The sequence below is a fragment of the Gossypium arboreum genome, chromosome 7 (assembly GCF_025698485.1).
Source record: "Gossypium arboreum isolate Shixiya-1 chromosome 7, ASM2569848v2, whole genome shotgun sequence".
NCBI lineage: Eukaryota > Viridiplantae > Streptophyta > Magnoliopsida > Malvales > Malvaceae > Gossypium > Gossypium arboreum.
In genome coordinates, this window is record NC_069076.1 from 12,611,472 (window position 1) to 12,683,560 (window position 72,089).

Consider the following 72,089-nt stretch of genomic DNA (forward strand, 5'->3'; position numbering starts at 1 on the left):
ATGACACAAATTATGGCCACCTTAACAAAATTTGAGTTTCTAAGACTCGTGGCTATAGGTTCTAGCATCCCACTCGACGACCACATAGGCCATTTTCACATGGCTTAAAGTTTACAACCCACAATTCGACAAAATATAATAGCCTATACATGCCAAATGTTCTTCAACAACAAAAAAACAATACCACAAGATTTCAGCCGGTGTGATGACTTCAACGACGGTTCCGAGCACGCAACAATACGAGTCCAAGAGACCTAAAATGGGTGACAAGAAAACACCGAGTGAGTTTACAACTCAGTAAGTCATAAGCATTCGTCAATCCACTGATAAAGTTACTACTACATGTACAACAAATGAGGCTAGGTACTCGTCCATATCGAATCTATACCATAATACCTCGGACCTTTCGGTCCAATCTCGCACCAATTCATACATCCACATTTCATATTCTACACAACAAGATAATCAAGCATTTTTACACATTAACTCATTTTCCAGCACAACCATACAATTTCAATCATCACATAGATTTAAGGCTTACCAAATTCAACCCCGAGTATGAACATATTTTCTATTCGTCATGAGCTCGAGGTACTTACCCGATCCGCTGTCCGGATTAGCTCGATAAATGTCGCACACTCAGTGCCAATTGTAATGCAAGAGCATATAGTGAATCCGCACACTTAGTGCTATATGTATTCAACTCGCACACTTAGTGCTATATAATCAAACTCGCACACTTAGTGCTGTACAATTTTAAACCCGCACACTTAGTGCCAATCTTGTCACCGTGTCCATTTATACCCGCACACTTAGTGCCGAGACCAATACCTTATGTATTTTGCTGCCTTTATACATTCAACAATGGCATCATTCCATACACATACATTTCCATTTACACACCAACTCATTTAAACACATTTGCATATATATATTGATCATTTAAATCAACACCAAATATACGCTTAATGACTTACCTTGTGTTGGGTAAAACAGTCCAAGTCGGCTACTCGATGACCTTCGTCTTTCCCTTGCTTGATTCTCCTTCTTTAACTCCTTGAGCTTAATCAATAAATCAACTAGTTTAACCCTCTTGCTAAACATTCATAATTCAATTACACATGCATATGTATGTTTGTATATTCGCAACCATCCTCACTTATTACCCATTTGGTCAACAATCTAAGCCAAGATAAGGCTTCAATATGGTTGCCTCTAACCGAATACATGCACACCAATCTACTTCCTTTGGCCGAATATGCATGTCTATGTGGAGGCCAATTTTACACTTAATACTACACAAAAAAACAGCATACATTTTCCTAATTAACGCATTACATATTGTAGTTCTATACACATCTCTCATTTATTTCATAACCAAACAACATCACAAGCAAATAGACACCTTAAAATAGTATACATGTCATACCAATTCATCATGTGCAAACATATATTCATGTAGGTGCAATGGCGAATTCTCAAGTGGCTTATATCCAAATATACACACATATCCAAAGCTTAAATCTTACTTACCATGCAACATGCATGAATCATACTTATGGATATAACATGGCGAATACCACAACACCATACCGTTTCAATTTGGTCATGGTTAAACAAAGAGCTTAGTATCTCATTCAAAATGCTAAAAGAAAATCTAAGAATCCTCAATCCACCATCACATGAATCATTATCAAGCTTGATATTTAGCATGCAATGGCATTAACACCATATTCACTTTGGCGAATTTCATTCCCATGACATAACAAAGATTTGAACCATGGGCTAACAAGAACATCAAGCTAGCAACTAAAATATACATGAATCTCATGGCAAAACATCAAACTTACCTTAATCTAGGTACAAGTATGGCCAAACCTCCTCCTAAACCTCTTCCAAACCAACATGAAACAAGAATTCCTTCCTTCTTCCTTAGAATTTTCAGCCCAAAGGAAATGAAAATGATGAACAAAAATTCTTCTTTCTTTCTCCACACTCACGGCAATGGGCATGCATGAGACCATCTTTTTCTTTTTTTTTTTTTTGTTCCCTTCCATTATTAAATTCCCATGCTCACTATTTTATTTTTTTCTTACATACACCATTGTCCCAACATGTTTTATGACATGTTTTTACCCATAATCTCTTGTCATGGCCGGCCACTAACTATTAGGGGGAAATTTGACATGCAAGTCCTCCCCTTTGACTACATGCACTATTAGGTCCTTATAGATTAGCCTATCACTTTTCAAAAGTGTCACACAAGTCCTACTAACTGAATTCACATGCTATCGGCTAAATCAAGCTTGAAATTTTCACACATTCATAATTACATATTCTAGACAATAAATATTACGTTCAAACATTTCGGTGACTCGGTTTAGCGGTCCCGAAACCACTTCCCGACTAGGGTCAATTTTGGGCTGTCACAACTCTCCCCCACTTAAGAAATTTTTGTCCCCGAAAATCTTACCGGTAAATAGGTTTGGGTAACGCTCTTTCATAGAGTTCTCGGGTTCCCAAGTAGCTTCTTCCATCCCGTGTTTGAGCCATAACACTTTTACTAATGGAACTCTTTTGTTTCGCAACTCCTTCACTTCACGAGCTAGGATACGAATCGGTTCTTCTTCATAACTCATATCGGCTTGAATTTCAACCTCTGATGGACTAATTACGTGTGACGGGTCGATCTATAACGTCAAGCATCGAAACATGGAAGACGCTAGAATCCTTTCAAGTTCGGGGCAAAATCAAACGATACGCCGATCGGACCGACTCGTTCAGATATTTCATATGGCCCGATGAACCTCGGGCTCAATTTTCCTTACGGCCAAATCTAAGCACCTTCTTCCAAGGTGAAACTTTGAGAAAGACCTTGTCTCCAACCCGATATTCAATATCTTTTCTTTTCAAATCGCATACGACTTTTGGCGATCCGGCGACTTTCAAACTTTCACGAATTACTCGAACTCTTTGCTTGGCATCCTTAACCAAATCAACCTCAAGAATTTACCTTCACTAAGTTCACCAGAATAATGGGTACGGCATTTACGATCGTATAAAGCCTCGTAAGGCGCCATCTTAATACTTGATTGAAAGCTATTGTTGTGCGAATTCAATCAAAGGCGATACTGCTCCCATGAACCACTAAACTCAAGGATACAACATCTCAACATATCTTCGAGTATTTGAATTATCCGCTCGGATTGACCATCGGTTTGGGGTGAAAGGCGGTCTTGAAATGCAACTTGGTACCCAAAGCTTCTTGAAATTTCTTCCAAAATCGCGAGGTAAATCTCGGATCTCTATCCGACACAATAGAAATCGGTACCCGTGTAATCTCACAACTGAGAAACGTACAATTCGGCTAGTTTATCCAATGAAAAATCCGTGCACGCGACGGGATAAAGTCACCGACTTAGTCACCTATCAACAACAACCCAAATCGCATCCTTCTTACTAGTCGACAATGGCGGCCGGACACAAAGTCCATTGTGACTCGATCCCATTTCCACTCGGGTATCGTGATCGGTGAAGCAATCTCAAGGCACTTGATGTTCCGCTTTCACTTGTTGACATATTAAACATCTCAAACAAAGTCGGAGATGTCCTGCTTCATACCATGCCACCAAAACCGACGTTTCAAATCGTTGTACATCTTCGTACTCTCGGGTGGATTGCCATTCGGCTACAATGGGCTTCGTTCAAAATTATTGGAATAAGTTCAATTCTTTGGGACACACGACGACTTCAACCTCAAACAATCGTCATCATCGATTTGAAATTCCGAGTCCTTGTTCGAACACACTCATCCCGCTTTTGCAACCAACTCATCGTCGACTTTCTCGAGCTTCACGAATTTGACGTATCAATAATGGTTTGGCTTTCAATTCAGCTACTAACACATTGTCGGGTAGGATAGACAAGTGTACATTCATCACTCATAAGGCAAATAGTGATTTCGCTTAAGGCATCCGCAACCACATTAGCCCTTCCCGGTGATAATCAATGACGAGCTCATAATCTTTTAACAACTCGAGCCATCGCTTTGTCGCAGATTTAAGTCTCTTTGGGTCATCAAATATTTGAGACTTTTGTGATCCGAATACACATGGCACTTCTCACCAAATAAGTAATGTCGCCATATCTTTAAGGCGAATACGATGGCGACCAATTCGAGATCATGGGTTGGATAATTTTTCTCATGTGGCTTTAATTGCCTCGACGCATAGGCCACAACTCGCCTTCTTGCATCAATACGCAACCCAACCCAAGTAGGGATGCGTCACTATAAATGACAAACTCTTTGCCCGATTCGGGTTGCACTAGAATTGGGGCTTCACCAAATAAGCTTTCAGTTGATCGAAACTTTTCGACATTTCTCCGTCCATTCAACTTAACATCCTTTTGGAGTAAGCCGTCATTGGCGTGGCTATCGTCGAGAAACCTTTACAAATCGTCGGTAATAACCGCAAGCCCCAAAAGCTCCTAACTTCGGTAACATTCCTTGGTGGTTTCAATCGACTATGGCGAATTTTGTTCGGGTCCACCGACACCGACACGGACACCACGTGCCCCAAAAGCTAACCTCTTTCAACCAAAATTCACATTTATTGAACTTTGCGATAATCGCTTATCTCGTAAGATTTGCAACACTAGCCTCGGTGTTCAAGATGCTCGGTTTCATCTCTCGAATAGACCAAAATGTCATCGATAAATACAACTACGAACCGATCCAAGTATGGATGAAAATTCTATTCATTAAATCCATAAACACCACAGGGCATTAGTGAGCCCAAACGGCATCACCAAGAATTCAGTAGTGACCGTACCTCGCTCTAAAAGCGGTTTTGGGTATGTCCGATTCTCGGACCCTCAACCGATAGTACCCGACCTCAAATCTATCTTTGAAAACACCGAGGCTCCCTTTAATTGATCAAACAAATCGTCAATTCGTGGCAATGGATATTTATTCTTTATCGTCACTTTATTGAGTTGACGATAGTCGATGCACAACCTCATGGTTCCGTCCTTCTTCTTCACAAACAATACAAAGTCGCCCCATGGAGAAAAACTCGGTCGAGCGAAACCTCTATCCGTCAATTCTTGCAATTGAACCTTCAATTCCTTTAATTCCGTTAATGCCATACGACACGGGCTATTGAAATCGGCGTAGTTCCCTACAACTTCGATGCAATTCCACTTCTCGAACCGGTGGCAATCCGGTAACTCCTCGGGAAAACATCCAATACTCACAAACCACCGGTACCGATTCGAGTTTCCTTTCCGTCTCTTTACTTCCAAACACATACGCAAGGTATGTTTCACACCCTTTTTCACATACCTCCGAGCGGTCATAGAAGATATTATCGCCGGGCGCCTCTTTTAAATCAAGAGACTCGACTCGGACTACCTCATTATTTGCACTCCTCAAATCAATGGTTTTCCTTTTGCATCCACCATCGCATCATGTACGGTCACCAATCCATACCAAGAATAACATCGAATTCATTAAATGGTAGAAGCATCGATCGGTAGGAAAACAGATTCTCGAATTATTAGGGGCATCTCTTGCACACTTTATCAACGAAAGCACGTATTGACCCAAAGGGTTTGACACTCGAATTACGAACTCAAGAGACTCAATAGGTAGAGTCTTCTTCGGATGCTAAGGTTTCACATACATATGAGTGAGTAGAGCGGGGTCAATCAATGCAATCACAATAGTATCAAAGAGAGTAAAAGTACCAATGATAACGTCGGGAGGATGCCTCCTCTCGTCGCCGATGGCATATGCTCTAGCAGAGTACGGGTCTCGGATCGGACAGCCAGATTAGAGGCTCCTCTCGATTACCACCCCTACCTCCAGAGATTCTCGGGGCCTACCTCCACCGTCGTTCCACTAGGTCTTGCACCTTGCGTCTTATTCCTCTCATCTAGCTCCGTGCAATCTTTAATGAAGTGGTCCTTCGAACCGCATCCATAACAGCCCTATTAATGACTTACCCCAACATTCACCTAGGTGTCGTCTTCCACATTGGGGCATTCAGTCTCTCTTGACGATTATTGCCCACACTAGCTACTAAAGTAGCTCGAGTCCGCCAATGGTCGGCTCTAATGGAAATTCCCGCATCATCCTCGACTTCTTGGTGTCCTCCCCGAACCTCTTTACAGCCGAGAACGGAGCTTTACTCGTCGATCTTTACGGTAATCTCTTGCTTCAAATTCAGCCTTCTTCTTCTCCTTCCCAAGTTCTTCCGCTTTGCGGGCTCGTTCGACTAGTGTCACGAACTCCTTTATCTCCAAAATTCCCACTAGTAACTTTAACTCTTCATTCAATCCTTCTTCAAATCTTTTGCACATCGCAACCTCATCAGCCACACACTCCCGAGCATACCGACTAAGTCTTACGAACTCATGTTCAGATTCGATCTGATCATCCGCCTTGCTTGAGTTCCAAGAATTCCTTACGCTTCGATCGATGAACTGTTGACTAATGTATTTCTTTCAAATTGGATTGGAAGAAATCCCAAGTAACTCGCTCATTTGGGACTATGGAAATTAAAGTCCTCCACCAATAGTAAGTCGAGTCTCGCAACAAGGATATAGCACACTTAAGACATTCGTCGGTGTGCATGACAGTTCATCTAACACTCTAATGGTGTTATCGAGCGAACTCGGCCTTTTCGCATCATCAAGAACTATGGCCTTGAACTCCTCGGCCCCACGCTTCCTAATCAAGTCCACAGGTGGTTTACTCAGCCTCACAGATCAAGAATCGGAGGCATTGCGGGCTCTTGGGGTGGAGTATTTAAATTCGGAATGGTTGGACAGCCGGGTTGGTTCGGGCATATTATGCGACCCACTCATTCATCATGGTGAAGAAGGCTTGTTTCGCCCTTCATTTTGATTATTCGCGGATGATCGAGGCTCAACGGCGGTGTCCCTTGCGCAGAGCAGTCGCTACACTTTCAACGTCATCCGCCAAGGGTCTCTACCCCGGTTCCATTGCTAATCAAAACAAAAATTCCAACCGTCGAAGTCATCACATTATTAAGCGCTAACAATTTGGCATGTATAGCTAGATTCACACGCGCTATGGTAGTCCTAGAACCGACTAAACCATAGCTCTGATACCAATAAAATTGTAACACCCTAACTTGTGACCGACGCCGTGTCGGACACGAGGGGTTAACGAGACAAATCCTCTTAAAGTACCGACCAATTTGGCATTTCTGGACAGGCTGGAAAACTGCGTCACCGTCGCCTTAAAATCATATCTCGAGTTCCAAAACTCGGAAACTGGTTTCGTAAATTTTCCTGAATTTATACTCATATACCCATCCATGGATTTATTTTTAGAATTTTGGTTGGGCCAATTGGTACAGTTTATTAGTTAAAGTCACCCATGTTACAGGGATCGACTGCTCTGACCTCCGCGCGTTACAACTTGAATATCTTTCTGTACAGGGCTTTAATACTGGTGCTGTTTGTTTCTAATGAAACAAGACTCAAAATGGAATCTGTACATATAAGGCATGACTCCTAATTCTTTCTGGATAATTTATGGTAAATTTTCAAAGTCGCGACAGGGGACCCAGAAACCGTTCTGGCCCTGTCTCACGAGAACTTTAATATTTCCCAGTATACTGCTCATATAGTCGTTTCGTTTCATCCATATAAAAATAGATTTATCAAGGTTCAGTTCCATAATTTACTCACTATTTAATTCTACTTCTACTATTTTTAGTGATTTTTCAATCTTATCTCACTGCTGCTGTCCGCAACAGTTACTGCAGTAGACTATGCCAATTTCATGAATTTTTCCTTGGCCTTAATCATCCATCATACATGACACAAATTATGGCCACCTTAACAAAATTTGAGTTTCTAAGACTCGTGGCTATAGGTTCTAGCATCCCACTCGACGACCACATAGGCCATTTTCACATGGCTTAAAGTTTACAACCCACAATTCGACAAAATATAATAGCCTATACATGCCAAATGTTCTTCAACAACAAAAAACAATACCACAAGATTTCAGCCGGTGTGATGACTTCAACGACGGTTCCGAAACGCACGCAACAATACGAGTCCAAGAGACCTAAAATGGGTGACAAGAAAACACCGAGTGAGTTTACAACTCAGAAGTCATAAGCATTCGTCAATCCATCGATAAAGTTACTACTACATGTACAACAAATGAGGCTAGGTACTCGTCCATATCGAATCTATACCATAATACCTCGGACCTTTCGGTCCAATCTCGCACTAATTCATACATCCACATTTCATATTCTACACAACAAGATAATCGAAGCATTTTACACATTAACTCATTTTCCAGCACAACCATACAATTTCAATCATCACATAGATTTAAGGCTTACCAAATTCAACCCCGAGCGTGAACATATTTTCTATTCGTCATGAGCTCGAGGTACTTACCCGATCCGCTGTCCGGATTAGCTCGATAAATGTCGCACACTCAGTGCCAATTGTAATGCAAGAGCATATAGTGAATCCGCACACTTAGTGCTATATGTATTCAACTCGCACACTTAGTGCTATATAATCAAACTCGCACACTTAGTGCTGTACAATTTTAAACCCGCACACTTAGTGCCAATCTTGTCACCGTGTCCATTTATACCCGCACACTTAGTGCCGAGACCAATACCTTATGTATTTTGCTGCCTTTATACATTCAACAATGGCATCATTCCATACACATACATTTCCATTTACACACCAACTCATTTAAACACATTTGCATATATATATTGATCATTTAAATCAACACCAAATATACGCTTAATGACTTACCTTGTGTTGGGTAAAACAGTCCAAGTCGGCTACTCGATGACCTTCGTCTTTCCCTTGCTTGATTCTCCTTCTTTAACTCCTTGAGCTTAATCAATAAATCAACTAGTTTAACCCTCTTGCTAAACATTCATAATTCAATTACACATGCATATGTATGTTTGTATATTCGCAACCATCCTCACTTATTACCCATTTGGTCAATAATCTAAGCCAAGATAAGGCTTCAATATGGTTGCCTCTAACCGAATACATGCACACCAATCTACTTCCTTTGGCCGAATATGCATGTCTATGTGGAGGCCAATTTTACACTTAATACTACACAAAAAAACAGCATACATTTTCCTAATTAACGATTACATATTGTAGTTCTATACACATCTCTCATTTATTTCATAACCAAACAACATCACAAGCAAATAGACACCTTAAAATAGTATACATGTCATACCAATTCATCATGTGCAAACATATATTCATGTAGGTGCAATGGCGAATTCTCAAGTGGCTTATATCCAAATATACACACATATCCAAAGCTTAAATCTTACTTACCATGCAACATGCATGAATCATACTTATGGATATAACATGGCTGAATACCACAACACCATACCGCTTCAATTTGGTCATGGTTAAACAAAGAGCTTAGTATCTCATTCAAAATGCTAAAAGAAAATCTAAGAATCCTCAATCCACCATCACATGAATCATTATCAAGCTTGATATTTAGCATGCAATGGCATTAACACCATATTCACTTTGGCGAATTTCATTCCCATGACATAACAAAGATTTGAACCATGGGCTAACAAGAACATCAAGCTAGCAACTAAAATATACATGAATCTCATGGCAAAACATCAAACTTACCTTAATCTAGGTACAAGTATGGCCAAACCTCCTCCTAAACCTCTTCCAAACCAACATGAAACAAGAATTCCTTCCTTCTTCCTTAGAATTTTCAGCCCAAAGGAAATGAAAATGATGAACAAAAATTCTTCTTTCTTTCTCCACACTCACGGCAATGGGCATGCATGAGACCATTTTTTTTTTTTTTTTTTTTGTTCCTTCCATTATTAAATTCCCATGCTCACTATTTTATTTTTTCTTACATACACCATTGTCCCAACATGTTTTATGACATGTTTTTACCCATAATCTCTTGTCATGGCGGCCACTAACTATTAGGGGGAAATTTGACATGCAAGTCCTCCCTTTGACTACATGCACTATTAGGTCCTTATAGATTAGCCTATCACTTTTCAAAAGTGTCACACAAGTCCTACTAACTGAATTCACATGCTATCGGCTAAATCGAAGCTTGAAATTTTCACACATTCATAATTACATATTCTAGACAATAAATATTACGTTCAAACATTTCGGTGACTCGGTTTAGCGGTCTCGAAACCACTTCCCGACTAGGGTCAATTTTGGGCTGTCACAACTTTCCTAGATGAGGCTACTATATCTTTCAACGGGGAGTAGTTCTCAAAGAAAACTCGACAAACAATCCTATCAATCAACCAAGAGTGACTGTAAAACCAAGCCAAAAGTAACTGAGCACACCCTATAAACCTGCCTGCACCAGCCCTCCTACATGCCCCTAAGGACCTGAATGTCTCCGACAAAATCGTAGGGACGAAAGTGACCCTTTTGCTGAGTCGATGAAAAAGATCCGTGGTTGCCTCATCCACATATCCCAAAGCCCTAGGGAAAACCATTAGTCCATACAAACTTAAGGCAAAAATGTCTACCTTCTTCGTCTCATCGGGGTGTGTCAAAATCAAATCTTTCAAAGCGTCCCACGAAATGCACTTGCACTCACCCTTCTCTTTAATTCTAGCCGTGATCTACTGCTCGCTCATCCCCGTAATGGTCATTAATTTCTTCCAAAAGGTAGGGATTCAAGCAGCTCGAGAATAGATCCTATCACTCTGAAACCTGGGACAACGAAGTAAGGCAGTGTACTCCTCCACGGTAGGTACCAAGTCACTTCCCCAAAAGTGAAACAACTGTACGTCGGGTTCCAAAACTGAGCAAGGGCTCGGAACAAGTGCTCATCTACCTGAATATCAAGCAAGTAAGGTAAATCTTCGTAATTATCGTAGAATAACTGCTTGGTCTCATTGCCCCACTGATCCCAAATTTCTTTAAGCTCTTGGAGATTATTCTGTGTGACACTAATACGAGTATAATCCGACAGCTCCGACACATATCCCATAGTTATACTGTCTCCCTTTTCTAGCTGAGTTTGCTCTGACCATCTATGAACATCGGCGTTGCCCTCCACTCTATCAGGAAGTCTGTTCTCCATAATAAAACTTCCTAACTTAGAAACTACCTTTTAAATGCGAAATGACATGCAATGAAAAAAGGAAACATTCAGTATCACATAATATTAATAAATCTCAACGATAATTTATAAGGGTAATATCTAAAGTTTAACTCTAACTAAGTTGGGCTCTTACGGTTTTCTATATGTGGTTTGTTTCTAAAGTTTAAGGTACCCGAACCAGTAGATTCCTCGATCCTCACCCATTATAGGCTATTTTGAATTGAGTTCAGTTCAGGGGAATACATTTCCCTATGGCTACACAGAGATGAAAATCTCACGAAACCCTAGGTACGGATGTATCCCGAAAGTGATCCACTATCCTGTACGGAGGCGAAAACCTCACGAAGGCGTAGTTTCTCACTCCCACTTAAGGGTGTGACCACAACGGTCATGCAAATGCAATGCGTATCAGAATATATAACATATGCAATAATACAAACACATGTAATGCAAAGATGATTGAATTTTAAAATTTTTCAAATTTTCGACATTAAGACAAAAGGTAATCAATTATACGGCTTGACTCTCTTATCGGTCCCCAGCGGAGTCGCCAAGCTGTCGAAACCATTTTTAAATCGAGTTTTAGAAAATAGGAATCGACTTTAAGAAAAACGAAAACGGGAGTCGCCACCAATCTTTTTAGGTGTGATTGGATCACCCTATAAAATGTTTTGTTTTAAAACATTAATTTTGGTCTACGAAAGTCGAGAAAACGGATTCGGGAGTCGGTTACGTACGAGGAAGGGTTAGCACCCTCGTTACACCCAGAAATTGGTACCTAATTGATTATCAAGTGTCTTTAATGTCGGAAATTTAGAATTTTTAACATGCAATCCTCTTTAGAGTTCTTTAATTTCGAGAATTAGGGTTCTCTTGTATCAAATGAATCAAAATATTATATCCAATAAGCTAGGAAGTAACATTTTTAATGCATTTGAAACTAAGATAGCCCTTTTTTGAAAATCCCTATGTCGAAAAGGCAAAACACCATATCCAGTAAGTTAGGACACAACGCTTTAAGATAAATAATGAATGAAACAATATTATTAAAATAATTTAATGTAAAAAAGGATTTAAGATAAATATATATACAATATAGTAATATAATAAATAATACAAATTTAAAAACATATTACTTAATAATAATTTCAAAATAACATTTACTAAATTATATAATAATAATAAAACTAATGTATATATATATGGATTAATACATAATAAATAAAAGGTAAAAATAATTGTATAATTATATAATTAAATATATATAGGTTTAGAATAAGACAAATAATATAATATAAAATTAATAAAAAAACACATAGGATTAAATTTAAAATTTTATAAAATTACAGGGGCAAAGTTAGAAAAATAAAACTGAATCTAAGATTTAAATGAAACGTACGCCAAGGGTGAAGGACTCATCGGGAAAAATACCCTATTCCCAAGGAACGACGTCGTTCCATATTCACTCCCAAGTGGCCCCAAAGATTAAATTGGATTGAAAGACAAAGTTCTGGGCCAAATTAAAAATAAATTGGATCTAATTACAAAAGTTAAAAAAACAGAATGACCAATTGGGATATTTCCCCAAATATCAGAAACGCGCGGATCTTCCCTGGGTTCGGGTCAACACGCAGATCTTGAGGCCTAGAAACGACGTCGTTTTGTGTTTATTGAATTAAACCAAAACGGCACCGTTTCATCAGGTTTATATAAACCAAGTTCAAGGCTTTAAAATCATTTTTACATTCTATTTTTTTTTAAAAAAAGAAAAATCCTCTGAAAGGAGGATGTGGGCGGACCCTCGGAGTGCCATCGTGCCTCTGTCATCAGGTTCCCACGTGGCCACGCGCCACCTTTGAAGCCGTCGCGTACGGCGATTGCAATCCTTTTTCAATGAAACAAAAGGTATTCTTCTTTCTATTTGTCTTAACCTTCATATGCATATATTCATAAAATGAAATTAAAAAAATGAATCACCTTTGTTCTTTGATAATACTGTTGTCTTTATTATGTATATGTGCTCCCCAAAAAAAAAATCGTAACATTTACAGATTATAAAAGGGTTTTTATAGCCCTTTTGTAGATTATTGTGTTTTGGGGAAAGAAATCTTTGATTTCTTTCCCTGTTTGTTTCCCTTTTTGCTGTGGTTCCTTTCCTTTCTTTACAGGTGCTCGCGAGAAATCCGGCGATGACAAAGGCCTGACGATGGTCTAACGGTGGCGTTGATCACGGCGTGGCTCGAAGCCTGGAATCGTGGCCTTGATGGAGGGTACCTAGAACGACGGAAACCGAAGGGTCGTGACGCTTGGCTTGTCTTCTGGAACTTTCAGTTTACGGCGCCTAGGGTTCCCTCATCTGTTAACACATTGGGCCATTTGGGCCGTAACTAGTTGTGGATTGGGTGTAAACGGGTTAATGGGTAGTTTTAGTATTCTGGTTTAAACCCGTTGGGTGTAACCAGGTTTAGGGTCTTGGGTCAATAAAATGTATTTGGGCCTGTAAATGTACTGTATAAATGGAATTTTATTTATCAATTTATCATTTTTGGTTTTAAGGCCCGGACAAATTTTGGCTATTACAATATGTATCTAAAATGTTATATCTCTATTATATATGTTAGGAAGGGATCCACTTACATAGGTTTAAAACTATTTTTTCGTATATTTTTGTACATTTAATACTTTAATGATCTAATCATCATATTTCATATTTCATTCATATAGATCAGGCAGGTTAAAATTAATGTAATCTTTGTTTTATGTAAAAAAAAAATCAAAATATTTGAGTTGAAAGTTGGTACTCTATCACTTCTAGATACTCTATTCGCGCAGTTCTAAAACTCCATCAACATTAGTACAAATCATATTAACTGGGAAAAGAAAACATTTAATTCAACTCCATCATGACCTCTATGTATATATTCTGCGAGAAGTTGAAACGAGAAAAGAGAACATAAGGTGTTAGTGAACAGTACAAGAAAACAGACTTTTAGCGGCGCTTTTTTTAGCCTTTAGCGATGTTTTTAAGCGCCACTAAAACTATTTGCGGCGTTTTTACTAGCGCCACAAAAAACGCCGCTATAGGAAACGCCGCAAAAGTCATGGCTTTTAGCGGTGTTTGTGGGAAAAGCGCTGCTAAAAGTCATGGCTTTTAGCGGCATTTGTTGCCGCTAAAAGTCATAACATTTAGCAAAGACTTTTCCTACAAACGCCGCTATAAAATAGACCTTGAGCAAGCACTTTTCCCACAAACGCCGCTAAAGAATATAACCTTTAAAAATTTATTTTAATTAAATAATATTTATTTCTATGGTAAATATTATATTATGTTTAAATTTTAAAATTTGAACTTTAAACTATACACTTTTAAGGATAAAAAATATTAATTAAATTAAATTTCCTATTAAAATTTAAACTTCAAAACTAAATATAAAAATTAATAAATTTAAATTAACTAAACAATAACATTGATCAAGTTAAAAAAAAAAGACAATGAAGAAATTAAGGGTCAAACATATTAGCTCCAATAATTGTTCAAAATATAAGACAGCTACATTCAAATAGAAACTAAATAACAAGTAAAGCATCCAATGGAACATAATTTCACTCTTCATCACTAAATGTTTCCTCATAAACATGGCTTCATCCAAAACAAAACCTCATACCATTACAATTTGCCTTTTACGCAGAAACTGCTGCAACCTTCTTTCTTGGTGTTGCTTTAGTACCTATACATCACCCCCAATAAAAAATAAGAACATTTTGAAAGAAAAAAACCCAAAATTTCTTACAAGAACAAAAATACGCAATGGAACTAAAATCAGAAAGCAATGAGCCTAAGGATATTAGTATTTTCCTACCTTCTCTGAAACCTGTCTTGAACCTGCGAGGAACGTGGCAAAGATACCTCTATACACTGGTGATGGAGATGTTAGCCTCATCTAATTGAAACCAACAGCTAGAAACACAAATAATCACACAAGTTAAAAAAACCCAAAATAAGTACTTAAACACTTCAATTTGCAACATTTAAGCACTTCAATTTACAGCATTTAAACACTTCAATTTGCAGCATTCAAACACTTCAATTTGCAGCACTTTAACACTTCAATTTGTAGCATTTTAACATCTCAATTAACAACATTTATACACCTCAATTATAGCGATAAAACATCTCAATGTCCAGCAACTAAACACTTCAATTTGCAGTACTTAAAGACTTCAATTTGCAACATTTAAGTACTTCAATTTACAGCATTTAAACACTTCAATTTACAGCATTCAAACACTTCAATTTGCAGCACTTCAACACCTCAATTAACAACATTTATACACCTCAATTACAGCGATAAAACATCTCAATGTCCAGCAACTAAATACTTCAATTTGCAGTACTTAAACACTTTAATTTGCAACATTTAAGCACTTCAATTTACAGCATTTAAACACTTCAATTTACAGCATTCAAACACTTCAATTTGCAGCACTTTAACACCTCAATTAACAACATTTATACACCTCAATTACAGCGATAAAACATCTCAATGTCCAGCAACTAAACGCTTCAATTTGCAGTACTTAAACACTCCAATTTGCAACATTTAAGCACTTCAATTTACAGCATTTAAACACTTCAATTTACAGCATTCAAACACTTCAATTTGCAGCACTTTAACACCTCAATTTATAGCATTAAAACACTTCAATTTGCAGCACTTTAACATTTCAATTAACAACATTTATACACCTCAATTACAGCGATAAAACATCTCAATTTCCAGCAACTAAACACTTCAATTTGCAGTACTTAAACACTTCAATTTGTAACATTTACTACTAATATATAATTTTAGGATTCATTAACCAAGAAAAGGAAGGAAAAATATTCTTACTACCATGGAATATCGCCTGCAATCAGCCATTCTCCTTCTTTGTCCTGGTAGGTGAGAATATAATCATCTTCATCACATTTCTTGTTTGTTCATAACATGAAAAATAAAAAAGAAAGCTGAATATTGAGATTTTTGGTATTCTTTTATCTTTTGAGGAATTTATGTATATAATCAATGACTTTACCTTTGGCAAACATGGTGATCAAGGAGTGATTTAAAATATAAATCATGAAAATCTTTTACACTAAGGAAAATAATGTTTTAGTATATATATTGTTGGAATGATTTAAACCTTTTTGGATCTTATGCGTTTAAAGACAGAATCAAGTTGTTGCTCCAAATTTTGAAGCTCTCTAAGACTCAAATTCTAGATATCTTCTCCTTCATAATACCTAGAAATATAATTAATTATTTATTAAAAGAGAAAGATGCATGCCTTGAATGTATCTAAAATTTGATGCCATTGGAGGGTACCTCATGTTTCTTTGTAAAGTCTGCATTCTAGCTTTAAGTTTTGCATGTTCCCAGATCCAGTTTCCCTATAAAAGAACATATTGAAAACATCCCAAGTCAACAAGTAGAACATATTTGGTGTAATAACTATTATGATGTTGATGTAACAATTTAAGTCAACAATAATAAAGCATTCAAAAATATATAAATTCTTTAAAATTTATATATTGAAATCATCCCAAGTCAACAAGTAGAACATATTTGGTGTAATAACTATTATGATGTTGATGTAACAATTTAAGTCAACAATAATAAAGCATTCAAAAATATATAAATTCTTTAAAATTTCAAGTAATAAATAAATATTCAACTTTATTTCAATTTAGATATCCCGTTGAAGTTGATTTTCAATGTAGTTTTTAAATTATAAAATGAAGTTAAATTTTCTGAAAAATATACAAAAATTTATTAAAATTTGTGAAAGATTTTAAGATTTTAAACATTTAATAGTCATTTCCATCATAATCGACAGCAAATTATCCACCATTTAATTAGCTTAGTTTCAACATTAATTTGGTAATGAGCAACAATATACAGCAGCATTCAATCCACCATACAAAGATATTTCAAACATCAATTTACTCACTTTCGGACCTCATTAATAGCAGCAATTTAACTGATTTCTTTTATACAGTTCTTCCAACCCGAAACAGCAAGATTAAACCACCAAGGATTGATCTTACCTAAACCTAATAAACCATGTTATTAGGATGTTGAAATTTGAAAACCAAGATCATTGCTAGTGCTAATTAATAAAAACAACAAAACATCTAAACATTGCAAGACAATAAGTCAGGAAAAATAGGGCATGCTTTCAATACTTAAAGGCTAGCTCAAAATGTTCCTAAGTTGCCAAAAGGACTACTAGAGCACTGAAATTTAGTAGGGACTTGAGATAGCTAGAGTTCCTTTCTTTCTACCTTTTTCATTTCATTTTGGACTTGAGATAGCTAGAGTTCCTTTCTTTCTACCTTTTTCATTTCATTTTGTCCTCAATATAAATTAATTAGAGCTATAATTTCTCTTGCAAAAAAAAAATGCCAGTTGCTATTATGAACATTTAAATACTTGTGCACATAACGAGATGAATTATTTCAAGGAACAATTAGTATAAAAAATTAAAGAGTTGTTTCAAGGAACAAAATCATAGATACAGAGCATGTTCTGGGTAAAAAATTAACTTTGGAACAAATTATAATACAAAAATAACAACAGTTTTAAGCTCAAACTTATACTTTATTCAATTATATAATTAAATCAACAATATAATACATAAACTCATATATGACGTTGTAGACACTCAATTTTGCCCGGGCCCAGAAATAAGTCCAAAAACAAAAATAATAAACCCAAAAAAAATAAAGTCCAAGTTCAGTCCAAAATTACAAACATATAATTTGGCCCAATCGAAATGACCCATTACTTGAAAAGATTTAAGATCCATCTATAAGCTTGACTCATATAGAAATATAATCTTTAAGGATATGCAATCTTAGATATGATATGCAATCTTGAAGATATGATCTTGTAATCTTGGAGATTTAATTTGTAGATATCCTTTAATCTTAACCGTTGATGTAATTGATCTGTACCGTTGGATTTGGGGAGGCTCAACTATAAATAGAGGCCTCTCCCTTCATTGTAAATGACTGGAGTTGTGGGAAGCAATAAGAATTCTTGAGAGCATTCACTCAAATTTCTCTCCCTCTTTCGTTCTTATTTTCTACGGTTTGTTCTTATTTATTCTTTGTTCATCTTCGTTTTCAACCTTTTTAATTTAATCCCTATCTCCTTGATTTTTTAATTCTCTTTATATTTTATTTTTAATAATTTTAGTATTATATCAAATTATTTTTTTATTAAATTCTATATTATTCATTGTTTTTAAAAAATATATTAAACCCCTTTAAAAAAAAATGGTTTCGACAGCTTGGTGACTCCACTGGGGACGTAAGAGAGTCGAGCCAAGAAATTGATTATTTTATGTCTTAATGTCGGAAGTTTTGGAAAATTTTTAAAATATGTCATTTTTACATGTGTTAGTTGCATATGTTTGTTATTGTTTACGCACACATTGCATTTGCATGACCGTTGTGGTCACACCCTTAAGTGGGAGTGAGAAGCTATACTTTCGTGAGGTTTTCACCTCCGCATGGGCTAGTGGATTGCTTTCGGGATACATCTGTCCCTATGTCTTCGTGAGATTTTCATCTCTGCATGGCCATAGGGAAATGTGTCCCCCTGAACCGAACTTGGTCCAAATGAGCCTATAATTGGTGAAGATCGAGGAATCTACTAGTTCAGGTACCCTTGCTTTAGAATCGAACTACATATAGTAAACTTTAAGTGCTTGCCCCAGGTAGTATGATGATGACCTTTAGTGCCTACCTTTATAAGTTCTTATTTATTATATTTTTTTATATATGTGACACTGACTTGTTTTTCTTATTTTGCTATATTGCATGTCATTTATCATTAAAAGGTGTCAATTCAAGGTTCGATTTCTGAGTTAGAAAATTTTGTAATGGGGAACGAATATCTTAATAAATTGGAGGACAACTCTTTCGTTTGTGCTTGGTCAGAGAAAACCTAGATAGAAAAAGGAAATAGTGTCATCGAAGGATACACATCAGAATTATGGGACTACACTCTCATTAGTGTGATACAAAATAACCTCCAAGAGTTAAAGGAAATATGGGATTAATGGAGTAACGAAGCCAAGTAGTTGTTCTACAATAGTTATGGGGAATTGCAGTATTTGCTTAACATGAAGATAGATGAACAATTCAAGGTGAGCGTGGGGAGTACTGATGGACACTTCTACCATTACAGATGAAGATAGTCACCTCGTGGATGGTAAGGGTTCAAGACCTAAAAAATTGAATTGGATGGAAAGAATTTTACTTATGATGGTAGAAAGGCTCACTTACTATAGGACTGCTACCAAACAACAAGCTGGAATTTACTGTGGTACTTTAGGATGTTGTACTTATCAGAAATAATGGAAATGCAAGCCCTGATGGCCGGGACAGCCCAAATGAGCATAAAAGAAAGAGATTAAAGAAGATCGTATCGTTTAAAGACCTTTAAAGTAGAGATTAGCTATGCTGCGAAGATACCCATGCAAGCAATTCGAAATGTTCTGTGGAGGCAGAAATTTAAAGACTCCCAAGAAACGCTGAGGATGTTTGATATCATTTTAAGGTAGTATGCTGCGAAGCTAGAATGCCTACTTGTTCGCCAATCTTTCTTTCAAGGTAATCAGAGCAACTTCACAGACATTGGAGGAGTTGTCTTTGGCTGTAGAGCTTACTTCATAGGTGAAGCCGTAATTCAAATTCAAGAGATAGCTGATCATTTACAGATACTGGTAGAAAGGGCAAGCACGTTGAGCACCAATATGAGCTACAGTCAAGTCGTGGTCGAAAGTTAGCTTTGTTATTAGATAGGGTTAAGACTCTGGGCCTACGGGCGAAAGCGTATTTGTAATTTGTTTTATGAAAAGATTTTTGTTCCTTAAATAACGTTTTCTAAAATGAAACTGAATCAGAATCGATATCCTTTTGCATTCATGCATTTGCATCTAATAGCATCTCATCACATCATTTGCATTCAAAATTATAAAAAGACTCTAATTAGTTAAAGTTATCAAAAAGAGAAAGAAAAAGAGAGAGAGAGAAGAGGGTCACAGCTGAGTGAAAAAGAAGTTGAATGGGAATTAACGACGTTCCCTTACATATCCCCGACTTTTGTGTCAGGAGGGATAGCTTACCCGGAGAAGAGGGTGTTTGGAAATGAAAATCATCAATGAGGAAGGGACTGAACAAAGAAACCTTGAGGGCATTCGCCCTTACGAACCGGGAAGTTCTTTAAACAATTGGACTGCAGAAGAACTTCCTGTAATATTTAGGAATTTTATGGAGTAATATTCAAAACACTCTTATTGCTCTAAAGCCTAGGAGTAATGAGATTTCTTTTGAGAAGTGGGCTCATGTTCAGACATTTTTATTTTCAATAAAACATAATTTTATTATTTATCCGAGTGAATACTCTTTCATTCTGATTCTTTTGACCTTTGGCATTCTTTATAAATTTTCATTTCATGTAAATAGTCATTCTTGAATTCATTTATTCCTTGTATATTCTTTTATGTGCCTATCATAGATCCCTAGATATCAATGACAAGGGCAACGATACTACAGATTCAGAGTTCCTTTTGAGTGCGATATGTGTTTAGAGGAATCTCAATACTTTGAAGGTGACAGAAATTTTGACTTGTTTCTGAATTTGTTGAAAATGGTTTATACCCCATGAAGTGGTGGTAGGAAATATAGCCTTAAAGGAAGGAAAGATTGCGAAATTGGAATTAGCTGAGGAGACAAGACAAGACCTTGTTGAGACTATTATGGGAATTCAAAAATGTGGTCCAAAGACGCATGCAGGAGGATTTGCAATTGCTAGGATAAACATGAGGTTTTGGAGCACTGTTGGTCCACCATGGAAAGGAATCGCATCAGTTGTACAATGAATACCAAATTTAAAGGAGTCAAGACTTGTGGGGCATGTATGTTATGGCCCCAAGCTCGTCAAAAGTTTCAAGCTGACAATGACTCATCTTTTTGGACGTCAATTACTCCATTAAGAGGGGGAGATAGCTTCATATGCCAATATTACAAAGTCAAAAGTCATCCATTTCAAAAAAAAAAAAAAGGAAAAAGATTATATATAACAACACAATGCCAAAAGTTTGCAGTCTTTTCAAAGATAATGCGCAATACCACAGTACAACAAAGGTTGCCAAAAGAAAAGAAAAATAAGAAAAAAAAAATTACAAAAGATGACCGAGACTGGTAAAAATTGGCATAAGAAACTACCGCCTACTCTCTATGGTTACGCTAAGGCAAACAACTTGTTTCAAAGGTTCCAACCATCATCCTTGGAATAGGTGCACTGTTTGGCTTTCCTGAGTAGTTTGATGTGCTGTCAATGGCTGCGATGGTTAGCTCCAGGCAGTGGCCATTGATTTCCAACTATGGGGCATCAGGCCGTACGCAGTCTCTGAAGCTTAAAATGATAGATTCTTTCTTCAAAACCAGTTTCTAACAAAGTGGATGACGGTATCATGAAGGAAGCTCTCTTAGACTTCTATACAAGTTCAAGAAAGATGAAACCTGATCAAATCATTATTTTCAGGGATGGGGTTAACGCGTCTCAATTCAATCAAGTTTTGATCAAGTTGCTGAGGCTTACAAGTTCCTTGACGAGAAGTGGAACCCTAAAGATTGTGGTTATTGTTGTACGAAAAACCATCATAGCAAGTTTTCTTTTCAGTAGGAATCTCCTGACAATGTGCTACATGGTACTGTCATTGACAAAAAAGTATGCCATCCAAAGAACAATGATTTTTACCTTGATACCCATGCTGGAATGATTGGAATCACTAGACAGACCCACTATCATGTTCTCTTAGACTAGGCTGGGTTTTTGGCTGATGATCTGCAAGAGTTTGTTTATTCTCTATCCTATATGTATCAAAGGAGCACCACAGCCATATTTGTTGTGGCTCCTATTTGCTACACTCATTTGGAAGCTTCACATTTGGGGGCAATTTATAAAGATTAGGGATGCTTTAGAAACATCATCGAGTCATGGTGGGATGTATGCTCCGGGAGTAATCTCTGTACCTCAGCTTTCCAGGTTGAAGGATAAAGTCAGCAATTTCATTCTTGTCTGCTGAGAATCATTAAACCATCTTTTTGTAGGGTTTGACAAACAACGGCCAGATCTCATTGGGGCAATCCCTTTCTCATGGGTTTATGAATCAAGATTTTTCCTCCAAGCTTTGATGGAGTCAAGAATTGAATACCTCTAGTAAACTTAACTTGAAAGTATTCATCCTAAGCAAATGCACCAAAAATGGATGACACAGACTTATGACAAAGAAGGTTTGTCCAAAAGAATTTCATAAAGGAAACCTTGGGCTGAAAGATATCCTTCTCATGCAAAAGGATGCCGAATTGGAAAGGGCCATATGTTACGAAGAGGGCTTTCTCTAGAGGTGCACTGATTTTGACAAGAAATGGATAGGAAGAATTTATCTGATCTAGTGAATTCGGACTCGGTCAAGGAGTACTTTGTCTGAAGGAGAAGGGAAGCCAAGGTGAAAACCCGCAAAGGGCACTTTGTGACTTCTATTTCAAAAAAAAGAGAAAAAAATAAAAAGAAAAAAGAAAAAAAATGGAGAGGCCAAGGTGAAACCTGCAAAGGGTGCCTTAAGACTAAAGGGGTTTTGAGTTGAAAACCCGAAAGGGCAGCTCAAATTTGGAAAGTCATGCAGTGACCTTGTTATACCGGATTCGACGAGAAGTGAAGTATGTTACATATTGAGGCATCAACGAATTACTTTGGATCTTTTAAACACATGTTGAACTAAAAAAAAAAAGATTTCATGGAGCTGGTGTATAGACACTCAAGCGGCAATATCTAGGGCATCTAACTTTTGTCCTGCTTGCTATCTTTAGATTCTCTTTCTTCTCAAAGATAAGCTATCAGATTAATTTCCTTTGTATTTTTGGACAAATTCATTCAAATTTAATTATCCTCTGGATCTATTTATTCGTCCTCTATTATTCATAAAGTGTGTTGCATAGAAATAATGATTGATGAACTAAATATCTTTACAAACGAAGTTTTGCATATTACTCTGGAAATTTCTAGATAATACAAGAAACTGAAATAGGACAATTGTTTAAAAAATTCCTATATGTAAGGGTCGGATGTACTCGGGGAAATTGAAATTTCTTCTTCAGTCTAAATGATGATTGGATAAATCAAACGATTCGATCAGAGGATCATCTTACAGACATTTTCAGTGGGTCATAATATTTGGAGGCTGAGTAAGAGTGATATTTTGAGAGAAACAAGGATGAGCTACGATGAAGGAATGAGTAGTGACGTCTAGAATAGGGGTCATATTCATAAACATTTTGCATTATAACAGGTTTAATTAGGAGCATTTGACTCATTTCGATCATAGCATCCTAATCATTAAGCATGAACTCATACACATTATACAGGTCATATCCTTCAAAGGGACAATGAAGATTGGTGCACTTTAACCCCCTAAGCAGTAGGGTAATAGGCTAAAGCATAGCAGATCTAACCTTCAAGTATTTACACTGAAGCAGATCCAAGATGATTTGGCGTCTCTGTATTGTCAGAGAGCAGATCGAAGATACTAGATTTGGCGTCTCTGTATTGGCAGGGAACAGATCGAAGACATAGCTAATTTGGCTTTCACGTGTTTACGTTGAAGCAAATCTAAGATGATTTAGCGTCTCTGTATTGGCAGAGAGTAGATCGAAGATGACTGATTTGGCATCTCTGTATTCGACGGAGAGCAGATCGAAGACATAGCTGATTTAGCTTTCATGTGTTTACGTTGAAGCAATTCTAAGATGATTTGGCATCTCTGTATTGGCAAAGAGTAGATCAAAGATAACAGATTTGGCATCTCTGTATTGGCAGAGAGCAGATCAAAGATGACATATTTGGCATCTCTGTATCTGACGGAGAGCAGATAGAAGACATAGCTGATTTGGCTTTCATGTGTTTACGTTGAAGCAAATCTAATATGATTTGGCATCTCAGATTGGCGAAGCGATCAAAGATAATGATTTGGCATCTCAGATTGGCGAGAGAGCGATCAAAGATGATGATTTGGCATCTCTATATTCAATGGAGAGCAGATCGAAGACATAGCTGATTTGGCTTCCACGTGTTTACGTTGAAGCAAGTCTAAGATGATTTGGCATCTCTGTATTGGCAGATAGTAGATCGAAGATAGTAGATTTGGCATCTCTGTATTGGCAGAGAGTAGATCAAAGATGACAGATTCGGCATCTCTGTATTCGGCGGAGAGCAGATCGAAGACAGTTGATTTGGCTTCCACGTGTTTACGTTGAAGCAAGTCTAAGATGATTTGGCATCTCTGTATTGGAAGAGAGCAGATCGAAGATAATAGATTTGACATCTCTGTATTGGCAGAGAGCAGATCGAAGATAATAGATTTGGCATCTCTATATTGGCAGAGAGCAGATCGAAGATAGAAGATTTGGCGTCTCTGTATTATCAGAGAGCATATCGAAGAGAAGAACAACAGATTTGGCATCTCCGTATTCGACGGGGAGCAGATCCAAGATGATTTGGCATTCCTATGTTTACAGGGAACAGATCGAAGACATAGCAGATCTGACATTCCTATGCTTGCAGCGAAGCAGATCAAAGATTTTAACATGGCATCCCTTTGTTTATAGGGAACAAGTTGAAGATAGCAGATTTGGCATCCCTGTGTTTACAGGGAACAGATCGAATATATAGCAGATCTGACATTCCTGTGTTCACAGCGAAGCAGATTGAAGATTTCAGCATGGCATCCCTGTGTTTATAGGGAACAAGTTGAAGATAGTAGATTTGGCATCTCCATATTCGACGGGGAGCAGATTAAAGACATAGTAGATTTGACCTTCATGTGTTTACATCGAAGCAGATCCAAGATGACAGATTTGGCATCTTTGTATTAAACGGGGAGCAAATCAAAGATAACAGATTTGGTGTCTCTGTATTAGACGGGGAGTAGATCAAAGATAGCAGATATCGCCTTTCTGAGTTGCAGTGAAGCAGATTGAAGCCGTCAAGAGGCCATTTAAAGAAGATCAAGGATCAAGAACTCAAGACTCGGTGAGCCCGGGCAAAATTGGTCTTTTATAGTCTTTGCTCTATTCTCATTACACAAAGAATGAGCAAAGAAGGCAATGAGACACTCAATTTTGCCCGGTCCGTAAATAAGTCCAAAACAAAATAATAAACCCAAAAAAAATAAAGTCCAAGTTCAGTCCAAAATTACAAACATATAATTTGGCCCAATCGGAATGGCCCATTACTTGAAAAGATTTAAGGTCCATCAATAAACTTGACTCATATGGAAATATAATCTTTAAGGATATGCAATCTTAGATATGATATGCAATCTTAGATATGATACAATCTTAGATATGATATGCAATCTTAGATATGATATGCAATCTTGAAGATATGATCTTGTAACCTTAGAGATTTAATTTGTAGATATCCTTTAATCTTAACCGTTGATGTAATTGATCTGTACCATTGGATTTAGGAAGGCTCAACTATAAATAGAGGCCTCTCCCTTCATTGTAAATGACTGGAGTTGTGGGAAGCAATAAGAATTCTTGAGAGCATTCATTCAAATTTCTCTCCCTCTTGCGTTTTTATTTTCTACGGTTTGTTCTTATTTATTCTTTGTTCATCTTTGTTTTCAACCATTTTTATTTAATCCCTATCTCCTTGATTTTTAATTCTCTTTTATATTTTATTTTTAATAATTTTAGTATTATATCAAATTATTTTTTATTAAATTCTATATTATTCATTATTTTTAAAAATATATTTCATTTAATTGAAAAAGTTTTTTTCTTAAATAAGGCAATGTTTGGTGTTTAGAAATTCGGAAAATAGTGCCCTAACATGCTGGGTTGCGATTTTTTCGTTTGACTAAATAACCAAATATCCTTTTTAATCAATTTTCAAAATCATGAGATAAATTTAGTTACGAGGATTTAAAACATCGTGTCTTAACATACTGGATGTGATGTTTGTATACTTTCTAACAAAGGAATCTCAAGTTTCAACTTTAAATTGTTCAAATTTTAAAATCTTTTCAAATTTTCGACATTAGGACAATAAATAATCAATTCGGTACCAATTTTGGGCGTTATTGAGGTGCTAATCCTTTCTTGTGCGTGAATCGACTCCGAACCTATTTTCTTGAATTTCAGAGACCAAAATGTTTTATAAAGGTGATCCAATCACACCTAAAAAGGTTGGTGGCAACTCCCATTTTCATTTTTCAAAGAGTCGAACCCCGTTTTTCAAACCTCCCTTTTAAAAAATGGTTTCGACAGACGTTGAAGCTTAAAAATCAAACTAAACTACTCCATACCCCAAAAATAACAAAAGAATCAACTTTCCACAACCCATAACCCTAGATATTCAAATATGGAAAAAAGTTCAATAAATAAGATTGATAAGACCATCAACTCTAACAAAAAAATAAGCTAAAACTCAGCTTAATTACCCAAAACAACCCCAAAAATATATGAAGAATTCATTATAGAACTCAACTTTGACAACCCAATTCTAGAAAGAATATACACAATGAGTAAATGGAAAAAAAAGGAGAAAATATTGTACCTTGCACTTGTTGAGGTTGATTTCATTACTTCCAGCCATTTCTCTTTCTCTAAACACTCAAAAACAAAACCCAAAAGCTTAAAACAGATCCTTGTGAAGAACAAACCAAAAACTCACAATTCATATCCCAAACCCAAATAAATAAAAAGTTAAAAAAAACCAACAAAGATGTTAATCTGATCTTATTCTCTTTTTTCCACTTCAAAAGATCCCTCCTTTTGTTTTTCCTGCCGTTAGAGCTTATTATCAAGAGAAAAGATAAATAGCTTAAAAATCTCTTCAAAAGAAAACAAAGAGAGAGTAAACGATAAAAGATGAACCATCCGCACTGCAATTGAACATAGAGAGAAGGGGGTTATATGTGTGTCGTGTGGAGTGGGTGAAGGATAGGAAAGGTGGCGCAGATTAGAAGACAGGAAAGATAAATGCTAAAATATACACAAGGTGAAATGTGGAAATGAGTGATACCAAGTAGTAAGCAAGAGCAAAATCACAAGAGTTTTCCCCTGTTGAACCACTTTTATTCCTAACCATTTTGCACATATTTCATCATCAGAGGAAGAAATAAAATCAATACATTGCAGTGCATTTCTAAAATCACACACTGTATAAAAACTTCTATAAATTTTGCAGATAATATCTCCACCAATGGAAGCAGTTACAGCTTCAAAGGCAGGCCATTATCTAGAACTGAAGGTCTGAAACTGGGATCCTAAATAAACCTTAATCTCGTAATTGTCAAATTTTAAAACATCTGCTAAAAAGAATGATGCATCCCCTTAGTTGACTCCAGCATTTATGAAATTCAGAGTTGACCTTCCAAGTGCAAAATTGATGCAGCAAATGACCTCACAACAAATTTTTTTTGTTATAATTAAAATGTCCAAATATTCATTTTACGGTCGACAAAGATCCTTTCAGGTTCATAGCTACCCTTCATATTCTACCTTATACTCTACCTGGACAACCTGGTAATTACATCTAATGATCACTGTTAAACAACAAGTTTTAAGACTCAAAGAATCCTAGCAGGCACATAATATAAGCAAATAATTTAAATGAACTATATTATCCATCTAACATATATAAATAAGGTTGTAAGAAGAACCTTTTCTCTGTATGGAAAGAGAGTACGGAAGGTGTCCAGGTGAGCATTAATCCTTCCTCTCCTCCTCCTCTCAGCTTCGCTATAACTCTTTAAAGCTGCTATAACTTTCTCTTCTGCCATGCTTTTCTTCCCAACTTTCACCGGCGACTTCACCACGAGCTCACGTTTCTCATTATCCAAAACCAAGGACTGTGAAATCCCATTGCATGGACCCAAATCACGGGAAAAGGGATCGAGGAAACCAGAATAACAATTCCCAGATAAAAAAATGTTACCGTTGAAATAGTAAGCAGCCATATAAAAACACACACAAAAATAAAAAGAAAGCTAAACGAAGTTGTATGAGAGTTTGTCTTTAGGAACCAGAAGTGAAAGAGAGTAGACCAGGTGGACGTGTGGTGGGAGCGAACCAGAAAGATAGCTTTTGAAGAACAAAGTTTTGATGGTTAGCGACTTTCTCGTTGTTGCCGATGATCAGTGCTATGATTGTTTCGATGATAGCTTCCATAACGCAAGTGAAAAATTCTGGGGAGATCGTTTTTTCAAACAAAAAGAAAGACTAAAGAGAAAACATCCACATTTTCTTCTTAATCGTCTTGAATTCCTCTATAGGTATGTGTGATTCCTTTCTAGAGTTTTGAGACATTTGAACCTCAAAAACAAAACAAAAACAATATGGGATTTTTGGGATTTCAGTGAATATTCAAGAGGGAGCAAACAACAGAGGGAAAAACAAGAGTATTTGTTTTCTCATATTGCAAAATTCAAAAAAACAAGAATCGATTTATCTCTGAGCACAAGGAGAACTGAACAAATGAAGTTACTTTATAGCTTTTTCAAGCATACCAATAGCACACTCTCGAGTCTGAACCCTTAGAACACTGTCAACTGTAGTAAAATTAACGATCAGGGAAAGTGTTTTCGAAGACTAAAGAGGTCTATTCCCGATGGCATATAAATTGAAAAGAAAACCCATTTGAAGAGATAGTTATTAATATGAAAATTACAAGTAAAAACAGTGATAGTAAACAAAGAGAGAGAGGGCTACCGACAGCAAATGTCGACAGAGATACAGCAGCGGGCTACCGACGGAGATGTAGAGGGCTGCCGATTTGAGGAAATTGAGGGAAAAAATAAAGGGAATCGGGGTAGGGGAGAAATGGTTTGGGAAAAATAAAATGGGGAAAAAAAGAGAAGAAATTTCAAGTGAAATTTTAGGATTTCTTTGGGGATGGGGGAGGGAACTGATTTTGGGAAAAGAAAGGAGGGAAAAAAGAAAGATTTCTTGTCAAATTTTAGGATTTCGGGGGGAAGGGGGGGAACAAAAAAGTCTAATGCATTTTGGGTAAAAAGACGGCACCGTTTTGTGTAAAAAATTTTGTAGCGTTTTTTAATTGTTTACTTTTTGCGGCGTTTTTAATAAAAACGCCACAAAAGTCATTTTCCCACCTTTTTACTCTGTTAAAAATTCTTTATTTTGTTTTAATATATATAAACTTTATCATTATCTCTTAAATAATTTAAACTATATTTAATTATATGTATAAACCTAAATTTTGATAGAGATATATCTCGTAATTATATATGAATTTCGGTTTAATGTGTAATTGTAGACATGAAATTCTAATTGTGGTCTAAATGTATAGTTGAAACTTTAATTTTGATTTAATCATACACGTTTTAAAAATAAATACATCAATATATTTTTATATTGAATAAATATAAATATTTATGTATGCAATATATAAATATAAAATGATGTTATATCAATAATTGTGTTCATAATTTATGCTTTTGGGATTTAACCCATTTTGATATATATATATATTTAAAATAATAATTTAGATTTATCTTATTTAGATTTATATTATAAAAAATTCAAGATACACAAGTTAAGTAGTTCACTATATTTACCCCTAAACTCCAACCCCTAAACCCTTAAATCCAAAACCCTATATCATAAATCCTAGACCATAAACCCCAAACCTTAACCTATAATTTAAACTATAATCATAATTTTAATATATTAAAATTAATCTTATCTCTTTTACAATTATATAATAAATTATTTAATATATAAATTACAAAGCATTAATTAATCTAAGCCTTAAACCCCTAATCCCTACCCCCTAAACCCTAAATCATAAACATAATCTATAAACCTTAAAAACCTAACACTTAACCCCTAACCCCTAAGTCTTAAACCCCAACCCTTAAACCATAAACCATAATCCCTAAACTCATAATCCATAAACCTTAAAATAGTAACTCATAAACATTAAACCCTTAACCAAATACCGTAAACCCTAAACTATAATGATAATTAATTCAATATTTTAAAATTAATACTATCTCTTTTACAATTATATAAGAAAATATTTAACATATAAATTAAAAATAATTAGTCATATACCAAAAATCTTTAAAATTATTTTAAATAATAGTATTTTAATTTTTTTCATTTTTGTATGCTTTTCAAAAACGCTAAAGCCACTAAAAGCTCAAAACAAAATGACGGCATTTTGCAAAATTCTATTGCGGCATTTTTTGAAAACGCCGCTAAAGATCAAGCACTAGCGGCGTTTTTTCAAAAGGGCAGCTAAAGATGTACATATAGCGGCGTTTTTAAAAAAGCACCGCTAATACTCGATCTTTAGCGGCGTTTTTAAAAAACGCTGTTAAAGCCACTAAAGGCTCACAAAACGACGGCGTCGTGTTAAATTTTTTGCGGCATTTTTTAAAAAACGCCGCTAAAGGTGTACATATAGCGGCATTTTTAAAAAAAGCGCCACTAGTACTCGATCTTTAGCGGCGTTTTTAAAAAGCGCCACTAATGCTTGTTCTTTAGCGGCGTTATTCATTCAAACGCCACTAAAAACCTATTTTGCTGTAGTGGAAACTACCTTTACTAAGGACCCGATCACACCTAAGCTGGTAATCCTTAGACATTCATAGCTCCTTTCATTGCTCATGGTGTTCACGAAGGTATAAAGATACAATGGCATTGTAGCTACAAAAGATATATTTATTTCAATTAGAGCAGCCAACAATAATTGAATTTGATGACTCAAAAGTGAAGTTACCTCTGATAAATGGAATCCTTATATCAGTGTAAGAAGCTACACACTATAAAAATACAAAGAATGATGTCATTAAGATTTTCATACAACTGAAATTTAATATAATCTACAAATACAAACTTTACTGGTTTTAAACTAAAGTCTCACCTTTGAGATTCTTAACATATTAAAACAAAAATGAAAGTGGAAGAGTGGACCTGGAAAAGGGCCATAGCATTGCAGACTTGTGTTACAAAGATTTTCAAGAAGGTAGTGGATAACAAAGGGACGGTAAGTCAAGTTATTAACTGAATAATGAACAGTTATATAAATCCATTTACTACAAAATTGGTGTGACCAATGTATCTATCAACAAAGCTTTGAAGTTTATGATTTTCTTAGAGACTAACATGGTCCGGTAGATGACTATGACTATTCTAGGGTCTTGCTGTATTTTTTTATGTTTATTTCTTGAAAAAAAGTTTGAACAATAGAAATAACTACAAATTAACGGAAAATAAATCATTTATCCTGCAAATTGATTTTATCCTTTTAAAAGGTGTAAGCCATTTTTTGAAGAAAAAAACTCTAAAGATATTCTTTTATATAAAGATTAACTTGAATCAAGTCTAATATTAATATATCAAATATTGTAATGTTCAATATCATTAAACATACATATTTAATTACTTATTTTAATAATATAATAAATTATTAATATAATTTAATAATTTAATATTAAAATTTTATTTTAATTATTTATTTTTTTACGTACTATGCCACTTATGAATGTCACGAATAGAATACTGTTGTTTTTGAAAACACCACAAAATTCGCCATAAAAACTTATTGTCGCTAATTATTGGTGGTGATTTGAAGCAAAAACGTCACTAACATCATAGTGATTTCATTCCTTTTGGCGGACTGGTGGAGTTAATGATGGAATCGCAGCATCTGAAACCATTTCCTTAAAGAGAGAGATGTTACAGAAATATTAAAACTCTAGGTGATATTCTTCTTATTGTTCTAGTAATAAAGTTTTTCTAATACTGCATTTCCTAGTATGAGTTGTACAAGGAAAAAACCAAACAAAAAATAAAAAAAACAAGAAAGTTGTACTTTTTTTTTTAAAACGCACACACACACTCGTATTCTTAGTTTATTTTTCTATCTTTCTTGAGTTTTGCTGTTTTGTTAATGGTGACAAATGTATTATTTAGCACTAGTTAATAAACTATTTTGGTACTTGATCAGTTTGATTTTAATATTCAATTAGGTACTCGAGTTTGCCTTCAATGTTCAATTTGATACCCAGACCAAATAACCTAATGAACGTTTGACATATGTACTCTAGTAAAAAAAAAAACAATGGTACTTAATTAGGATAAAAAAATAAAGCTCAGATGCCAAATTAAACATTAGAACTAAACTCAAGTTCTTAAATGGGCCAAAGAAAAACTAAAGTATCAAATTAAAAACACTCAAGTACAACGTGAACATTAAAATCAAACTTAAGTACCAAATTGGGATAAAAAAAAACCTTAGGTGCCAATTTGGAAATGGAATAATTTTGGAATTGGCGTAAATCTGCCCACTCTGCTCTTGAATTTATGAAATTACAATTCCATAAATTAAGTTAGGTTTAAATTAATACTCTCTCAGTCTTATGTACGTTAGCAGCCTTTTATCTTAGTTTTAAAGGTCTTGATATAAACTCAAAATTTAAAGATAACTAATATATGTATATTTTGTGTGCGTGCACGCACGTGAAAACAAGCCAAATTTGTTAGCAAAATCTACAGCAATGTCAACAAATTGATTTAACTAATTTATATTAAATTAATTTCTTTAAAGCAATAAAATGAAATAAAACTCTGGCCGGGATGCCAAGCTACATATTATTATTTCTACTTAACTATAGCTTTTTAGCCAAAAATATGTACAGGTCCAATTAGAACATGTCATACAATTTGAGGGCTAATCTTTTATTTAAATATTTTTCCTAAATATAAATACAAATAATAATGTGGGGAAATTATGATATTGTATATTGTATGTTCCCCACTCACTGCCTTGCGCAGTCTGAAAAAGGTAACCATCATGGAATGGTCGGCCCGGGTGAGTTGCTGCTAGTCGGTGGCTCGTCGGTACAATGGGTTGTACAACTCTTGCTGGTCCTTAAATTGCAAACCAATTTTCGTAGGTCAGCAAGAGCCTCTGGATCACTCTGCGTAAAGAATTGAATATAATGTATAGGGTTTAGGGTTTAGCTATTCTAATTCGCATGTGTTGATATGCACGAAATGAAGTTTTGAAGCTTACCCGAACGATGTTAGCATATTTGTGATACAACAACTTCCATGGAACATAGCTTAACAATTGTGGCCTTGTCCTAAACACGGAGTTTCATCCATTAAAGAATGAACTGGTAAGATTAAAACGTGTGTTTTTAGCTAACCTTTCGTTTTCGGAGAGCCTGAGGTAACATCCGATGATGTTTTTGAGGAGGTGAGGCAAATTTTCTACATCATCGTCACCAAGGTTTTCAACCAATTTCCCCAAACATTGGGATACTGAGAGATATCGTTCAGCAAGAACGAAACAATACTTGAGCCCTTTCTCACTTAGTAAAATTCTATAAATTATAAATGTGGACACCTGTACCATCCATTATTGTATTAGCAGCTGATAATGTTAAACATATTAGCATCAAGAATATATCTAAGAAGCTTGCATGTCTAAGATATAGTAACGCCATAGATGATACAATTATAGTGCTGAAAATTACAATATGTGCTCATTGGTTTATTCACAAAGATGTTGACTTTTTTCCTTGGTTTCATTTTCATGGACTTCTTAAGATTTCATTGCTCTGATTTTTATACTGAAAATGTGGAATAATACATGGTAGTCACAACATCACATGGTGTCTAAGTAAGTTATTCCGAACTTTCTTTCCCCTAACCCCAGAATCCAAGTAACATAGTTGTGTACAATTTTTCTCCGTAATGGTTTTTTTTTATGCAAAAAATATTAAGGTTAATATGTCATTTGCTACTTCTATTTGATTTTAATGTTCAATTTTGATATCTGAGTTTTTTTTTATAGTCGAGTTTTTATTTGTCTCGTACAAATACCTATATTTGATTTTAATATTTATTTTGGTACATAAGTTAGGTTTTTTTTCAATTTAGTATCCAAATTCAACATCATGTGGCCCAATAAATATTTGATATAAGTACTCTAGTAAAAAAACTATATGTATTTAACTGAGACAGAAAAAAAAACTTTAAGTGCCAAATTGAACATTGAAGTCAAATTTAAGTATCAATCTGGAAAAAAATCAAATACAAAACTAAATATTGAACCCAAGCTCAAGTACCGAATTGGGGCAAAAGAAAACATAGGTATAGAATTAAATATTGAAACCAAATATAGGTACGAAATATTAACCAAAATTTATCAGCAAAGGCCCTGAAAATAATGCCAAAATTGTAACTTTCCAATAAAATAATATGTCTTTCTTAACCTCAAGTCACTAGTCATGTTGGTTTTATTTCATATCCATTGTTGTTAACATTAGATGACATGAGTATGAACGTAAAAGGAAAGGAAAAAAAAGTGAAGAAACAAGTGAAACAATATTTATAGGTTTGTATATTAGAAGAAAGTGCAGTGACTTACTGTTCTTGACAATGTTTTGCCAAGCTCCATGCAGCGTAGGCAACTAGGAAATATTTGAGTTGAAAGCAGGTACTCTATCACTTCTGGATCCTCTACCTGCACAGTTCCAAAACTCCATCAACATTAGTACAAATCATATTAACTTGGGAAAAAAAATTTTAACTCAACTCCATCATGACCTCTATGTATGTATGTATGTATGTATGTATGTATGTATGTATGAATGTATGTATTCTGCGAGAAGTTGACACGAGAAAGAAGAACAGAAGGTGTTAGGTGAAGCTACCTTTGCTAGGGACCCGATCACACCTAAGCTGGTAATCCTTAGACATTCATAGCTCCTTTCATTGCTCATGGTGTTCAAGAAGGGATAAAGATACACTGGCATTGTAGCTACAAAAGAAATATTTATTTCAATTAGAGCAGCCAACAATAATTGAATTTGACGACTCAAAAGTGAAGTTACCTCTGATAAAAGGAATCCTTGTATTAGGGTGAGAAGCTACACACTATAAAAATACAAAGAATGATGTCATTAAGACTTTCATACAAGTGAAATTTAATATAATCTACAAATACAAACTTTACTAAGGCAGGCTCACCTTTGAGATCTTAACATATAAAAACAAAAATGAAAGTAGAAGAGTGGACCTGGAAAAGGGCTATAACATTGCAGACTTGTGTTACAGCTCTTTCAGTAAGACCGTCGGATAACAGTGGACGGTAAGCTGAAGTTATTATCTGAATAGTGAACAGTTATATAAATCCATTTACTACAGAATTGGTGTGACCAATGTATCTATCAACAAAGCTTTGAAGTTTATGATTTTCTTAGAGACTAACGTGGTCTAGTAGTTGAATATGACTATTCTACGGATGATTAATGGAGAAAAATTCAGGGTGGATTGGTATGACGAAAAATATTTTTTTATGTTTATTTCCTGAAAAGTCGTTTGAATAATAGAAAATGGCTTGTAAAATAACGATAAGTTTAAATCATTTATCTTGCAAATTGATTTACCCTTTTAAAAAAAGTGTAATTCATTTTTAGTAAAACAAATCTATCCTTGTACCTCCACCCATGCTCAAATATGTTCTAAAAGTAACATAGAATGAAATAGCAAGACCTACCTTCAAAAGGACACTCATAGTACCAAAAGAATTCCATAACAGCACTGCCAAATTGTCATAAGCCAGTCTATTCTGTAGAGAGAAGAAAAGATTACAAATGAGCAGCCATTTTTTATAATTTAGAACTTGAAAAGTCAAAAAAAAAAAAAACTATGATGAAAGAGAGAGCAATGTTTGAATATCAAACTCAAGTCATCTGCATGTATGTATTCAGGTTGGTAAAATCTTTATTACTCCAACTCATAGGAAGGTTTAATTTACTTAGAATTTCGCCCTTTTTCAGTATTTCAAAGCAAATGTATATGGAATTTTTTAATTCTTCTTTGATAAAAAAACATATATTCATTTTAAAAATTAAAAAATATATATGACAGCTAATATTTTGAAATATAAAAAATGGTTCTACCATATTCCTTTATTAAACAAAAATGAAAATAAAGACCCCAAAAATTGATTAGTTATTTATTTTGTATATTGTTATCTTATGTGCATATTATAGCTTTTTCTATGTTTTTTGGGTTATTTGATCATTTTCTTTTTTTCAGAAACCAAAAAGGTAGTTAAAAAGAAAAAAGTAAAGGTGTCTGATACCTTGCAAAGCACATCAAGTGATTGTTCTTGGGTTTCTTCAGAAGCAAGCCCTTGAATCAAATTTCTGACTCTAGCAGGAGGGTTGGAAGTGAGTGGAGCAACCGCACCGGAAACCATTTTCTCCGACGAGGGATGAGAGAAGAGACTGGAAAATACGTTATAGAAATATTGAAACTATAGGTGATGTCTTCTTGTTTTTCTAGCAATAAAATTTCAGATACTGCATTTATTAGTATGAGCTGCACAAGGAAATAACCAAACAAAAAATGATACAGGGAGCGCGTCGTGCGTTTTTTTCTAAACACACACTCAAACTCATATTCACAAACTTGTCATTATGCGAATGGTGATAAATGTATTAACCTATTATGACAACAAACCATAAATGTTTTATTTTTAAGGCTCAACTAGGGATGAAAAAGAATCTAAAATCAACTTGTTTCGATTTGATTGGTGAAGGTCGGATTATTTTTCAAATTAGGTTTCGAATAGATTGAGTTGGGTCAAATTTATTTTAGTATATATTTGAGATTGGATTGGATTTGGTTTTGAGGTAAACTTGTCCGCTTTGCCTCTCGGAACATTAACAAAATTACCTATATATATAATAAAAAAATTAGGTTAAATCTCTAAATTATACTCTCTTAGTGTCGAGTAATTTAGTGGCCTCTCATCTATTGCTTTAAATTTCTTGATATAAACTCAAAATTTATAGCTAAAAATATACGTATATTTTGTGGAGTGAGTAATAGCTTAGTTGGCATTGTTGCTATTACAACAATTAAGAGGACGTGGGTTCAAACTTGATTAAACATGTCTTTTTCTCCTATTAAAGACACTTTTAAGTGCGTTCGAACTGATAAATGGTTCTTCTTTGTTGAATTTGACTTTTAAAATTACTATTTTACTTTCATAATTACTTTGGGAGAGACTTTAGTTTAGGTAATTTTAAATTACTTTTGGTAATAAAAGATTACTTGGTATAATACTCAGTATGATACATTGCTCTATTTTATTCCTTTGGTCGAAATATAAAATTTGATATTCAGTTGACGAAATTGAAGATGACCTAAAAACATTTCACCAAATTGTCCTTATAAATTTGTTTTTTTATTTATTAATACAAACAAAATTTGAAGCTTGTAAATAAAACAAAAAACAAGAAAATAAATAAAACGTTATTTAGAAACAAGAAAATAAAAACAAAAATGAAAATAAATCAATTAAACGAACTAAGGATGAAATTGAAATAGAAATTAAATTTGGGGTACAAATTGTAAATAATAAAAATAGGTTAATAAGGATTAAAATAAAATGCGCTAAAACCAGCAAAGGGTAAATAGAGAATTAGCCCATCCCCAGGACACGTGTCCTTTCCTCTGCGAATCAAAGAATTGGGGACTAAATTGAAACACGAAAATAATCAGGGGCCAAAATTAGAAAAAGAACAAAAGGCAACAAAGGACTAAAATTGAACATGTGAACAAAGGCAGGGGCCTATTGGGAAATTATTCCCTGTCCCCAAAACGACACCGTTTGAGATGTTGGCCTCTTCTAATGGTCCTAGGACCAAATTAAAAATAAAGCAAAATCAAACGAAAAAATAAAAAAAAAAACATAAAAGGATTAAATTGAAATGGGTCGAAAAATGGGAGGATTAATCACGTAAATAACCCATTTTATGAAAATACGTTTATCCTCAGGTATTGAGTCGGGTCGCGGCGGGTCAAGTGAAACGGCGTCGTTTTAGGCGTCTGAGGCTTGCTCCAAAACAATGTCGTATGGGGGTAGTATATAAGCCAAAATTCTATCAAAAAAATCATTTCCCCTTTTACTTTAAAACCCTTTAGAAAAAGCTCTCCCCTCCCCCATTTTTCGGCCATCGGTCCAGCCTTGCTCTGATCACCGGACCGCCACGCCTCCGCCGTGGTAGCCGCAGTCCACAGTGGTCGAGGAATCAAAAAAGCCATTTTTTTTTAGCTTTCGACCTCCTGAGCCCAATAATCACTGATTTTCATCGGAATCGATAGACCTCAACCGCCTATGGCGGCGCAAGTGCACAAAAAGGTAAGATTTGATTTTTTTTTATTTTCTTTAAAAACTAGTAGAAATATATGTAAAAGAAAAGAAAAATAAGTAAATAAAAACAAAATATCACCTTTTCTTTTCTTCTGTTGAATATTGCATTTTCTTTGTATTTCGATTTCTCTCTAAAAAATTACAACTCATGTGTGGTGGCTTTTATAGCCGAAAATGTAATTTTTTGTTATCAAATTTTTGCTTGTTTTTGCTACTTTTTGTTTTCTTCTATGCTGTTGTTGCTGTCTGTTTCTGCAGGTACAGAGGAGGCCAGCTGGCACGCGGTGGTGCATAAGGGGTACGGAGGTGGAGGAGGCAACGACGCCTAGGGTTTGGGGTTTCTGAGAATGTTTTACTTTTTAAGCCATTCAGGCCTCGTAATTTTGGGTTTAAAATTTGGGTTATGTTTTTATTTTTGGGCCTGGTGTAACTAGACTGTTGTAAATGGACTATTTTTTGTTTATTTTAATTTTGGACCCGGGCAATTTAGGCCTGCTACAAGTCAAATTGTACCTTCCTGGTCACAATCCATCATATGCTTTATCCTATTACTGTGGAAGCATTCCGCCAAGTTTTCTCACTTTATGGATTTGTGGAGAAGATGTCACATTTCAAAAGTCGACTGGCTTTTAAGCCCTGATCAAGTGTGAAGGACACCTAAATGCTATGATGATTGTTTATGATGACTGTTGCCAACTTGATATATAGTTTTATGGTGCTAGTGCGGCAATCCAGGGGTCATGTACGGGCGAGAATGTGATTGGTACATCTTTGGTGGTACCTCAAACACTAGTTTTCAAATCTAAAATTGGTGACACATATGGTGGTGTGGTGGAAGTAAAAAAACCTAATAACCGATTCGACATCGACGATTCTGAGTGACATGGATGAGTACCACGCGATCCTTAAGAACAAGCTCCATCAAGCCTGCATGACTGTTGCTTTCTCTCATGCGTCGGCTATGAAGGTAGAAGGTTCATTTGCACAAGTCGAAAATCAAACGCTTCAATCAGATTCGATATTCAAGGTTCCTCAGATACAGGAACACGGTGAACCTAATGATGGTATTCCAACTATTTCAACTACACAAAAAATGCCAGGGACACGAGTGAGGCAAGCTATAACTAGGACAAATGATAATTGTACAGTGATGGGTAAGGTTCCTCCAAATGAATAGTCCTTCACTGGAGTGCCAGTAGCAAACGATCTAGTTGATGATTTCCACGGGATTTCAGGTAATTCTGTTGTTGGGAATTTAATGGCTTTTACTCTATATTATGTTCATTGGTATTCGGTTAGATTTGTTAACCCTTGCAAAACTGCTGCTTTAGATTACTTAGGCAGTGAGTTATTCAAGAGTTCCTCAATTACCTGTGCTTCTTGTAGTCCACACATACCTGAAGAAAGTGTGGTTTTGTTAGAAAATGGTGTACGAGTTAGATGAATTCAGTGGGTTTATTTTGATTAGGCTAATGTCTTCAGGGAAGATTGAAGCTCAACGATATTGTGCCTTACGGGATTTGGTATAGAATTTTGATATAGCTCACAGAGAACTATTGTTCAATTTTGAGGATAGTTTACTATACTCCTCGAGTGATGATGAATATGAATTTCCTAAAAGGTTTAAGTATTTGAACCTTGACTATCTTCGTGGTTATTTGAATGACAATATCGCAGAAAGCCTAGGTTTCAGAATGCAGAAGTCCCATAAGGATTTTCAGCAGGAGGAATCTTTTAACCTAGACTTTCATGAAATTTTGTATGAGAAGTTAACGGTCTGCGGATTTGGTTGATTCAGGTCTTCTTTTCCACTTTATTTTGTCTTCAATAACATTAGCTTACCAACAAGGATATGCAAAGTTGCTTCGAGGCAAACGTGGGCAACCTTCCCTTTGAGACTTTTACTACTAGCTTTCTCTAGCTATCCTGAGTTACTTGATGTGCCCTTCGATGACATGACCATGCCTCTGGAATTTTTCAATTGTTCCAGACCTTCCTCAGTTGCCTCCATTCCTATTAGTGAAGCCTTCATGCTACAGCACTAAGTGGTCACATAAAATGCAGCATGATGATTCGCTTGTTGGTCTTGTTCTTCCTCTTCCTATCCTACTTACACTTCATGAGTTTCGTAATGGTTGTCCTGATTCAGAGAAAATGTGTGGATTTTTATTAGATGTGGAGTTTAGCTTTAGGTCCAATGAAGTAATGCGGGTTATTGTAGAAATGGCTGTATCAGATTTTTGCTTGCTTAACAACGATGAAATCGTCTCTCTTGTGAGATGTGGGTTAACTCTCAAAAGCCAAAACAACTCCTTTTATATCATCCAATTGTAGGTGAGGCACGTGGAAACCGAATTTATAAAGATGTGAAAGTTACTACCATGATTACCAAAGTGCAAAAGGTTACTATCCTAATGACACAATGGATAGCGTTCGGCTAGAACATTTTGATGATCTATGTCCCATTGAATTCAAGTTTGATGTTCCTGTCATGAACTTTGTGATGGATGCCTTATGCTTGATCGAAGAATGGATAATTATGGTTATCCTATTGAAAATTCAAGCACTTTTCTTCACTTTAATCCTTGAGGACAAGGATTATTTTGAGGTGGAGGTATTTGATACGAGCCAAAATGAAAATACCAAGCAAAACGAACGATGCATTTTGCTCTAATGATACAATGCACAGAAAACTCGATGATAAGGAGTGTTTCATCCAACAATTTTCTTTTACTTTTTATTTTCTTTTTGCTGTTATCTTCCCTTATATATGCTGTTCTATTTTGGCTAATGTCATTGAATGGTTAATGAAAATTGTTGAGGAATTGTTCTCCTTTTCTCTCTCTTTTCTATCTATTCTTCTTCCTTCTTCTCAAACTCGTCCTCTCCTCTCTGGAATTTCTCTTTTCCTTCCTTCTTTCTTTGCCATTTTTGGCTTCTCGATTTCTGTTCGTAACAGATTGCATTCTTCGTCATCTGATGACCAATCCAGGTGGCTCACCGGGAGATTCTCTTGTATGCCTGTGCCACTTCCAAAAAGCCAAATCAATCTCCGTAGGTTACATAAGGCTTCTGGATCACCCTGGAAAAGGAAATTGGCATGAGCCTTTTCTTTCTGGAAACAAAGATGGTAATTACCTAAATTCCGATTGAATATTCTAAATGGAAGTTTTGAAGCTTACACGAATGATATTAACATATTTGTAATCTACCAACAACCATGGAATGTAGCCTGACAAGTCTGCTCGTATCCTACTTTTCCAAACACAATTTCAAACATTAATGAATGAACAAGTAAATATGATACATCCATCCATACATAATATATAGTATATAATGTACTATTTGCTAACTTTTCATTTTCTGAGATCCTGAGATAACAGCAAATGATGTTTTTCAGCAAGTGTGGCAAATATTCTTCATCTTCTACATCAAGTATTTCAACCATGTTTTCCAAACAATGGGTTACCACGAGATATCGCTCCGGCATAGAGAGCAAGTAGTTGAGCCCTTTCTCATTTAGTAAGATTCTGTAAATTATAAATGTGGCCACCTGTACCTCCAATTGTTGAACATATTAGCTTCAAGAATATAGCTAAGAAGGTTGCATCTCCAAGATTGTAGTAAACGCCATAGATGATACAATTATGGTCCAGAAATCACGATATGTCTAAACTTAATTCTTAAAATAAGTGTAAAAAAAAAAAAGAAAATTAAAAAGATAAAATGTAAAGTTAGGTAACTAAAATGAGTGTATGCAATGAAAAATTAACAATGGGTGACTAAAATGATAAAAGTATGTAACGGCTATGCCCATATTGTAAACTTTTTTTTCTATACCCAATGAAAACTTATAAAAGTTGGGTGACCAACCGTTTATTCCATTTTAACTCAATTTCATTTTCTTGGACTTCCTAAGATTTCATCGCTCCAATTTTTACAGTGCAAATGTGGAATAATGCACAGTTTGTCACATGATCACATCATAAACAGAAATGTCAAGGATGTTACCAGGACTATACATGTATTTGAATATGGTTAAACTTTGAATTTAGCCGACTCTTAACCCCTAGCTTTATATAGCAATTTTTCCCTCATAATTATCAAGCCAGAAAAACAAATGATATAACAGTCAAAGAAATCCAGTCACCCACTGTTTTTGACAATGTTGTGCCAATTTCCATGCAGCATAGGCAACAAGGAAACATTTCTGTGGAAAGAAGGTAATCAACAACTTCTGGATTGTCAACCTGAAGAAATCAAAAACGAAGAAACTTAAAAATATTAACTGAAAACACATTTATCCAACTCCATGAGCTCTAAAGATGTATGTATTCTGACAGAGATTAACATGAGAAATGAACAGAAGATGTGAGCTAATGCTACCTCTACTAGGGACCCAATCACAACTAAGCTGGCGAACCTTAGACGTTCATAGTTCCTTCCTCTGCTCCTGGTTTTCAAGAAGGCATAAAGATACTCTGGCATAGAAGCTACAAAGAAATATTTCAATTAGAACAGTTTTTATAAAACTAAACTCCAACCTAACAAACTATGGTATTTTCATACGAGCTATACAAATACATATAGGTCCTTTTTAATCATACAATTAAAGAAAAACAATTGAACTCGAAGACTTATAAAGTTCATAAAGTATTCACGTATGTAGAGGATTCAAAGTGAAGTTACCTCTGATAAATGACATCTTTGTATGAGGGTGAGAAGCTAGTGTCTGTAAAGATATACGAAGAATGGATGTCATTGATAGATATATAGTACATATTTGGACTGAAATCTATTGATAGAATCATACAATACTTAAAACACTAAGATAATTATAAAACTAGAAGAGTGAACCTGGAAAAGCCCTATAGCATTGCAAGTTCGTCTTACAACTCTTTCTGAAAGCCTATTGGATACTAATGGACGGTAAGCGGAAGTTATTACCTGAATAATGAACAGGTAATCAATTATTTAGTATTGATTTGATGTGGACATTGTATGTATCAATAAAGCTTTCAAATCTATAATTTTCTTGGAGAGTAAGATGGGTATGGCGGACAAAATAGCACTATTCTAGAGATACATTAGAACTAATTAATACGATGAGTGAAATAACAGCAACAAAATTTTAAATTGTGAGTGTTGCATACAGGGATCTGTCTAATACGAATTTGCTTATTTCTTTTGAAGCTTTTCAATAACATTGGAGGATTGTACCTCCATACCCGTGTCCGAATATTGTATAGAACAAGAGTGTGAAGTAACATAGAATGAAATAGCAGGACCTACCAGTAAAAGTAGCCTCATAGAACCAGGGGAACTCCATAAGAAAATTGCCAAAAGGTTACAAGAATGTCTATTCTGGGGGGATAAGAAAAGATTACAAATGAGCCAATCAGAAAATATCATGCTTATTACTAGAAAGCTATTATCTATTGATCAAAGCTCTAATTTTAGTGGAACAAGATCTTAGAAGAACTTGAAAAGTTTAACAAAAGAAATAGAAAAGGTGAGGTGAGGGTAACAGTCATGAAAAAGAGTGCAAATCTTTGAATGATGATTGATGGCATTGGCAGATATTCAATCTCTCAAATTCCACTTTTTTCGAAAACTTAATACAGGCATTGGTATTTCCTTGTAAGATTCAAAAATTTCTAAAAACATGTATCAAGTACTATCTATGTTGGATATAATTACTTGTAAGTTAATCTTTTTGGAATATTCTATTCCCATTCCTTTATAAAGCCAATAAAATAAAACTAATCTTTCTTTCTTCTTTTATATATTGTTAAGTACAGATTCTAACTCTTCTATGGTTTTGAGTTATTTGACTACGTATTCTTTTTCCAGAAAACAAACAGATAGTGGAGAAGAAAAAGAAAGAAAGGTGATACCTTGGAAAGAAGATCAAGACACTGCTCTCCGATTTCCAATGATCGAAGCTGTCGAACCAAACGGTAGATCTGAAGGAGGTTTATACAGGGGTTACGGATGGGTCGGAATGAGGGTGGATACGCCGCCTTTCTAACCATTTTCTCCTCCGATGGAGAAAGAGAGAGAGAGAGGGTGGAAAATAAAATTAATGATATTTGGGTCTTATAAAAATTCTGATACTGCAATTATCAGCATCAGTTGCAGAGGGAAAGAAGCAAAAGAGAAAGAGAAGTGGGAGTAAATTTAACGTGTGACGATAAAGCGCGCCAACTTCCTCTTGGACCAACACATCCAAGACTCAGCCATAATAGTTTGGTTAAAATATGCCAACAGTCCCTCTACTCTTCATAAATTTAGAATTTAATCCTTATTTTTTCTTTTTAGGAATTTAGTTCTACTTTTTAATTTTAAAATTTTGGTCCAGCTATAAACACTGCTAAATTTATTTTGTTAAATTCAAGCTTATTGCAACATTATTTTTTTAAGGGAACATTCATTAAGTTGCTACATGAATAGGACCATACAATTCGGGAAAAATAGAAAAAAACAACAAACATTCGTACAAGTTCCATCAATACAACAAAGTTTCAACCTCAGCATCTATAGAACACTATGACACGTTGACAACTGGCTTTGTCACAACTGAAACGCGACATATTTAAAGTGATTGTGTTGAAGTTGTCTTCCATGCAGCACAAGAAGCAGACCATGCAGCCCGAGCCACTCATATTGTAGCTAAAGCCTATGCTGCTGATTTTGTTACTTCAAGGAAATATTTTGTTACTTAGTTAGATTTAAACTAAGTTGGTAACATATTTGATCTAATTAGGTGCTGATGGATTGATAAATCAACTTTACTATGTGTGCAAGTTATGTTTATCAATTTACTAGGTTATTTAGTAGTGTTAGGTAAATGTTTAGGTGACATTTCTTATTTTGACCAGCTTATTGACTGGTATATATAATGGCTTTATGCCTCAATTCATTTTCAATGAAAATCTTTTAGAAATTCTTCTTCGTTTTTCTAGTTTTTTTACTCAAGATCTTAAGTTGATTTTAAATGTTTTGCTCAGCAAGACATCGAGCCTTCTAGCTTAAGTTTCTGCCAAATTTCTCATTATGTTTTCTTAGTTCCAACAATTGGTATTAAGAGTTCATTTCTAAGTGGACCTGTCATTTTTCAATCATCAAAACCATGTTTTCATCCGGTTTCTCTCCAGCTCCACCACCAGTGTTCAATGGTGAAGGCTACCACATATGGGTAGTGAAAATGAAGACCTATCTATAGGCATTTGACTTGTAGGAGGTTGTCAACTCGGATGTTGAACCACCACCTTTGATAGCCAACCCCACAATGGTTTAGATCAGGTAGCATTCTGATGATAGAGCCAAAAGATACAAAGCAATGTCATGCATCCAAAACACTGTGTCAAACTTGATCTTCACAAGGATCATGGCTTGTGAGTCTCCAAAACAAGCCTGGGATAAGCTAAATGAGGAGTTTCAAGGGACTGAAAGAATAAGACAACAACAACTCTTGAATTTGAGAAGGGACTTTGAAAATTTGAGGATGAAGGAAGAAGAAACGATAAAGCAATATTCAGACAGAATCATGTCTGTTGTGAACAGCATTAGATTACTTGAGGACCAGTTTAGTGAAGCAAGAATAGTTGAAAAGGTTATTGCAACCCTACCTAAGAGATATGAAGCCAAAATCTCTTCCCTTGAAAACTCAAAAGATCTGTCAAGCATCACTTTAACCTAGCTGATCAATGCTCTTTATGCTCAGGAGCAAAGAAAAGTTAGCAGACAAGAAGAGCATTAAGAAGGTGCCTTCCAAACCAATAGCAGACTAACCTCGAGCTCCTCTGGCTATAAAGGGAAGAAGACTTGGTCAGATAAGCCTAAAAGAGATGGAGCAAGAAAAAAATAACCACCTTGCCGACACTGCAGAAGGCTCAGTCATCCAGAAGCAAACTATAGTTCAAACCTGATGTGTAGTGCAAGTTCTGGAAATAGATGGGCCATGTTGAGAAAGTGTGCAAAAACAAGGCCAAGCAGAAGCAAAACCAGCCTCAGTAGCCTAGAACTGAACCTCAAGTGGCAGAAGAAGGTTGTGATCAAGAAGAGCAAGTCTTTGTAGTCTCTTGCTCAGCTGCCAGAAGAAAAGCCAAAAAATGGTGGCTGATTGATAGTGGTTACACAAACCACATGACTCCTGATGCAACTATTTTCAAGAACTTATACAAAAGCTTCAACACAAGAGTAAAATTGGCAATGGACACTACACCAAAGCAGAAGGCAAGGGAGATGTACTGATTGACACTCCTACAGGTACCAAACTAGTTACTAATGTTCTGTTTGTGCTTGAAATTGATAGAAATCTGCTTAGTGTAGCTCAACTACTTGGAAAAGGTTACTTAGTAGTGTTTAAAGACAATGAGTACCTAATTAGTGATCCAAGTGGATCCAAACTCATGTCAGTAACCATGACTGACAGAAGTTTTGTTGTGGATTGGAACAAAATTTTAGAGAGTGCCTACACAACTGTCTTAGATGAGTCTAGGTTGTGGCACAAGAGATCAGGCCTGTAACACCCCGTACCCGAGACCATCGCCGGTGTCGGACGCGAGGGGTTAACGAGCCAAGTCCTCTTAAAGCACCGACCAATTTGGCATTTCCAGACAGGCTGGAAAACTGCGTCACTGTCGCCTTAAAAATCATATCTCGAGTTTCAAAACTCAGAAACTGATTCCGTAAATTTTCCCTGAATTTAGACTCATATATCCTTCCATGGATTTATTTCTAGAATTTTTGGTCGGGCCAATTGGTACAGTTTATTAGTTAAAGTCACCCATGTTACAGGGATCGACTGCTCTGACCTTCGCGCGTTACAACTTTAATATCTCTCTGTACAGGGCTTTAATACTGGTGCCGTTTGTTTCTAATGAAACTAGACTCAAAATGGAATCTTCACATATAAGGCATGACTTCTAATTCTTTCTGGATAATTTATAGTAAATTTTTAAAGTCACGACAGGGGACCCAGAAACCGTTCTGGCCCTGTCTCACAATAATTTTAATATCTCTTAACAAGTAACTCCTATGACCGTTTCGTTTCTTCCATATGAAAGTAGACTCATCAAGGTTCATTTACATAACTTATTCACTATTTAATACCATTCCTACAAATTTTGGTGATTTTTCAAATTCACACCACTGCTGCTGCCAGCATCTGTTTTCAAGGTAACCTTTACCTATTTCATGATTTCCACGATTCAATTGCCCCTCTTTGCATACATAGCACAAAGTGTGATCATGATTAACCATTCCAATGGCTAATCTTCTCAAAACAATTCCATACCCCATAATGATCAACATACAACGATTATAGTATCATACCAAAAACGTATATAAGCCATTTTCGCATGGCTATCCAAGTTTACACAAAACCGAAAGGTACATGACCTTCAACAATAGGGTAGTCCTATACATACCATTTCAAAGTTCAACCAAAATTATACCAAAATGGACGCCTTGATAGTGTAGATGACTTCGACTTTAATGATCCCGAATCCGATCGCTAACGAGCAAAATCTATAAAACAGAGAGCCAAAGCAACGGGGTAAGCATTTTTATACTTAGTAAGTCTCAAGCAATAAAATCAGCTTTAACTAAAGCATTACATTCACATAGCCAAATGAATCATTTCATTAATACACATTCACATAATCATACTTACTTCACACTTCATCATTATATACTTTCACAAGATATCAACCAATTCAATAGCTGAAAACTCGTTAGTCGATTGAGCGAATGTTACTCAAACATATCGACTTTTCCAATGCACATATAAACATACCTTATCCTTTGGGCTTTTCGAGCGTACTAATTAAATTTATTACAGCAACCAATGCTCACCTCCAGCCCAAGCTTCTTCGGAATACAACCGGATATAACCACATGCACGAATGCCTTCGGGTCTTAGCCCGGATAGAACGACTTGCACAAATGCCTTCGGGTATTAGCCCGGATTTAACAACTTGCACGAATGCCTTCGGGTCTTAGCCCGGATGTAGTCACTAGCACAATTGCCTTCGGGTCTTAACCCGGATATAATTACTAGCATAAATGTCTTCGGGACTTAGCCCGGATATCATTCAATTGCTCATGCACACACATACATCAATAATCATTACACATCCATGTTTCATTTTCGTTACTAAGGCTCAAACACAAACATATCACTAGCATAATCGCCTTCGGGACTTAACCCGGGTATCATTCAAATACTCATACACACATAAATCAATAATCATTACACATCCATGTTTCATTTCACATAATTCGAGTAGGGTCATTTCTTGAGGACTTACCTCGGATGTTGTCGAACGGCTTCAACGGCTATTCGATCACTTTTTCCTTCCCTTTATCGGATTTAGCTCCCTTTTGCTCTTGAGCTTAACGAATACAAGTAGAAGTATTCAATATTTCTATCAATAATGTTTACTAGTCAATCACATTCGGCATCTCATATCATCTCACTTTATTATAATTTATCATTCAACCTTTGAACCCAAAACGCCATTATATGGCCACATATACATACATCCATATATTTAAGCTCAAGAATTTTAACATAACATCAAGTGCTCAAATTACTCATGTGGCCGATTATACATGGTCATAAATACACAAAATCAAAAATAATTTCAAGGTTTTTCACACTATACATGTACTAGGCCGAATGTACATGCAAATTTCACAACATTCTTCAACAAATTTCTTCTTTAAACAAACATATTTATCACTTTCTTCATAATCAAAATATCATGTGCAAGCATATATACACATATAGGTGCAAGGCCGAATTTCAAGGTGTCCATAACCATCCAAAACACAAATTTTAACTAACATGCAAGAAGCATAAACCATGCTCATGAATGCATCATGGCCGAATACATCACAATCATGCCCCTTTCAACTTCGGTCATGGTTAAACAAAAAAAAAACTCAATGTCTTACTTAAGATTGCTACAAAGAAATTTCAAGAGTAGTCAATCCATCATTGCATCATCATTAGCAAGCTTCACATTTAGCATGCAATGGCTTTGACCCAATAACAACCTTGGCCAAATACCATTTCCATGGGATAACAAGGATTTGAACCATGGCTAACATGAACATCAAGTTAGCAACTAAAACATGCATGAATCTCATGACACAACCTCATACATACCTTAATCTTGATGCAAGTTTAGCCAAATCTCCTTCTAGATCTCTTCTAAACAAAGAAAATGAAGCAAAAATCTCTTCTTCCTCTTAGGAATTTCGGCCAAAGGAAGGAGGGGAAAAGATGAACAATTTTTTGTTTTTCTTTCTTAGTTACACGAATGGGGGAATGCTACACTCTCACACACATTTTTTTTTATTTCTCTTCCCACATCTAATTATTTTATCACTTAATACATCATGCATTAACAAAACATGTCATAACATGTTTTCTTTGCCCATAATTCCTTGCCATGGCGTACCACCTATAAAAGGGAATTTGACATGCAAGTCCATTGTTTTGCATGCATGCTTTAATTAGTCATCACACAATTCCCTATCGTACTTTCAAAGTTCACTACTAAGTCCTTTCTAGTGAAATTCACCTTTATAACACTAAATCAATCACCAAAAAATGTCACACATGAGCACACACATATTATAGGCATCAAAATAAATTTTAAATTATTTTTATGCCTTGGTTTTGTGGTACCGAAACCACATTCCGACTAGGGTCAATTTTGGGCTGTCACAAGGCCATGCCAACTACAAGTCACTGGCTTAGCTGACCAAAAGGGACTTGATTGAAAACTTCATAAAATTAGTTGAAAAAGAGGATGTTTGTGAAGTGTGTCATATAGGAAAGTAAACTAGACAGCCATTTCCTTTGAACAAGGGCTGGAGAGCTTCAGAAAAGCAACTGTTAGTCCACCTTGAAGTGTGTGGCCCTATAAAGACACAGTCTTTGAATGGAAGCAGGTATTTCATCCTCTTCATTGATGATTATTCAAGATTTTACTGGGTTTACTTTTTAAAACACAAGTCAGAAGTGGCCTCAGTATATTGGAAATTTAAAGCTACAGCAAAAATAGAATTAAGGTGCAAGCTGAAGATATTAAGGTCAAACAATAGCACATAGTACACTTCAGCAATGTTTCAGGGCTTTTGTGATGAAGCAGGCATCAAGCACCAGCTCACCAACACCTACACACCTTAGTAGAATGGTGTCAGTGAGAGGATGAATAGAACCTTGATGGATATGGCTCGATGCTTAATGTTTGAAAAGAATTTGCCCAAGAATTTTTGGGCTGAGGCAGTTAACACTGTAGCCTACCTTCAAAACAGGCTGCCAACTAAGTTTTTATGTCAAAAAAATCCATTTGAGGCCTGGTTTGGTTTCAAGCCATTAGTTGCTCACTTAAAGGTCTTTGGCTGCATTTGCTATGCACACATTCCTGCAGGCAAGAGAGACAAGCTGGCAAAGAAGGCTCACCCTAGCATCTTAGCAGGTTACAGTAGTGTGAAAAAAGGCTATAGGATTTAGATCCTACATCCAACAGAGTTTTTGTGAGCAAAGATGTACTGTTTGATGAGAGATCGAACTAGAACTGGGATAAGAATGAGCCTGAAAGTACTGCTAAAAACTTAATGATAGATCAGACTGAAGCTAATCATAGTGATCCTGAAATGGACATGACTATGAGCCAATCAGGGGAACTAGACCTTTAAGTGAGATATATGAGAAGGCTGAAGTGGCTACTGTGGAACCAACTTGCTCTAAAGAGGTTGAAGCTCAACAAGGATGAAGCAAGCCATGCTCGATGAAATGAGCATGATTAACAAGAACCAGACCTGGGAGTTAGTTGCAAGGCCAGTTAATAGAAAGGTCATAGGAGTAAAGTGGATGTTTCGAGCCAAGCACAATGTTGATGGAACTCTAAACAAGCTGAAGGCTAGGTTAGTTGTGAAGGGATTCAGTCAAAAGTTTGGCATTGACTACTTTGAGACACTTGCACCAGTGGCCAGACTTGATACAATTAGGCTGTACAGAAGCAATGAAAGATACATCAACACGATGTAAAATCTTCTTTCCACAATGGTTTTCTTGATGAGGAGATCTATGTTGAACAGCCTGAAGGTTTCAAAGTAGCAGGTAAGGAAGATTGTGTGTATAAACTGAAGAAGGCCTTGTATGGCTTAAAATAGGCACCAAGAGCCCAGTATGACAAAATCGACAGCTACCTAGCTAGGTTGGGGTTCGAGAGAAGCATCAGTGAGCCAACATTGTATGTGAAAAAAGAAGGTGAGGAAACTATGCTCGTAGTTTCATTGTATGTAGATGACCTGCTGGTAACTGGAGAAAATAAAGTCATGTTGACTGACTTCAAAGACAAAATGGAAAGCATGTTTGAGATGTCTGACTTAAGAGAAATGTCATACTTCCTTGGCATGGAAGTATTGCTGGATAGCCTGTGCCCCAAAGGCACAGCAAAAAAATAAAATTCCGGTAATCCAAACCATGAATCCATGTACGAGGAACGAATCGGGAAAAATGATATTATAATGATGGTTTCGAAATTACCGAAACTTCAATCTAAGTAGACAGCGATGCCTCAGCAACGAGAATTCAAAACCGCTATTGAACCAAGTATCAACTTTTCAGATACCGACCTCTATGTAATCCACCCAGTTGACAAATAACGGAAGAAATCCCCAAAACTATTTTTGAGAAATTTTTTTGCTTGACGGCTGCTAGACCATAAAACTAAGTTTTCGGGGTAGTTTTAACCGTTGTATAACTCCCCATTTAAATTGGTATATTTATATCGAATCTTAATTCACAAAATTTTAAAATAAATAAATATAATAATGTTTTAACCGAAAATTATAATTACATTAATTATAACAAAATTTCGTAAATTATATTTATTTAAATTTATATCTGAACCAAATTCATATATTAATAGAATTATGTTCTCATTATGTGTACAACATCCTTGTACATATAATATGTTCAATATTTGATTGCTCAATTAAATTAATTCTATAATTAATTTAATTCATGTGACAACTACACACAATACCAACTATGTTTTATTCCGATCATCTCAACCATATGGTGTGACCCTGTAGGCTCTTGTAACGTTAGCAGTAATACTAGAACGATTCTAATGTTATATACAATGAGTGGCATCTAGCAATGCATGATTGCTACCTAAGTTACAAGAAGTCATGATTCGACATAACCTTTTGTGATTTACCTTTCATGCATTAATCCTTAAGTCCTTTATCTCTGGAATGAACACAAGTCATGGAATAGTCACACTTGCATAGTCCATCTCATGTTTCTTGATATCTTGAGTAAACTATGATATACAAATAAGTATGACATCTCATATCAACTTATTTGAGCATGGCCATGCATTTCTAGTCTCACTCAATCAAGTAGCCTAAGATATTACTCCCATTATGTAGGAGGGACTTATTCTGTAACACCCCATCGACCGTATCCCTCGCCGGAACAGGGTTTGAGGTGTTGCCCGACTTAAACTCAGTTAATCACACAAAAACAGTGTCGAAAAATTTCAATCAATTTAAAACTTTTCTTTTCACATGCAATCTATCCCATATATGGGTTTACGAGGCCCAAAACATCACTAGCCAACACCTTTGGCTAAATTATAATATCACATACTCAACATTAAAACCCTATACATGCCATAGACTCAAATACTAGGATTTACTTACACCAATAGCGTGAGCTCGACAATGGTGATAATATCTCCGTGAACTCCAACCCGAGCGGTAAAAAGTCAACAATCTATAAAATAGAGGAATGTAACAACGAGTAAGCTTTCATAAGCTTAGTAAGTCTTAAGCAATGCAAAAAATAAACGCAATTATACTTGATTATTCAATTTCTTAAGTGGCCATATTCTAGGTATATTGCCATCGGCGAATACACACAAACACATAATGCACGTTCAGATTCTTATCACACTTAATCAATTCGTATAACATAATTAAATCGAATACTTTCACATACTTTCACACCTCGACCGGTGTATCATGATCATAGATATAGTTATAACATTTATTCACGTATGTATCACAATGCACGCTTATGATTCATTGCGATCAAACTCACATATGAGTACATAATGCGTACAGCCCACTTAACGTCTTGAATGTATTCATTTGTCAACCTAACACGAGGTACCTTAGTCATGGACTTTTCTCGGTTCATCGGCATTTCGCTGTTAGGCTCAAGGCCGATATCAGTTCACCGCATTATAGCTCGTTAGGCTCGAAGGCGAATAGTATCTCACCGGCATTATAGTTTGCTAAGCTCAAAGGCCGAATAATCAAGTCAACAAGTTCCATATAACATATCCATATCAATTAAGTACTAACATCATTCGAACGTATATAATTATACATCTCAAACACTTTTCTTTCATCCCATTTTCACACTTAGCATTTGATAGCTTATGCATAACATTTCACTCACGTTCATTTCAAACTTATCATTCGATTATAAAAGCATATTGCATTTTTACCAACATGTTATGCTTGCCATTAGGCCATATAAGCATGATACAATACACTATCATTTCATCTTTAACATTCGGCTAAACCCTTATCTTACAAGGAACACCGAATTCACATAACATATTATTTCACCGGCATTACGCCTGTTAGGCATAAAGGCCCGCATATACATCACCGGCACGAAGCCTGCTAGGCACGAAGGCCCGAATACACATCATCGGCATGAAGCCTGCTAGGCACAAAGGCCCGAATACACATCACCGGCACTAAGCCTGCTAGGTACGAAGGCCCGAATACACATCACCAGCACTAAGCCTGCTAGGCACGATGGCCCGAATATAATACCAGCACTAGGCCTGCGGGATTTATCCCGGATATAATACCAGCACGAGGCCTGCGGGATTTAACCCGAATACACATCAAATATCATGCATATTTAATCATATATTAATGCATCTCATTCAACATATCACATTCGTAGTCATTTACAACATTCGGGTATAAGCTCTATATGAACACCATCGTTTACATTTCGGTTCAAAAGTCATTCATAAATATCACATATCCATTTCACCATTCAAACTTAACCCATAGTGACCATTCGACTATAAGTCATATACATAAATTATTTATCGCACAACTTAATTCAAGTAGAACCAAAAGGTCACGATTCATCTAATATATACATATTGCTCACTGATTCACACACAACCTTTCAAATTAGCAATTATAAGATGGTTCCGCACATAGCCCATCCTTATCGATAATTTATGATGGTTTTACCCTTACTCACATATATGTCATAGGCATTTTTACCTATGCTTCGCAATTCACATTCATGATTCAATTCCAATCGATTTAACATGCATAAGTACATATCACATACCTTAATAATTTACTTTACGGAACGAATCCACATATCGTATTAGCCCATAATCTTATAGCACCACACTTTTAATAGTTTACCTCATCGAAGTTCACATTTAATCACTTTAGTGCCAAGCCATATTCGGCTACCACAAAGGACTAATAATAATAATAATTTTATACACATCATGGTTTCCTTTAGGTATTTAATAATCACAAATCGTGATATCTCCACCAGCACATATACGGCACAGTTTATTCATTGTAACACTCATTTAGTGCATCAAATTTCCAAATCCAATTCAACTTAAGCATAATAGCCATAATCGGCTTATAGCCTTAAATCATTACATATTCGGCACATTAACTAAATAAAATTTACATTCCCTTTTCCATATTAATTTAACTCTTGGGCATATAAAAAGGAATCAAGCTTAAACACTTAAGAACTTACCTTGAATGTTGCCAAACGATTACAAAGGCTATTCGATTACTTTCTCTTTCCCCTTATCCGAATTTTGCCCCTCTATGCTCTTGAGCTTAAATTCAAAGATTTTAAACTAGTCATTATTTGACTATTCGAGCATCACTTTCAAAATATAATATATATATATATATATATATATATATTCGACTTTCACACCTACTGATCATAGTAAGCTTATAAGAAATCAATAAGCAACTCATTAACAAATTTTTGTCAATGTTTACCACATAGTCATAATTTCACTGCAAGCTATCTTCCTGAGAAACAGTCACTAAATCATTTATAAATGGAGCTGAGAAACTCCAAATCAAGTGCCGTTAATTTTCCCTGAAGATAGACTCATATATCTTTCATCCATAAAATTTTCATAATTTTTGGTTTGGCCAATCAATACCAGATTTTTCTTAAATTTTCCCCTGTTTCACTATTTGACTAATCTGACCACTCCACACTACGAATAAAATTTCTCATTGTACAGAATTCAAAATATGTTCTCGTTTATTTCATTTGAAACTAGACTCATTAAGGAGTCTAAGCATATAAATTTCATCTTATGAACATTTTTGTACGATTTATAATGATTTTATAAAGATAGAACAGAGGATCTAGAAGTCATTCTGACCCTGTCCCACATCACTTCAAATATCTCATTATCGGAAATTATTTTGCTTACACGGTTTGTTTTATAAGAAACTAGACTCATTAAGCTTTAATTACATAATTTATTCGGCTTTAACTCATCTCCCACAATTTATGGTAATTTTTCAAAATCACGTTACTGCTGCTGTCCCAAACAGATTTATTACCAAATCACTCTTTCACACATACCTTGCATGCATGTTATTTAAACATACATATCACCAATCAATCATCACATATCTATAATTTTACTTAAGCATAATCTTCATTTCATCATTTTAAAGCACAACATGTTAGCCGATTTTTCCCTTAGCATCTAAGGCACATGCATGCTCATTTGCTTGGCTCAACTTCACCTATCTTCCATTTTTCATCAAAAGGACATGAAACAACAACCATTTCCTTCATTTAAATTCATGACCGAATGCTCACAACACAACCAAAAATCAAAATATGCTTCAGGATTTAGGGTAGAATCAAGAAGAACTCATGAACATCAAGATAGAAGCAAACTACCATGAACTTACCTTGGATTTTTCTTCCCCAAGTGACCGAACATTCAAGAGCTCTTTTCCTCTCCTTTCTCTTCTATTTTCAGCTTTCATGAACAAGAATGAAAAAAAGCCTTCCTTTTCTTCCTTTTTTGTTATTCTATTACTAAACATTTTATGACACAAAATAACATATATTATTTGTGCCATACTTATGCCATAACTTCAATAAAAAAATTTGCACATGTTGTCTACCATTAACACCATGGCCGGCCACTACACATAAAATGGGGAGTTTGACATGCAAATCCTCCTATTTTGCACTACTATTTATTAGGCCACTACATATTAGCCTATAGCATTTTCAAAAATTTTCACATAGGTCCTATTTCATAATTTCACTCACAAATGGCAGAATCAAAGCATTGGAATTTCACACATGCACTTTCACATGAAATAAACACATAATATAACATTTGATTATTTTTGGGACTCGGTTTTGTGATCCCGAAACCACTTCCCGACTAGGGCCAAATTAGGGCTGTCACATATTCTATATTGATCAACCATATCCCTCTACATAGATTGTGGTATATCCAACATCAGCCTTTATAAAACAACCAGTTACGGTGTACATTTGATTGTATCAAAATATACAACTCACGATGTTGGGATAATGATGATCTCAAGTCTGAGGATCATATACATATTAATCACTATGAGTAATGTTGTGACAATTACATAATAATCCAAGAAACATACTCATAGCGGGTCAGTCCAATATGTTGTTCTCTAACACACATATTCATGCATTGATTTTGACATTCCATATCAATGACAACTCTTTATCATCAATCAACTACATTTTAGTCTTAATGCATTATTGTTGTCCTAGTCAACAATAATACTTGACTAAGGATCTTTTAAGAACAATCATATTATTCTCAGGACATTATTATAAAACAGTTTATTTATACACACAGAAAAGAAACTGAAATAATAATAGAAACGCCTTATATTAATAAACATGGTAAATCAAGTATGCTATTACAACCATCTCATGATTGATCTTTGGACATACTCTTACAATCTCCCACTTGCACTAAGACCAATCACTTATATATCTAATACCAAGCGACTTAGTTTGACAATCATGCTTCTGCTGTGTCAGAGGCTTGGTCAGGGGATCAGTAATGTTATCATATGTAGGTACTCTGCATATCTCTACATCCCCTCAATCGATAATCTCTCGAATAAGATGGTAGTGCCTAAGTATATGTTTGGATCGCTAGTGAGATCTGGGTTCTTTTGCTTGTGCAATGGCTCCATTGTTATCCCATTGGAGTTCTGTAACATCTGATATGCTAGGCACAACCCCTAGTTTAGTAATGAACTCTTTGATCCAAACCGCTTCTTTTGCTGCCTCACTGGCTACAATATTTGGCCTCTGTTGTAAAATCGGCTACTATACTTTTCTTTGAACTCTTCCAACTCACAGCACCACCATTAAGGCAAAACATAAAACCTGATTGCAATTGAGAATCGTTCTTGTCAGTTTGGAAGCTAGCATCAGTGTAACCTTTTACACTTAACTCTTCCTCACCTCCATATATTAGGAACATATCTTTAATTCTTCTTAAGTACTTAAGGATATTCTTGACTGTGGTCCAGTGACCTTTACCAGGATCAACTTGGTACCTGCTCATCATACTTAAGGCATAGGAAACATCTGGACGGGTACATAACATGGCATACATGATAGATCCAATAGTGAAAGCATATGGAATCTTACTCATGCGTTCTCTCTCTTGTAGAGTTGAAGGACACATTTCCTTCGAGAGTGAAATACCATGTCTTATAGGTGGGAATCCTCTATTAGATTCTTCCATATTGAACTTTTTCAGAACTTTATCTATGTATGTACTTTGGCTTAGACCTAGTAGTCGTCTTGAACTATCTCTATAGATCTTGACTCCTAAGATGTAAATGGCTTCGCCCAAGTCCTTAATAGAAAAACAACTCCCTAAACAAGTCTTAATATACTACAAGGTAGGTATGTCATTTCCCATGATAAGTATGTCATCCACATACAGTACCAAGAAAGTGATAGTGCTCCCACTAACTTTCTTGTAAACACATGGCTTATATTCATTTTTGATAAAACCAAACTCTTTGATTGCATCGTTAAAACGAAGATTCCAACTTCGAGATGCTTGCTTTAATCCATAAATCGATCTTTGTAGCTTACATATCTTTCTAGCATCCTTTGGATTGACAAAATCTTCAGGTTGTGTCATGTACACATCCTTTTCAAGTTTCCCGTTAAAGAAAGCTGTTTTGACGTCCATCTGCCAGATTTCATAATCATGAAATGCAGCTATGGTAAGCAAGATCCTGATGGATTTAAACATAGCTACAGGAGAAAAGGTTTCATCATAGTCAACACCATAAATTTGACGAAAACCTTTAGCGACTAATCGCCCCTTGTATGTTTGTACATTACCACCCATGTCGGTTTTCTTTTTAAAAACCCACTTGCACACTATAGGTTTAACCCCTTCGAGTGGGTCAATCAAAGTCCATACTTGGTTTTCATACATGGAATCCATCTCAGATCTCATGGCCTCAAGCCATTTCTCAGAGTCTAGGCTCGTCACCGCTTCTTGATAAGTCCAACGCTCATCTTGATCTAAAAGAAGAATGTCACCATGCGTTGTAATGAGAAATCCATATCTCTCAGGTGCATGATGTTCTCTTAAAGATCTACGCGGTAGTTGTGTTTCTACAGCAGTTACTTGTTCATCAATCTCTTGTGGAATTTGCTGTTGTTCTATCTCTGGTTCAGTGGTATCTTGTGATTCTTGAATTTCTTCAAGTTCAATCTTTCTCCCACTTCCTTTTCTAGAAATAAATTCTCTCTCTGGGAAGACACCAGTCTGAGCAACAAACATTTTGTTCTCAATAGGATTAAAGAAATAATATCCTTCGGTTTCTTTCAGATACCACACAAAAATACACTTTTTAGATTTGGGTTCAAGCTTAGTAGACGTTTGACGTTTAACATAAGCTTTGCAACCTCAAATTTTCATAAAAGACATACTGGGACGTTTCCCAGTCCACATCTCATATGGCATATTTTGAATCGATTTAGATGGAACACGATTTAGAGTAAAAGCAGCTAACTCAAGTGTATGTCCCCAAAAAGAAGTCGATAGATCAGCATGACTCATCATGGATCGAACCATGTCTAACAGAGTTCGATTTCTTCTCTCAGAAACTCTATTCCATTAGGGAGTACCAGGAGGAGTAAGTTGTGTGACAATCCTACATTTCTTCAAAAGATCATCAAACTTTAGGCTCAAAATACTCTCCACCTCGATCAGATCAAAGTGTCTTGATAGTTTTGCCTAGTTGATTTTGTATTTCATTTTTGAATTCCTTGAACTTTTCAAGGGCCTCTGACTTATGGCGCTCGAGATAAACATACCCATATCTACTGAAATCATCAGTGAAAGTAATGAAGTAGTGAAAACCACCTATAGCCTGTGTATTTATTGGTCCACATACATCAGAATGTATTAAGCCCAATAAATCACTACCTCGTTCACTTTCACTAGTAAAAGGACATTTAGTCATTTTTCCCAATAAGCAAGATTCACACACTTCAAATTGTTTAAAAATAAATGAATCCAAGAGACCATCTTTATGGAGTTTGGATATGCGCTTCTCACTTATGTGGCCCAAACGACAATGCCAAAGATAAGTTTGATTTGAGTCATTTATTTTAGATCTTTTAGTATTTATGTTGTAAACGGGATTCATTTGATCTAAAATATAGAGGTCATTTATCAATCGTGCTGAACCATAGAAAACATTATTGAAATAAAAGGAACATAATTATTCTTAATAATTATCTCAAAACCAATTTTTTCTAAACAAGAAATTGAAATAATGTTTTTAGTCAAACTGGGCACAAAATAACAATCCTCTAAACATAAATCAAATCCACTAGGAAAAGATAAAATGTATGTTCCCACAGCTAATGCAGCAACCCTTGCTCCATTTCCAACTCGCAGGTCCACATCTTCTCTAGCCAAAGTCCTACTCCTTTGTAGTCCCTATACAAAAGTACCAATATGAGAACCAAAACCAGTATCTAATACCCAAGAAGTAGTAGTTGATAAATTAATATCAATAACATAAATACCTGAAGCAGACGTTCCGATTGTTTTGGCCTTCTTGATTTTCTCAAGATAGATAGGGCAGTTTCGCTTCCAATCCATTCACACCACAATGAAAGCGGTTTCCTTCCTTAGATACCCCACCTTTAGGTTTCAGTGTAGCCTTTCCTTTTCCAGGCTTGGGCTTACCCTTCCCCTTAGGCTTTGTCTGAACTTTGGCCTTTCTCTTGCCGTTGTTGTTATGGACCATCAGTATGGGCTTGGGTCTAACCTTTTTCATGTTGCCTTTAGCAATTCGTAACATACTGAGCAACTATGGCAAGTCTTGTCAATTTCATTCATATTGAAATTGAGGACAAACTGGTTGTAGCTATCCAACAACGATTGCAGAATAACATCAGTGGCCAACTCTTGGCTCAATGGAAACCCAAGCTTAGACAAGCTTTCAATATAGCCAATCATCTTAAGGACATGAGGTCCTACTGGGCTTCCTTCAGCCAGCTTACATCGGAATAGGGCCTTAGAAATATTGAACCTCTCTTGCCATGCTTGCCCCTGATAAAGTTCTTTCAGGTGCTCGATCATATCATAAGCAACCATGTCTTCATGTTACTTCTAAAGCTCAGGATTTATAGTTGCAAGCATAAGACATCCAATGTTTACCATGTCATCGAGATGCTTCTTGTGAGCATCTCTATCAGCTCTTGAGGCATTACCGGATGGTTTATTAGGAGGTAGTTGTTCAATGACATATAATTTCCTTTCTTGTTTGAGGACAATCCTCAAGTTACGGAACCAGTCAAGAAAGTTCAAACCATTCAATTTGTCCTTCTCAAGGACCAATCACAATGAGAGTGTATTGTTTGTAGCCATAATATATCTATAACAATAAAATATGCGTGTGAATAAACTTACCATGTTTATATCAATCATTAAAAGGACTTTATTAAACATGTTCCCACTATTTTATTTCAAAATTAATAACCCTCATATATTAATTTTAGAAAAACTTTCTTAAAAGTGTTTCTAGTGGGTTAAGGATCCATATTTCACATCTTCTTAAGTCAGCTTTGGCTTTACTCTCAAGATTATGGTTATTTAGGTAAGCAATCATTTGCTAATTACATCATATGTAACTCCTACAATTTGGTGAACAACTCTTATTCTAATAATCTTATGATTTATCCAAATTACATGCCTCTAGGTTTCTAATCCTATTAGAATAACCTAGTTAAGTCATTAACCAATTTTTAACCAACGAATATCACTTGTTTACTTTTCGCGTTTAACCAAGATAAATACTAGTACTCTTCTTTGGCATAACCTACATAGTATTGATTGAGGCCTTAACGAGAACAAAAATTGGAAGGCCATGATGACTTAATATTTTTAATAAAGGGATTTTATTAAAGATGTTGCATCTCACCAATTATGGTCTACTTCAGTCTATTTAATCTTTTAATTGATCTCATCAACTAATAAGGTTTATTATTACCTAATTTGCGTGCTTTAGACATCTATAGCATCTCATACATGAATAAATAAAGCAATAAATAAATGCAATAGTTATAGCCCATAAACTATGGTGGTTCAACCCAAGCCAATGGGAGAACCAAAAGGAAACCTAAAGGTGTAAGCCGTCTTACAAGCTGTCGATCCACACTAATTGGCCCATTTTCCTTCTCGTCTAACCTACAACAACTTTTTCAAATTACAATATGTAGAAACTCATTTTACATAAGAGGGAGTAAGATGAGAAGAGAAAGAGAATAATAGTAAGGTACGACACGTAGGCCGTATTTTATAAAATTACAACCTTTTATTAAATGGGTCATCGGGCTATAACTATGCATTTCAAACACTGTGTATGTAAAAAACAGCATACATCATTCAATGTTTTGCTAAGTGAATTATAAAATATCTTTTCCATCTTTTACCTATCAAGTTTTATTTATTACAAAACATACTGGAGGATGATGGGGATCTGAGGTGGTTGGAGGAAGCAGGCCGAAGGCCCGCGATCGGAGCCATCCTCAGATCCCCATTCTTAAAATATAATAGGGAACTATCATGGTAGGAGCTGAGAGTGCGGGGGCGGATCCCCCATGGTATAAACTGCATACCCCAGTCATATGAAACCCCACAATTTGATAAATTTTATCAACAGAATCGTGATTTTAGGATTTTAATCCTTGAGGTTTCATACTGGAACAACCCTTGTTCTACTAGCCGGTTTACTCTTACTGAACATTATAAATGCCACCATCGCATCATCACAGATTTGTTAAAGTTAAACAGTAATAACATAAAACCGAATAGGCCATAACACCATGATTAATTTTTAATCAATTATCGAAAGGAACAGATATCAAAATATACTTAGACGATTTGAACAGTCAAAAACGTAATGAAATTAAAGCATGCATCTCATACAATTGCATCACCCAAGTATTTAAACCCGAGTCCGTATCACACAAGTGGCTCTGATACCACTGCTGGATAGTTGGGTGCCCCAAAGGTGCAGTGAAAAAATAAAATTTCGACAATCCAAACCATGGATCAATATGCAAGGAACGAATCGGGAAAATGATATTATAATGATGGTTTCGAAATTACCGAAACTTCAATCTAAGTAGACAGTGACGCCTCGGGAACGAGAATTCAAAATCGCTATCGAACCAAGTCGTAACTTTTCAGATGCCGACCTCTACGTAATCCACCTAGTTGACAATGAATGGAAGAAATCCCCAAAACTATTTTTGAGAGATTTTTTTGCTTGACGGCTGCTAGATTACAAAACTAGGTTTTCGGGGTAGTTTTAATCCTTGTATAACTCCCCTTTTAAATTGGTATATTTATATCGAATCTTAATTCACAAAATTTTAAAATAAATAAATATAATAATATTTTAACCGAAAATTATAATTACATTAACTATAACAAAAATTTCGATAAATTATATTTACTTAAATTTATATATGAACCAAATTCATATATTAATAGAATTATGTTCTCATTATTTGTACAACATCCTTGTACATATAATATGTTCAATATTTGATTGCCCAATTAAATTAATTCTATAATTAATTTAATTCATGTGACAACCACGCACAATACCAACTATGTTTTATTCTGATCATCTCAACCATATGGTGTGACCCTGTAGGCTCTTGTAACGTTAGCAGTAATACTAGAACGATTCTAATGTTACATACATGATTGCTACCTAAGTTACAAGAAGTCATGATTCGACACAACCTTTTGTAATTTACCTTTCATGCATTAATCCTTAAGTCCTTTATCTCTGGAATGAACACAAGTCATGGAATAGTCACACTTGCATAGTCCATCTCATGTTTCTTGATATCTTGAGTAGACTATGATATATAAATAAGTATGACATCTCATATCAACTTATTTGAGCATGGCCATGTATTTCTAGTCTCACTCAATCAAGTAGCCTAAGATATTACTCCCATTATGTAGGAGGGACTTATTCTATATTGATCAACCATATCCCTCTACATAGATTGTGGTATATCCAACATCAGCCTTTATAGAACAACCAGTTACGGTGTACATTTGACTGTATCAAAATATACAACTCAAGATGTTGGGATCATGATGATCTCAAGTTTGAGGATCATATACATATTAATCACTATGAGTAATGTTGTGACAATTACATAATAATCCAAGAAACATTCTCATAGCGGGTCAGTCCAATATGTTGTTCTCTAACACACATATTCATGCATTGATTTTTGACACTTCATATCAATGACAACTCTTTATCATCAATCAACTACATGTTAGTCTTAATGCATTATTATTGTCCTAGTCAACAATAATACTTGACTAAGGATCTTTTAAGAACAATCATATTATTATCAGGACATTATTATAAAATAGTTTATTTATACACATAGAAAAGAAACTGAAATAATAATGGAAACGCCTTATATTAATAAACATGGTAAATCAAGTATGCTATTACAACCATCTCATGATTAATCTTTGGGCATACTATTACAAGTATCTCAGACACAGCATGGGATTTTTTGAGTCAAAAGGCATTTTCCTTGAAACTTCTAAACATATTCTCTATGCAAATTGCAAAGCAGCAAGCACACCAATTGCTGTTGGAGAAAAGCTTTCATGCCAAGGTGATGTCGAAAAGGTGAATGAATCAGCCTATAAAAGCTTGATAAAATGTTTGCTCTATTTGACAGCCATAAGACCATATATCATGTTTATTGTAAGTCTCCTATCCAGGTTCATGCATTGTTGCAATACAAGTCATTTTCAAGCTGCTAAAAGAATTCTCAGGTACATCAAAGGTACACTAAGTTTTGGAATCATGTTCACCAAGGTTGATAGCATGAAGCTTCTTGGTTATGCTGATAGTGATTGGGTTGGATCAATAGATGATATGAAAAGTACTTGAGGCTATCTGTTTACCCTTAGTTCAGCTATTTTTTGTTGGATTTCAAAGAAGCAAAGTGTTGTTACTTAATCAACAGCTGAGGCAGAGTATGTGGCAACTGCAGAGCTGTTAACCAAGCTATTTGGCTAAGAAAAATCATGGCAGATTTGAATCTACACCAAAGGGAAGCAACAAAGATCAAATGTGATAACCAATCTGCTATTGCACTTGCAAAGAATCCAGTGTTCCGTGGGAGAACAACGCATTTCAAGATAAAGTTTCATTTTGTTAGGGAAATGGAACAATCTCAAGAAGTTAATCTGATTCATTACAGTTCTAAAGATTAGTTAGCTGACATCTTTACAAAGCCTCTTTGTATGTCAAGGTTCAAAGATCTAAGAGCAAAATTGGGATTTTAAAGCATGCAAGCCAAGGAGGAGTGTTGAAGTTGGCTTCTATGCAGCACAAGGAGCAGACCATGCAGCTCGAGCCACTCATGTTGCAGCTAAAGCCTATGCTGCTGATTTTGTTACTTCAAGGAATTATTTTGTTACTTAGTTAGATTTAAACTAAGTTGGTAACATATTTGATGTAATTAGGTGCTGATGGATTGATAAATCAGCTTTACTATGTGTGGAAGTTATGTTTATCAATTTACTAGGTTACTTAGTGGTGTTAGGTAAATGTTTAGGTGACTTTTGCTTATTTTGATAAGCTTATTGACTGGTATATGTAATGGCTTTATGCCTCAATTCATTTTCAATGAAAATCTTTCAGAAATTCTTCTTCATTTTTCTGGTTTTTTACTCAAGTTCTTACACTGATTTTGAATGTTTTGCTCAGCAAGACATTGAGCCTTCTAGCTCAAGTTCCTGCCAAATTTCTCATTCTATTTTCTTAATTCCAACAGATTGCAGACACTTAGAGCAAGAAGGAAATCAACCTCGGATGGTCTAAAAAGTGGCAGGCAAAATCAGAAAACGAATAAAATGACTAAATTCTAATGGTATTAGCAATTGGACTTAAATTTTAAAGTTTTAAAAATATAGAAACTAAATCCTTAAAAATAAAAGTATAATGACTCAATTTTAAATTTATAAAATAGATTTCCAACATATTTCAACCTAATAAATTTTATATTTGTAGTAAAATTTCAGTTTTGAATTTCTTTCTTTAAAATAATCTTAGTATACTTTAAATAATAATAATAATAATAATAATAATAATAATAATATTATTATTATTATTATTATTATTATTATTATTCTAATAGTTATTAGAATTAGATCTCTACTTCTTTTATACATCTTATGCCTATAAATAGACAGTCTGATGAAGCATTGTAATCATCCATTTGATTAATGAAGTACATTCTCTATTGCTTTCATATTTTCTTTGTTCTTTATTCTCTCGATCTCTGTTTATTTTATAACACATTATCCAGCACGATCTTGCTCAAAGTGATAGTTCCTTTTATCGATGATCAAATTTATCCTCCATGATTTTCAATATCTTTGACAGAAATATGCGAAGTTTTTATAGGAAATTTCTTTTATTTAATGTTTCATATCTGATTATTATTTTTCATTCTTCTTTCAGTATACGTAATCATTGTTTTGATTAACTTATTTTACTAATCATTGTTTTGATTAATTTATTTTACTTTTTGTTCTTAGGGATGGTGAAAGATTTGATTTCCTTATCTATATGAAATCGAGAAATAAAATCAATTCTCAAAGTTTGCTTTTTGATATTTGCTTGGGGATGATCTCTGTCTCTTCATTACAAAGGATGTTTATAATCATTATTCTTATTTATGGTAACGTAAGTCAATCTAATCAACTTCTTTTTCAAATTTAATTTGATTTCTATTAAAAACTTCAATTTATATAATTCACTATCCATATCTCTATGAATTTATAAAACCCTTTACACATTTAGTTATTGGGATTTTTATGTGGAGATAAATATATTTTTTAATAGAATTGATTGGTTTAATTCTGATTCTGATTTTGATTAAGATTTATGATTATTACGGAATGCGAGTAAAATTACTTACTTGTCATGAACTTTGGGATATTCATCCTGCCTGTGATAATTTCATATCATTGTAAAATTTGAAATGCCATAAAAGGTGGAGGTTAGAAAATGTTTATGTTTAAACCTTTATATTTGTAAAGTTATTTTAATTTGACATTGTAATATTTTGTATTTTTTTGTGCTATGATATATAAAGAAAATATATATTATCTAACCACAATGATTGTAACACCCCTCGCCCATATCCAACATCGTAATAGGGTTTGAGGTGCTACCTAACTTAAACTCAATCAATCTTAGGACATCAGGTCATAAAAATCTTGATCAAGTTAAAAATTTTCATTTCATAAGCAATCTATCCCTTAAATGGGCTTACGAGGCCCAAAACGTACATTCAAGATGGTTCGGGACCAAATCGAGAACTTAAGAAGAACATGGAAAATTTTATGCATTAAGGCTCCACATGCCCGCGTGGGTAAAAACCATGTGGCCACACACGCCCGTGTGGCTTGGGACACACCCGTGCTCTCAGCCCATGTGCGAATTGACTTAAGAACACGGCCATGACACACGCCCATGTAACCTGCCCGTATACAATACTAACTTTAAGACACGGCCATGGCACACGCCCGTATGGACTACCCGTGTACAACACTGACTAAAAAGTTTAAGTGCAAGGGACACATGGCCAAAACACACACCCATGGGGGTGAGTCTTGTGTCACACACGACCTAGACACACGCCCATGTGTCATGCCCGTGTGGACAAAAAAGAGGCCATTTCCAATCCATTTTGTCACCCAATTTACACAACCTACACAAGATTATTTCAATACACAAATTTCTCCACAATAGACACCAATTCATCCATAGAAAGAACATTATATGCATTTATCAAAATGAAAAATAACCATTATTCTAGGCTTGATACAAAATGAAGGGCTTTGACTTAAGCCAAAATACATAACCAATTTCACATTTAAATCAACATCCTGGTCTAGCCCTATATATGTCATACTCAAAAGAAGATTTGTACTATACCAAGTGCTTCAATTGATAGTGTGATTGATATCTCCCACTTCAAAGAATCCTTGAGCTAATTAAGCGACGCTAAAATAAAAGGGGGAAAAAAAGAGTAAGCATAAAGCTTAGTAAGTTGCATATAAATAAATATACAACAACAATTTTACCATTAGTCATCATACTCATAGCTCAAAGGTAAGCATAAACTTGACTTACTCATTACCGTCTACTCAAATCACATTTTCTAATTTGAACTCATTACTCATGCATACCAAATAGGTACTTGTATCACTCCAAACATTATTATACTTTCCTTATTAAGTCATTTTCATAACCTTTAAAGTTGAACCTTTTGGAAAACTACCAGATATTCTATAAGCCTCGAACATGGGATAAGTTGCCGATGCCATGCCCCAGACATGGTCTTACACTGGCTATCATTATCGAGGCCGATGCCATGTCCCAAACATGGTCTTATACTACCTTTCATATTACGTGCTGATGCATGTCCCAGGCATGTCTTACACTAGCACAACTCTTAGCCAATGCATGTCCCAGACACGTCTTGCACTGGCTATCATCGTCGAGGCCGATGTATGTCCCAGACATGTAACACCCCAAACCCGGCCCAGAAGTTATGGCCGGATCCGGCATGCCACATCAAAAACATTAAAATTTTCCATTCTAAGTCCAGAAAATCGTACTTGATGTTCAAAAGATTAATTCATTAAGGGTTAAAGTGAATGGAAGCTGTGCACCAGGTAGGAAACCAGAAAAGAGGTGGTGAGTCCATCGGACTGCTTGATCCAAGCTTCCTTCGGATCAATCCTAGACATGCATACCGCCATTACCACACCTTAACGTCATGGATATTTCTAGGAAACCGATTCGATTAAGTCATTTTTGGGAAAAATGATTAATTTTGGAAAATACTTTCATTGCGGAAGCTTTGCTTGTTGTCGTGTTATTTTGAAATCAACTGTTGTTTTTGAAAACATGCCCTAAAGCTATCCAATTTCAACAGTTAAAATAAGTATTACCTATCTTAGTAATACATATTAAAAACCATCAAAAATAAATAAGCGGCCTTATTACATTTAAAAGCCCAAAACCTCAAACGTAATTAAAAGGATGTCCAGTTCACCAGAAGAAAATCAAACTTTCAGAACGGGTGGCCACTCCGAATTCCCTCACAGGTCCAAGCCCACTATGGTTGGGGATTCCTGCGTGGATGAAAATAAAAGGGGTGAGTTTGGGGAAACTTAGTGTGTAAATTAACCCAACCATAACCTATATCAGCTCAAACCACAGAAATAGAATAAGTTGGCCTTAGCCTAGAACAGAATTCAGAATAAAGCCCATAGGCCCATAGCAGAACAGAACAGATATTACATGTTTATGCAGAAACCCAACCATATCCAACCGTATACACCCCCATACCAACCTTACACCGTGTGGGAGACAACTTGACCCACCCAACCGCTACACACCACGAAATTTGCAGCATGGCTGCAGGCGAATAATGTGACAAAGTCACGGATCTGATAATCGTGGTAGAGCCACCAAAACAGATATATGTGGCAGAGCCACCAGATCAGATATTTGTGGCATAGCCACTAGAACGCTTCCTCCATAATATAACCCATGTCCCCATGCAATAGATATATAATCATGGCATACATCATACAAAATCGATCGTCATGCTTTTGGTCAAAATTAACCCTAGGGGTATAACGGTAATTTTGCACCTAGGGGTATAACGATAATTTTCCATACATAGGGGTATTATAGTAATTTAGCTACTTTTAGGGTTTTCATGCATATCCTAACTATTTACGTACTATCGAACACTTACACAAGATACTTACGAATTGGGCCCGTTGGCCCATGAACCCGATCTTTGGCCCATTAAGCCCAAATTATCAAAATGTCGAAATCGCGTATTGCGGTTTATTACTTTAGATTACCAAATATACAACCCAACTATCTTACGAGCATTAGTACACTCATAAATTCCCAAAATACCTACTTTTCACATTTCGGCATTTCGCTTTTGCCAATCTAGTCTATGAGAGGTGTCGATTACACACACATTGCGACGATATCTTGACGAGATCCACACATGAACCGCCTACAATTGGATTATTGACACGTTAATCTAACTATTCAAATACAAACTACGTATTAACCCCTTACAATATTCGGCCAACCACACCTACAGATCATAGTAAGCTTATAAGAAATCAATAAGCAACTCATTAACAAATTTTTGTCAATGTTTACCACATAATCATAATTTCACTGCAAGCTGTCTTCCTAAATAACAGTCACTAAATTATTTATAACTGGAGCTACGAAACTCCAAATCAAGTACCATTAATTTTCCCTAAGAATAGACTCATATATCTTCTATCCATAAAATTTTCAGAATTTTTGGTATGGCCAATCAATACCAGATTTTTCTTAAAGTTTCCCATGTTTCACTGTTTGACTAATCTGACCACTCTTCATTACGAATCAAATTTCTCATTGTACAGAATTCAAAATATGTTCTCGTTTATTCCATTTGAAACTAGACTCATTAAGCTTTAATTACATAATTTATGCAGTTTCTAACTCATCTCCCACAATTTATGGTGATTTTCCAAAGTCACATTACTGCTGGTGTCCCAAGCAGATTTATTACCAAATCACTCTTTCACACCTAACTTGAATGCTTGTTATTTAAACATGTATATCACCAATCAATCATCACATATCTATGATTTTACTTAAGTATAATCTCCATTTCATCATTTTAAAGCACAACATGTTAGCCGATTTTTCCCTTTAGCATCTAAGGCGTATGCATGCTCATTTGTTTGGCTCAACTTCACCTATCTTCCATTTTTCATCAAAAGAACATGAAACAACAACCATTTCCTTCATTTTAATTCATGACTAAATGCTCACAACACAACTGAAAATCAAAATATACTTCAAGAGTTAAGGTAGAATCAAGAAGAACTCATGAACCTCAAAATAGAAGCAAGGTACCAAGAACTTACCTTCAATTTTCCTCTTCCTAATGACCGAATACTCAAGAGCTTTCTCCTCTCCTTTCTCTTCTCTAACTTTCAGCTATGATGAACAAAGATGGACAAAACTTTGTTCTTTTCACCCCTTTTTCTTTTAATAAAACTTCATATTTCATCCATTTAATTCTTTAATACAAAAGACATGAAATTCTTATCATGAAACATTTACCTAACCCATTATCATGGAACATTTACCTAACCCATTATCATGGAACATTTACCTAACCTATTATCATGGAACATTTACCTAACCTATTATCATGAAACATTTACCTAACCTATTATCAATTTGTATCAATTTGTACCATAAATTATGGATATCAAGTGTACATTTTGTCTACAACAACATGATAGCTGGCCACTTCATGTAAAATGGGAGGTTTGTCATGCAAATCCTCCTATTTTGCACTCCTATTTATTTGGCCACTTCAATTTAGCCTATAGCATTTTCAAACATTTTCACATAGGTCATATTTCATAATTTCACCCCCTTTTTCTTATGGAACAAATATTAACTAAAATTGTCGGGTTCTATTTTAAGCTTGGGCTTTCTAGAGGCCCACTAACATAATTAAACCTATGCCAACATTCACAGGATTCCCGAAAATTGGGGCGTTACAAGACATGTCTTACACTGGCACTCATCTCTGTGCCGATGCCATGTCCCAGACATGGTCTTATACTGGCACTCATAATGTGGCCGAAGCATGTCCCAGACTTGTCTTACACTGGCACACAAGAAATCTGAACGTTATGGCATGAATATCTGGTTTGTTTCCTAGGGTCTCAACTAGACCATTCCACTATCTCAAT

General features: G+C 35.4%; 5 protein-coding genes and 2 long non-coding RNA genes across 19 annotated transcripts; 1 reads left to right on the forward strand and 6 right to left on the reverse strand.

Moving 5' to 3' along the window:
* Positions 1-14,646: 14,646 nt before the first annotated feature.
* Positions 14,647-29,269, reverse strand: LOC108477762 (transcription factor AIG1-like). 13 transcript variants are annotated; one of them, XR_001870260.2, is made up of 7 exons: positions 29,004-29,264; positions 27,956-28,144; positions 26,848-26,896; positions 16,537-16,601; positions 16,066-16,106; positions 15,031-15,128; positions 14,647-14,898 (listed from the first exon to the last, which is right to left on the reverse strand). XR_001870260.2 is itself a non-coding variant. In XM_053031343.1 (6 exons), the coding sequence occupies exons 1-5, from the start codon at positions 28,000-28,002 to the stop codon at positions 15,108-15,110; spliced, it is 261 nt and encodes an 86-aa protein (XP_052887303.1). In that variant the 5' UTR covers positions 28,003-29,269; the 3' UTR covers positions 14,647-14,898; positions 15,031-15,107. The 13 variants fall into 13 exon arrangements, 2 of the variants coding, with proteins under 2 accessions (XP_052887303.1, XP_017635823.1); XR_008286175.1 differs by lacking the exon at positions 27,956-28,144 and adding an exon at positions 17,162-17,264 and having other exon boundaries at positions 29,004-29,263; XR_001870262.2 differs by adding an exon at positions 17,162-17,264 and having other exon boundaries at positions 27,956-29,263.
* Positions 29,270-32,876: 3,607 nt separating this feature from the next.
* Positions 32,877-36,659, reverse strand: LOC108486770 (uncharacterized). Its single transcript, XM_017790998.2, has 8 exons — positions 36,421-36,659; positions 35,830-35,901; positions 35,165-35,207; positions 34,985-35,091; positions 34,699-34,794; positions 33,473-33,672; positions 33,337-33,406; positions 32,877-33,241 (listed from the first exon to the last, which is right to left on the reverse strand). Exons 1-8 carry the CDS (start codon positions 36,535-36,537, stop codon positions 33,113-33,115), a joined length of 834 nt encoding a protein of 277 aa, XP_017646487.1. The 5' UTR covers positions 36,538-36,659; the 3' UTR covers positions 32,877-33,112.
* Positions 36,660-39,923: 3,264 nt separating this feature from the next.
* LOC108474041 (uncharacterized) lies at positions 39,924-41,173 on the forward strand. The gene is given in 3 exon segments (XM_053030960.1): positions 39,924-40,478; positions 40,480-40,780; positions 40,902-41,173. Coding segments are annotated over 3 exon segments (1,128 nt in total).
* Positions 41,174-41,209: 36 nt separating this feature from the next.
* LOC128295621 (uncharacterized) lies at positions 41,210-42,144 on the reverse strand. Its single transcript, XM_053031344.1, has 3 exons — positions 41,853-42,144; positions 41,682-41,751; positions 41,210-41,581 (listed from the first exon to the last, which is right to left on the reverse strand). The coding sequence occupies exons 1-3, from the start codon at positions 41,987-41,989 to the stop codon at positions 41,372-41,374; spliced, it is 417 nt and encodes a 138-aa protein (XP_052887304.1). The 5' UTR covers positions 41,990-42,144; the 3' UTR covers positions 41,210-41,371.
* Positions 42,145-42,328: 184 nt separating this feature from the next.
* On the reverse strand, positions 42,329-43,885 carry LOC108474032 (cell differentiation protein rcd1-like). Its single transcript, XM_017775911.2, has 5 exons — positions 43,792-43,885; positions 43,357-43,446; positions 43,189-43,231; positions 42,886-42,992; positions 42,329-42,749 (listed from the first exon to the last, which is right to left on the reverse strand). Exons 1-5 carry the CDS (start codon positions 43,807-43,809, stop codon positions 42,603-42,605), a joined length of 405 nt encoding a protein of 134 aa, XP_017631400.2. The 5' UTR covers positions 43,810-43,885; the 3' UTR covers positions 42,329-42,602.
* Positions 43,886-47,749: 3,864 nt separating this feature from the next.
* On the reverse strand, positions 47,750-48,996 carry LOC128295622 (uncharacterized). The gene is made up of 2 exons (XR_008286178.1): positions 48,816-48,996; positions 47,750-48,033 (listed from the first exon to the last, which is right to left on the reverse strand). It is a non-coding gene; the product is annotated as an uncharacterized LOC128295622 (long non-coding RNA).
* Positions 48,997-69,223: 20,227 nt separating this feature from the next.
* LOC128295623 (uncharacterized) lies at positions 69,224-71,412 on the reverse strand. The gene is made up of 2 exons (XR_008286179.1): positions 71,247-71,412; positions 69,224-69,422 (listed from the first exon to the last, which is right to left on the reverse strand). It is a non-coding gene; the product is annotated as an uncharacterized LOC128295623 (long non-coding RNA).
* Positions 71,413-72,089: the final 677 nt, after the last annotated feature.

What these genes read in the sequence shown, in the direction of transcription:
- LOC108474032 (XM_017775911.2), bottom strand. An exon ending in ATGCTATAGGGCTTTTCCAG is followed by an intron (nt 43,232 to 43,356) that starts GTTCACTCTTCT and finishes ATATCTTTACAG; the next exon opens with ACACTAGCTTCTCACCCTCA. An exon ending in TGATTGGGTCCCTAGTAGAG is followed by an intron (nt 42,750 to 42,885) that starts GTAGCATTAGCT and finishes TGATTTCTTCAG; the next exon opens with GTTGACAATCCAGAAGTTGT.
- LOC108486770 (XM_017790998.2), bottom strand. Translation starts at nt 36,537, where the DNA reads ATGGTTTCCGGTGCGGTTGCTCCACTCACTTCCAACCCTCCTGCTAGA. An exon ending in GCAAAACATTGTCAAGAACA is followed by an intron (nt 33,673 to 34,698) that starts GTAAGTCACTGC and finishes TGGATGGTACAG; the next exon opens with GTGTCCACATTTATAATTTA. An exon ending in AATATGCTAACATCGTTCGG is followed by an intron (nt 33,242 to 33,336) that starts GTAAGCTTCAAA and finishes TTCTTTACGCAG; the next exon opens with AGTGATCCAGAGGCTCTTGC.
- LOC128295621 (XM_053031344.1), bottom strand. Translation starts at nt 41,989, where the DNA reads ATGCCGGAGCGATATCTCGTGGTAACCCATTGTTTGGAAAACATGGTT. An exon ending in AGGATCTCAGAAAATGAAAA is followed by an intron (nt 41,752 to 41,852) that starts GTTAGCAAATAG and finishes TTGGAAAAGTAG; the next exon opens with GATACGAGCAGACTTGTCAG. An exon ending in AATATGTTAATATCATTCGT is followed by an intron (nt 41,582 to 41,681) that starts GTAAGCTTCAAA and finishes TTCCTTTTCCAG; the next exon opens with GGTGATCCAGAAGCCTTATG.
- LOC108477762 (XM_017780334.2), bottom strand. Translation starts at nt 28,252, where the DNA reads ATGGCTGCTTACTATTTCAACGGTAACATTTTTTTATCTGGGAATTGT. An exon ending in TCTTTCCATACAGAGAAAAG is followed by an intron (nt 16,602 to 27,955) that starts GTTCTTCTTACA and finishes GTTCTTTTATAG; the next exon opens with GGAAACTGGATCTGGGAACA. An exon ending in AAATTTTAGATACATTCAAG is followed by an intron (nt 16,107 to 16,498) that starts GCATGCATCTTT and finishes CTCACCTACCAG; the next exon opens with GACAAAGAAGGAGAATGGCT.